The sequence below is a fragment of the Zea mays genome, chromosome 8, assembly GCF_902167145.1.
Source record: "Zea mays cultivar B73 chromosome 8, Zm-B73-REFERENCE-NAM-5.0, whole genome shotgun sequence".
Classification (NCBI taxonomy): domain Eukaryota; kingdom Viridiplantae; phylum Streptophyta; class Magnoliopsida; order Poales; family Poaceae; genus Zea; species Zea mays.
In genome coordinates, this window is record NC_050103.1 from 164,131,477 (window position 1) to 164,202,884 (window position 71,408).

The window sequence follows — 71,408 nt, forward strand, 5'->3', positions numbered from 1 at the left end:
CCTATTCACCCCCCCTCTAGGCGACTATCAATTGGTATCAAAGCCCGGTGCTTCATTAGAGCCTAACCGCTCGAAGTGATGTCGGGAGATCACGCCAAGAAGGAGATGGAGACCGGCGAAAAGCCCACTACAAGCCATGGGAGCACTTCATCGGAAGAGTCCCGCACCAAGAGGAAGGAGAAGAAGAAGGACTCCTCCAAACGGAAGGAGAAAAAGGTTTCCTCTTCTCACCACCAAGAGAAGAAGGAAAAATCTTCTTCCCACAAGCCGCATCGGAAAGGCGACAAGCATAAGAGGATGAGGAAGGTGGTCTACTACGAGACCGACACTTCATCAACTTCTACCTCCGACTCCGATGCGCCCTCCGTCACTTCTAAGCGCCAAGAGCGCAAGAAGTATAGTAAGATCCCCCTACGCTACCCTCGCATTTCCAAACATACACCTTTACTTTCCGTCCCATTAGGCAAACCACCAACTTTTGATGGTGAAGATTACGCTAGGTGGAGCGATTTAATGCAATTTCATCTAACCTCGCTCCACAAAAGCATATGGGATGTTGTTGAGTTTGGTGCGCAGGTACCATCCGTAGGGGATGAGAACTATGATGAGGATGAGGTGGCCCAAATCGAGCACTTCAACTCTCAAGCAACAACAATACTCCTAGCCTCCTTGAGTAGAGAGGAGTATAACAAAGTTCAAGGGTTGAAGAACGCAAAGGAGATTTGGGATTTACTCAAAACCGCGCATGAAGGTGATGAGCTCACCAAGATCACCAAGCGGGAAACGATTGAGGGGGAGCTCGGTCGGTTCCGGCTTCGCAAAGGGGAGGAGCCACAACACATGTACAATCGGCTCAAGACCTTGGTGAACCAAGCGCGCAACCTCGGGAGCGTAAAGTGGGATGACCACGAGGTGGTTAAGGTTATTCTAAGATCACTCATTTTCCTTAACCCTACTCAAGTTCAATTAATTCGTGGTAATCCTAGATATACTAAAATGACCCCCGAGGAAGTTATCGGGAATTTTGTAAGTTTTGAGTGCATGATCGAAGGCTCGAGGAAGATCAACGAGCTTGACGAACCATCCACATCCGAGGCGCAACCGGTAGCCTTCAAGGCAACGGAGGACAAGAAGGAAGAGTCTACACCAAGTAGACAACCAATTGACGCCTCCAAGCTCGACAATGAGGAGATGGCTTTAATCATCAAAAGCTTTCGCCAAATCCTCAAGCAACGGAAGGGGAAGGATTACAAATCCCGTTCCAAGAAGGTTTGCTACAAGTGTGGTAAGCCCGGTCACTTTATCGCTAAATGTCCATTATCAAGTGACAGTGACAGGGATAACGACAAGAAGGGCAAGAGGAGAGAAAAGAAAAGGTACTACAAGAAGAAGGGCGGTGATGCTCATGTTTGTCGGGAGTGGGACTCCGACGAAAGCTCAAGCGATTCCTCTGACGACGAGGACGCCGCCAACATCGCCGTCACCAAGGGACTCCTCTTCCCCAACGTCGGCCACAAGTGCCTCATGGCAAAGGACGGCAAAAAGAAGGTTAAATCTAAATCCTCCACTAAATATGAATCCTCTAGTGATGACAATGCTAGTGATGAGGAAGATAATTTGCGTTCCCTTTTTGCCAACCTTAACATAGCTCAAAAGGAAAAATTGAATGAATTGGTTAGTGCTATTCATGAAAAGGATGACCTTTTGGATTCCCAAGAGGATTGTCTAATTAAAGAAAACAAAAAACATGTTAAGGTTAAAAAGGCTTATGCTCTAGAAATTGAGAAATGTGAAAAATTATCTAGTGAGCTAAGCACTTGCCGTGAGATGATTGACAACCTTAGACATGAAAATGCTAGTTTAAACGCTAAGGTTGATTCACATGTTTGTAATGTTTCAATTCCCAATCCTAGAGATAATAATGATTTGCTTGCTAGGATTGAAGAATTAAACATTTCACTTACTAGCCTTAGAGTAGAAAATGAGAATTTAATTGCTAAGGCTAAAGAACTAGATGTTTGCAATGCTACCATTTCCAATCTTAGAGATAAAAATGATATTCTTCATGCTAAGATTGTTGAACTTAATTCTTGCAAACCTTCTACATCTATTGTTGAGCATGTATCCATTTGTACTAGATGTAGAGATGTTGATGTTAATGCTATTCATGATCATATGGCTTTAATTAAACAACAAAATGATCGTATAGCAAAATTAGATGCTAAAATTGCCGAGCACAACTTAGAAAATGAGAAATTTAAATTTGCTCGTAGCATGCTTTATAATGGGAGACGCCCGGGCATTAAGGATGGCATTGGCTTCCAAAGGGGAGACAATGTCAAAATTAGTGCCCCTCCTAAGAGATTGTCCAACTTTGTTAAGGGCAAGGCTCCCATGCCTCAGGATAACGAGGGTTACATTTTATACCCTGCCGGTTATCCCGAGAGCAAAATTAGGAGAATTCATTCTAGGAAGTCTCACTCTGGCCCAAATCATGCTTTTATGTATAAGGGTGAGACATCTAGTTCTAGGCAACCAATCCATGCTAAGTTGCCTAAGAAAACTCCTAGTGCATCAAATGAACATAGTCTTTCATTTAAAACTTTTGATGCTTCTTATGTGTTGACTAACAAATCCGGCAAAGTAGTTGCCAAATATGTTGGGGGCAAGCACAAGGGGTCAAGGACTTGTGTTTGGGTACCCAAAGTTCTTGTGTCTAATGTCAAAGGACCCAAAACCATTTGGGTACCTAAAGTCAAGAACTAAAATTGTTTTGTAGGTTTATGCATCCGGGGGCTCAAGTTGGATACTCGACAGCGGGTGCACAAACCACATGACCGGGGAGAAAAGGATGTTCTCCTCATATGAGAAAAACCAAGATCCCCAACGAGCTATAACATTCGGGGATGGAAATCAAGGTTTGGTCAAAGGTCTGGGTAAAATTGCTATATCACCTGACCATACTATTTCCAATGTTTTTCTTGTTGATTCTTTAGATTACAACTTGCTTTCTGTTTCTCAATTATGTCAAATGGGCTACAACTGTCTTTTTACTGATATTGGTGTCACTGTCTTTAGAAGAAGTGATGATTCAATAGCATTTAAAGGTGTGTTAGAGGGTCAGCTATACTTAGTAGATTTTGATAGAGCTGAGCTCGACACATGCTTGATTGCTAAGACTAACATGGGTTGGCTCTGGCACCGTCGACTAGCCCATGTTGGGATGAAGAATCTTCATAAGCTTCTAAAGGGAGAGCACATTTTAGGATTAACAAATGTTCATTTTGAGAAAGACAGGATTTGTAGCGCATGCCAGGCGGGGAAGCAAGTTGGAGTCCATCATCCACACAAGAACATCATGACGACCGACAGGCCACTTGAGCTACTCCACATGGATCTATTCGGCCCGATTGCTTACATAAGCATCGGCGGGAGTAAGTATTGTCTTGTAATAGTGGATGATTATTCTCGCTTCACTTGGGTATTCTTTTTACAGGAAAAATCTCAAACCCAAGAGACTTTAAAGGGATTCTTGAGACGGGCTCAAAATGAGTTCGGCTTAAGGATCAAGAAAATAAGAAGCGACAATGGGACGGAGTTCAAGAACTCTCAAATTGAAGGCTTCCTTGAGGAGGAGGGCATCAAGCATGAGTTCTCTTCTCCCTACACACCTCAACAAAATGGTGTAGTGGAGAGGAAGAATCGAACTCTTTTGGACATGGCAAGAACCATGCTTGATGAGTACAAGACACCGGACCGGTTTTGGGCCGAAGCGGTCAACACCGCCTGCTACGCCATCAATCGGTTATATCTTCACCGAATCCTCGAGAAGACATCCTATGAACTCCTAACCGGTAAAAAGCCCAACATTTCATACTTTAGAGTTTTTGGTAGCAAATGCTTTATTCTTGTTAAAAGAGGTAGAAAATCTAAATTTGCTCCTAAAACTGTAGAAGGCTTTTTACTTGGTTATGACTCAAACACAAGGGCATATAGGGTCTTTAACAAGTCCACTGGACTAGTTGAAGTCTCATGTGACGTTGTGTTTGATGAAACTAACGGCTCTCAAGTAGAGCAAGTTGATCTTGATGAAATAGGTAATGAAGAGGCTCCGTGCATCGCGCTAAGGAACATGTCCATTGGGGATGTGTGTCCTAGGAAATCCGAAAAGCCTCCAAGTGCACAAGATCAACCGTCCTCCTCCATGCAAGCATCTCCACCAACTCAAAATGAGGATGAAGCTCAAGTTGATGAAGGGCAAAATCAAGAAGATGAGCCACCTCAAGATGATGGCAATGATCAAGGGGGAGATGCAATTGATCAAGAAAAGGAGGATGAGGAAGAACCAAGGCCGCCACACCCAAGAGTCCACCAAGCAATCCAACGAGATCACCCCGTCGACACCATCCTCGGCGATATTCATAAGGGGGTAACCACTAGATCTCGTGTTGCTCATTTTTGTGAACATTACTCTTTTGTTTCCTCTATTGAGCCACACAGGGTAGAGGAAGCACTTCAAGATTCGGATTGGGTGGTGGCGATGCAAGAGGAGCTCAACAACTTCACTAGAAATGAGGTATGGCATTTAGTTCCACGTCCTAACCAAAATGTTGTAGGAACCAAATGGGTCTTCCGCAACAAGCAAGATGAGCATGGTGTGGTGACAAGGAACAAAGCTCGACTTGTGGCCAAAGGATACTCCCAAGTTGAAGGCTTGGATTTCGGTGAAACCTATGCACCCGTAGCTAGGCTTGAGTCAATTCGCATATTATTAGCCTATGCTACTTACCATGGCTTTAAGCTTTATCAAATGGACGTGAAAAGTGCCTTCCTCAATGGACCAATCAAGGAAGAGGTCTATGTTGAGCAACCTCCCGGCTTTGAAGACAGTGAGTATCCTAACCATGTTTATAGGCTCTCTAAGGCGCTTTATGGGCTCAAGCAAGCCCCAAGAGCATGGTATGAATGCCTAAGAGATTTCCTTATTGCTAATGGCTTCAAAGTCGGCAAGGCCGATCCTACACTCTTTACTAAAACTCTTGAAAATGACTTGTTTGTATGCCAAATTTATGTTGATGATATTATATTTGGGTCTACTAACGAGTCTACATGTGAAGAGTTTAGTAGGATCATGACACAGAAATTCGAGATGTCGATGATGGGGGAGTTGAAGTATTTTCTAGGATTCCAAGTCAAGCAACTCCAAGAGGGCACCTTCATTAGCCAAACGAAGTACACTCAAGACATTCTAACCAAGTTTGGAATGAAGGATGCCAAGCCCATCAAGACTCCCATGGGAACCAATGGGCATCTCGACCTCGACACGGGAGGTAAGTCCGTGGATCAAAAGGTATACCGGTCAATGATTGGTTCATTGCTTTATTTATGTGCATCTCGACCGGACATTATGCTTTCCGTTTGCATGTGTGCAAGATTCCAATCCGACCCTAAGGAATCCCACCTTACGGCCGTAAAACGAATCTTGAGATATTTGGCTTATACACCTAAGTTTGGGCTTTGGTACCCTCGGGGATCCACGTTTGATTTGATTGGTTATTCGGATGCCAATTGGGCGGGATGCAAAATTAATAGGAAGAGCACATCGGGGACTTGCCAGTTCTTGGGAAGATCCTTGGTGTCTTGGGCTTCAAAGAAGCAAAATTCGGTCGCTCTTTCCACCGCCGAAGCCGAGTACATTGCCGCAGGTCATTGTTGCGCACAATTGCTTTGGATGAGGCAAACCCTGCGGGACTACGGTTACAAATTAACCAAAGTCCCTTTGCTATGTGATAATGAGAGTGCAATCAAAATGGCCGACAATCCCGTCGAGCATAGCCGCACTAAGCACATAGCCATTCGGTATCATTTTCTTAGGGATCACCAACAAAAGGGGGATATCGAGATTTCTTACATTAACACTAAAGATCAGTTAGCCGATATCTTTACCAAGCCTCTTGATGAACAGACCTTTACCAAACTTAGGCATGAGCTCAATATTCTTGATTCTCGCAACTTCTTTTGCTAGATTGCACACATAGCTCATTTACACTTTTGATCATATATGCTATGACTAATGTGTTTTCAAGTCTATTTCAAACCAAGTCATAGGTATATTGAAAGGGAATTGGAGTCTTCGGCGAAAGACAAAGGCTTCCACTACGTAACTCATCCTTCGCCCTCGCTCCAATAAACGGACCTTGTCTTTGGGGGAGAGATTAAAAGCCCAAAGCAAAAGGACCGAACTTCGTCTTTGGTATAATCTTAACTCATTTACTTATGACCAAAGGGGAAGATTGTACTTCTAGGGCTCTAATGATTCCGTTTTTGGCGATTCATGCCAAAGGGGGAGAAAGTATGAGCCCAAAGCAAAAGGACCGCACCACCACAAATTTCAAAAATTTAGTGCTTTCCAAGAGTATTTTTCAATTAGTATACTATTGTGTTCAAAAGGAGGAGAAAGTTAGTTTTTCAAAAATAAATATCAAAACCCTCTTGAACACTAAGAGGAGGATCTCCTTTAGGGGGAGTTTTGTTAAGTCAAAGGAAGAGCATTTGAAACAGGGGGAGAAAATTTCAAATCTTAAAAATGCTCTGCAAACTCTTATTCATTTACCTTTGACTATTTGCAAAAGATCTTTGAAATGGATTTACAAAAGGAATTTGCAAAACAAAACTTGTGGTGCAAACGTGGTCCAAAATGTTATATAAGAAAGAAACATTCCATGCATATCTTGTAAGTAGTTATATTGGCTCAATTCCAAGCAACCTTTACACTTACATTATGCAAACTAGTTCGATTATGCACTTCTATATTTGCTTTGGTTTGTGTTGGCATCAATCACCAAAAAGGGGGAGATTGAAAGGGAATTAGGCTTACACCTAGTTCCTAAATAATTTTGGTGGTTGAATTGCCCAACACAAAATCTTTGGACTAACTAGTTTGCCCAAGTGTGTAGATTATACAGGTGTAAAAGGTTCACACTCAGCCAATAAAAAGACCAAGTTTTGGATTCAACAAAGGAGCAAAGGGGCAACCGAAGGCACCCCTGGTCTGGCGCACCGGACTGTCCGGTGCGCCACCGGACATGTCCGGTGCACCAGGGGGACTCAGACTCAAACTCGCCACCTTCGGGAATTTCCAGGGGCGACTCGGCTATAATTCACCGAACTGTCCGGTGTACACCGGACAGTGTCCGGTGCGCCAAGGGAGGTCGGCCTCAGGAACTCGCCAGCTTCGGGAAACGCCAACGGCTAGTCCGCTATAATTCACCGGACTGTCCGGTGTGCACCGGACTGTCCGGTGCGCCTCCGGAGCAACGGTCTTCTCCGCGCCAACGGCTCTCTGCCGCGCATTTAATGCGCGCTCTGCGCGCGCAGATGGCAGGCTCGCCCATGCTGGCACACCGGACAGCAAACAGTACCTGTCCGGTGTGCACCGGACACCCAGGCGGGCCCACAAGTCAGAAGCTCCAACGGTCAGAATCCAACGGCAGTGATGACGTGGCAGGGGGCACCGGACTGTCCGGTGTGCACCGGACTGTCCGGTGCGACATCGAACAGGCAGCCTTTTAACGGCCACTTTTGGTGGTTGGGGCTATAAATACCCCAACCACCCCACCATTCATTGCATCCAAGTTTTCCACTTCTCAACTACTACAAGAGCTCTAGCATTCAATTCTAGACACACTAAAGAGATCAAATCCTCTCCAATTCCACACAAAGCCCTAGTGACTAGTGAGAGTGATTTGCCGTGTTCATTTGAGCTCTTGCGCTTGGATTGCTTCTTTTCTTTCTCACTTGTTATTGAGATCACAACTCCATTGTAATCAAGGCAAGAGGCACCAATTGTGTGGTGGCCCTTGCGGGGAAGTTTTGTTCCCGGCTTTGATTTGAGAAGAGAAGCTCACTCGGTCCGAGGGACCGTTTGAGAGAGGGAAGGGTTGAAAGAGACCCGGCCTTTGTGGCCTCCTCAACGGGGAGTAGGTTTGAGAGAACCGAACCTCGGTAAAACAAATCCGCGTGTCTCACTTCATTATTTGCTTGCGATTTGTTTTCACGCCCTCTCTCGGACTCGATTATATTTCTAACGCTAACCCGGCTTGTAGTTGTGTTTATATTTGTAAATTTCAGTTTCGCCCTATTCACCCCCCCTCTAGGCGACTATCAGTTTGATCCAAGACCAATTACTAAATATGCATAACACATATTATATACTTATACTTAATACATATTTAGGGGCCCATAACTTTGGAGGCCCTGGGCGGCCGCCCACCCTGGGGTGGTCGTGCCTATAGACTCTGAGGTCATCTGGATATGCTCTCCAGTTCATGCGCCTACAGGTCCTAAGTGAGCTTTGGGTTTAGCGATAAAAGATTTGACATGGTGTTGGCTCTAAGTAGAGATGGCCAAACGGGTCGCCCGGCCCGGGCCCGCTGAAGCACGGCCCGTTTTGGGCCCGGCCCGCCAGGCACGGTTAGAAAACCGGGCCGGGCCTTCTAAGCCCGCGAGCTCGATTCCATGTCCGAGTCTGGCCTGCAGTGGGCCTAAACGGGCCTGGTTCGTTTAGCACGGAAAAAGCGGGCCGAAAGTGGGCTAAGTGTGCCGAAAAGCATGTTTTAGTGCAAAAAAGCGGACTCAACGTGCTTAGAGGTAAACGGGCCGTGCCGGGCTAGCCCACCGTACCTAGTTTCTTGTTCGAGCCCGGCCCGCAGCGAGCCTAAACGGGCCTGGTTCGTTTAGCACGGAAAAAGCGGGCCGAAAGCGGGCTAAGTGGGCCGAAAAGCATGTTTTAGTGCAAAAAAGCGGACTCAACGTGCTTAGAGGTAAACGGGCCGTGCCGGGCTAGCCCACCGTGCCTAGTTTCTTGTCCGAGCCCGGCCCGCAGCGGGCCTAAACGGGCCTGACCCGTTTAGCACGGAAAAAGCGGGCCGAAAGCGGGCTAAGTGGGCCGAAAAGCATGTTTTAGTGCAAAAAAAGCGAACTCAACGTGCTTAGAGGTAAACGGGCCGTGTCTGGCTAGCCCACCGTGCCTAGTTTCTTGTCCGAGCCCAGCCCGCTTATTCGTGTCGGGCCAGCCCGGGCCCGCATAGAACCAGGTCGTGTCGAGCTCGAACCGGGCCCAAATAGCGGGCTTCGTGCCGAGCTCGCGGGCCTCATGCTTATTTCTATTTTTCCATAGTAAAATAAACTAATTTCTCTTAGAAAAATAGAAATCCCTTGAAAATTGGGGTTCCCAAACTAGCCCTTAGCCATAAAAAAATTTCCTTGTATATTTACTACAGTGACTAGGCAGTCTTCTCGACCAAGCATATAGGGATCATAAATTATGAATTCCTCGCGAGAAGGATAGATGGACCCAGGTCATAATATCGTCCCACACTTGTTATGTGAAGGAGCACTCCTTATACAGATGAACCGAAGTGTTTTCGATGAAGGGTTGCAAAGGCACACCAAATCTGGCACACTTTAATACCATCCAAAGATTCGTTTTTATATATATAAATCTACCACGAAACCAGTTCGGGAGCTGTTTTAAGTTTTTTGTGGGAGATTTCTAAAGAATCAGATGTTTGGATGGTATTAAAGTGTACAAGAAAAGTTGGATGGTAGATTAGAAAAGATGGAATATTTAGGTGCTAAGACTGGCTTCAATATATCGTGTAAAATGTGGTAGAGTTCTGAGAAACCAATTTCCCATATTTTATGTGGTTAACCTCCACATCTGTAAATGCGCTAGCATCCTCCATCTCCAGTCCACCGGCGGCAGCAAGGCTGCCATGACAAGAAAGCAAGCAAAGCGAGGGGAGTAGAGAGACAGGGAGCGGAAAACCACATGGGCAGCAATTTGCCCCCTCTTCCCGCCGGATATTGCTAGCTTTTATTCGATCCGCGCTGATCCTGCCTCTCCTCCCGCCCAACCACCAGGCACCAGCAGTTGCTTCGATGCCTCGCCTTGGCCTAAAAAAAGGATGCCGTGCCAGTATTCTTCATCTGTAAATTAGTCAGTGCTGGCAGTTTCTTACTGTCACAGTTACAGTTCACTCCTAGGCGATTGTTTCTTTTTCTCATGTAAAAAGGAAAAAAAAAAGGAGGACATGTCACATGTTGCGTCTGAATGGAGATCTTGTCTGTCTGTCTGTCCGTCTCTCCCGTTGTCTCGAGGGGACCGGTCACCGGCGGGGAGGACCACTGAAACGTTGTCCTTGACCATGATGTAGAAGAACTTTTGCCTCCATCGTCAGGCAGGCTGACATGAACGGATGTTCAGATTACAACATGTTCATCTGAACACTCAGTGTACAAGGAAGAAGAACCGAGCCAAAACAACAACATCATCAGTTGATCCATCCGTCTGTCCGTCACAGGTTTTTGATTGAGCCAGCAGGTCGTTGCCAGAATTAAGCCATGCGGAAATTAACAATTAGCCGCCTGTCCTTTTTTTATCTACAGCTTCTTCTTCTTTTCCCCTTCCGAACGATTAACGAACACAAGGGATGGTGTCCATGTCCATGTCCATGACCGTTAGCGCAACAAAATTTGCAGGCCGAAGCAGCAGCCGCTACATATAATTTAATTGTTTGTCACTTCCCTCCGTTAGCTCCCAGAACCAAAATGTGTTTCTTGGCGGCGGGGCTGGGACTGGGGCTTGCATCCACTGCTAGATTAATGTGCGTAGCCGTAGCCCGTAGGTCGCCACGGTTGATCAGGTCTCCACAGTCAGGCTGCTCGTAGACAGCCTCCTCGGCTTGGTGCTCTCCGGCGCCGTCACCACCACGGTCAGCCCCTCCTCCATGGCCGCTGCCTTCCTCTTGTTGACGCCGTTGCGATCTGCCGCGGCTTCCTCCGGCTCGTGCACCGGCTGCGGATGCGGGTCCAGCTGCTGCTCAGGAGACTCCACCGCCTGCGCCTGAGGCTTGTTCTTCTGGTTGGGCTGCTTCCGCTTCAGCAGGTGTGACTTGAGCTTCTTCATGTCGGCCGGCTTCACGGGCTTCAGGAAGAACTCCTCCGCGCCATCCTGCAAGCACCTGAAAGTAGGGAACCTCTCTACCGTTTCCGTTACTGTTTTTTTTTTACCGAAAACAGGCGCTAGAGCAGTATATCTAGAAATGGTCCCTTGCGAGATATACAGTTACACGAAAACAGATTAAAGCAAACACATGCAACGAAAACGGACGGAGGAAACATTAACCGGAATATATATTAAGAGTTTAGGATACTGTAAATCACAACTACAATATTAGGCTTTAGTCTCGTATCATCACAATTCACGTGCAAAAACAAAAAAAAACGGTAGAATTATCCACCACCCAAGTTGCACAAGATAATCCAATAAAATTCAGACCACAATATAATTATTATCCACCAAAAATGGTTCATACTTGTTATAGTCCCCCGTAAACAAAAAATAGAGAATCACAGATTAATAGCTCATACTGTTATAATTACCGGTAGAATCATTCTCGTGTCCTCGTAATACACCATCTCGTTTCTGCCATGTTAGGGCTTATTCGGTTAGCTCTCAATCCATGTGGATTGAGTGGGATTGGATGGGTTTGAAACCCAAACAAGTCAAACCTCTTCTCATATTTTTCCAATCTCATCCAATCCATGTGTTTTGGGAATAACCGAACAAGCCCTTACCGTTTTTTCCCCGCAAATGCGAAAATGGTCTAAGCAAAAACGAAATACGATACCGGATAAATCGTGATTTTTTGCGTTAGATTTGTTCTCTACCTGAAAGCTCTGCGGTCGTTTAGCTAGATAGGGGAACCTACAAGGAACAAGGAACCAAGGGTAGAGGAGAATCCAATCCTCCTCTTCTTTCCTCCTTCCCTTTGGTTGGTTTCTGAGACAGACGAGTGAGTGATCACATCACCCCAGAACCCCAAGGACAGGGCAGACATGTATACAGGTCTTTGCTCTTGCTCCCACAGGGAAAAGATCCGTCTTTCGAATTTCAGCGCCCTTTTTCTTTTTGACTCGGCACATTCCCATCGCATTATTCGCACCAGAAACCTTGACCACCGGAATACGAGAGTTTTTTTTTTGAATGAACTACAAAGGTGTTTCTCAAAAGTTGGAATTGTGGAGGCAGACGCTGGAAGCAAAAGGTTTTAGGCTTAGTAGGTCTAAAACAAAGTATATGAAGTGTGATTTCAGTGCCATGGGGTATGAGGATGGCGATGTTAGTCTTGATGGGCAAGTGGTACCCAAGAAAGACACTTTTCGTTACTTAGGATCAATGCTTCAGAAGGAGGGAGACATCGATGAGGATGTCAGTCATAGAATTAAAGCTGGATGGTTGAAGTGGCGACAAGCTGCGGGTGTCTTATGCGACCCCCGGGTGCCACACAAACTAAAAGGCAAATTCTACAGGACAGCAATCCGGTCGGCTATGTTGTATGGAGCAGAATGTTGGCCCACTAAAAGACGACATGTCCAACAACTAAGTGTGGCAGAGATGCGTATGTTGCGCTGGATATGTGGCCACACAAGGAGAGATCGAGTCCGGAATGATGATATACGAGAGAGAGTAGGAGTGGCGCCAATTGAGGAGAAGCTTATGCAACATCGCTTGAGATGGTTTGGACATATCCAACGAAGACCTGAAGAGGCACCAGTGCATATCGGAATAATTAGGCGTCCCGAGAATGTGAAGAGAGGTAGAGGTCGGCCAACTTTGACGTGGACAGAGGCTGTGAAGAGAGACCTGAAGGAGTGGAATATTGATAAAGAGCTCGCCGCAGATAGGAAGGGGTGGAAGTGTGCAATTCACGTGCCAGAACCCTGATTTATAGTTTCGCTTTGCCTCCTTAATCGTTTGACCTTTCCTTGTGCCCATTTTAGATCTTGCTGGTTCTTGTGGGTTTTATCTCTTTTATGTGTTTCCCCGTTTCGTTGTTTTCGGTTCTCCTTTGCCTTTGTTTCCCTTTTCTGTTCTTTGGGGGTTGAGCTCTGAGGTTTTCATACGGGGTTTCATCTCTAGCCTACCCCAACGTGCTTGGGACAAAAAGGCTTTGTTGTTGTTGTTGTAATGAACTACAAAAAAAACAGAACACGAGATGGGAATGTGGTGTGAACTACAAAAAAGCATAAATATTTTTTGGAATATGTATATATATATATATTTTCAACAAATCCATCCATTTGGTGTGAGTTTGTGTCCGAATGATTTCGTGAGATCTTGGCCCACAAGGCCACAACCATAGCACAGCAAGGTGTTGTTTGGTTGTGGAATTTGAACAGCAACGCAAACATCGTCTGATAACGTTATAAATGGGGGGAAAAAGTAAGCAAATTATTGTTTGATTCAGCTTAGGTAAGTCCTGGTAACCCATCGTGGTAACCCATCACACTGGTATGAGGGGTATGGAATATGGATAACGCTCCATTTTCTACATGTCTGTATCCAATTACAGAGTAATAGATTACATTGTATTGTAGCACAAACAAATACGATGCAACCTAATATGTTACCGTTGTAATTAAATCATGTTACATTCCTCCAAACCAAACAACACCTAGATTTTTTCTCCTATATCCTATTGTTGCGCCACATCAACAATATTTCATAAATTTCTATCTCCCATAGCGGTTCCCTCTATTTCTACAACCCATCATCCTAATAAAATATACATTTCCCTTCAACTACCACTCATTCTATTTTGTATTGTATTTTTTGCAAAAATAATCATACTTACTGTTTGGTTCAAATTAAAAAATTTAAAAATAAAAAATATTAATAAACATGGATGGAAATGCTTATTATTTATTACGCTGGAGACAGCCTAGCACTTTAAAAAAACTATTGTATTAGGATGGAGGGGTTGTAACTTGTAAATATGATATAAAGGTAATCGTTCCGAGAGATGGATGAAAATTTATGGTGTGTTTGGTTTGTGTAGTCATTCTATACTTTATGAGGTGATGCATCATAAGTTCATTTCATCAATTTTGGTGGAATCAACTCACTCCTCATGTATATACTAATTATTAGCCTATGAGTAATGGAGTGGTGATGGATCAACTCATTCTATTCCACAAACCAAATAAAAAAGTGAAAAGTGGGAAGAAGATGTATCACTTTATTCCTCAAACCAAACACATTCTGAGAGAATGAAATTTTACTAACCTGGCGGGACAGTGGGATATAGAGGAAGAAATTACGGAGAACCGCTGCCGACAGCGAGACGGACCTTTCCTATGCTCTACGTCGCTGTCACCCAGATATGGCGATCTAGTATGCATTCAATTCTTCCGTTCCGTTACACGGCAACGTCGAGCTGGAGCTGTTCTGGGGAATTCCTGGCCTTTTTTTCTGCCATAATTGTCCCGTCAAATCACGCTACTATGCTCCTCTTTTGTTCTCATCTGGAAAAAGATCAAATCTCTTGGTCGTCTGGCCGCTGCCGGCTTTGTTTAAATTGAACCTAATTGGCGGAAAGTGGATTGTTTTTTTAAAGTGTACGTGGTACTAGGCAGCAACTAAATAGCAATATTGTTAATTTTTCATTTTGGCAAAAAGTGAAAAGTTACGAGGCAGAGGAGGAGCGGATTAGCAAGATGGAAGGCAGAGTGTTTGCAGGGAGAATCTACTTATTTGCAAGCTTAAGACCTACTAACTGGACAAGTTTTAGACCTGCTAACTAGGCAGGCTTTAACTAACGACTCCCACTGCAAGGCACATATTTTCTCGGAGGCAAAAGTAGCAGATCTTTCAGCGCTCCGACCAATCAAGAAATCGATCCCAACATCAATAAACTAAATAAATACGTAATCCCTAGGCGGCTTTTTTGTAAAAAGAAAAAAGAAAACAAATTACTAAACAATATTCCTCACACATTGTCTCGATCCATTCTGAATCATTTCATGCAGAACTGGTGATCTAGCATGATGGCGTTAATATTCCATCTGCTCCCTTAACAGCCCCAACCCTTCCAGTTGGGAAGAAACAGGCAGCCAGGCAGGCAAGAACAACAGCACGGCTCCATCTGGTACCTCGACAGGCACCGGTCGGCTGATTCTACGGAGTATACTAAGCATGAAGAAGCAGGAGATGAATATCAGGTCTGCCCTATCTAGACTCTCCTCCCGGCTAGTTGCGTACTAGTGGACCAGCGAAAGAACTCGATGGATGCTGGTAGTGGCATACGCGAGTGAATGAGAAGGCGGTTTTAAAAATTGAATGCGGTGGGAGCTCACCTGCTGATCCGGGCAGGCACGTTCTCAGACGACATGATCACCACCGGAATGTCCTTGAGCGATGAGGACCCCTGCATCCCGGAATCGGCAAGCGGACCACACCACACCACGGGGGTTATTTTAATAAGTGAGAGCCCGAGCAATGGGGAGAGGGAGGGAGGAATTTAATTTGAGGCCCCCTCACCTTCACTCGCTTGAGCAGATCGTATCCTGTCATGCCGGGCATGCAGTAGTCAGTGATGATGAGACTCACGTCGATCTCCTGCAGCGCGTAGCAAGAACAAGACAGAGGTTGGTTGGTTACAGGCAGAACGGAACAGAAGAGAGCAGGGTGGGTGCCAATCCGAGCAGGCAGGCGAGAGGCAATAAGTGAGGGAGTTTCCGATTTACCTGATGGTCAGGGGAGGACGACGACGAAGATGATGAGGACGATGACGGCGGCGACGCGTCCTCCGCGCCGTTGTCCCTCAGCCCCAGCAGCTCCAGCGCCTTGTTCCCGGAATCCACCGTGGTCACTGAACCACAACAAGGGGTACGCGGTTAGAAACCGATGGCGAGAGGGGATTTCATTTCAACGAAAAAAACCCAAGGAGAGAATACGGACGGACGGACGCGCTGTCCCTGTCCTGTTTAGGCTGAGGGCCAGGCGGCGTTGGCTCACCTTGGTAAGACGAGCTCTTGAGCAGCATCTCGATGAGCTTCCTGTCGATGATGCTGTCGTCCACCGCCAGGACATGGAACCGCGACTCGGCGTCCAGCACCGTCATGGCTGGGGAGCGGAGGTAGGTAGAGCAGGCAGGATAGGTGGTTTCTACTGATGAATGTGGCGGCGGGTAGAGGGAGATGCAGAGGGAAGGCGGGGGAGGAGGGGAGGATATAGGCGAGCGGCGCAGCCTGGCAGCCATGGTACGGCACGGCACGTCAGACGCGCGCCCAGCCGCCCACGCAGCGGCGTGGCCTCGATCCCCGCCCCCACTCCCCTGGGAAAGCAAGATCCGACCGGATCACGCACCCGAATCTCCACAACTAATCGGCTCCATGATTTCCCATCCCCGCGACCCCGGCTCGTTTAAAGATCCATTTGGTTCGTTTAGCTCACTAGCTAGATCAGAAAATATATATAATAATAAATTTCTCATTAATTTTAAAGTAATTTAATAATAGAAAATAGTGATTATATTTATAATTTCAAATACAATTTCAATATAACGTCAAATTAGCATAACACATCAATTCACAATTCACATACACATTTATTAGTTTAATCGATAATTATATTCGCATAAATCAATTTAACACATAAACATAGTTCATTAATCATTAGTTTAACTTATAGATCAGACACCACGCATACATATAACATGTGTATCAATTATTATGTAAATGATATGCATAGTTTCGTTTTACTGAAATGTGTTAGCTCATGAGCTGGCTCATTAACAATCCAAGCTGATTCATTAACGAACCAAACTAAGATGTCAGCTTAGCTCGTGAAAAAAAAAATCAAATGAACCGATCCAAGCCAAGCCGAGCTGACCATGAACCGAGCGAGCTAACGAGCCACGAGCATTTCGTTCAGCCCTATTTCCTTGCTACTTCGCTCTTTGGGCCTTTAATAGGGCTGGACAAAATGCTCGTTGTTCGTCGGCTTGTTTGAACTTTTTTTCACGAGCTGGACTGACATCCTAGCTTAGTTTGTTAACAAGCCAGCTCGCGAACAAACTATATGCATACCATTTACGTAACAAATGATGAACATGTTATATGTATGAACAATGCCTATGTGTTAAATTGGTTTATGCGAATATAACTGTATGTTAAACTATATGTTAAACTGATGAATATGCGTGTGAATTATGAATTAATGAGTTGTGTTAATTTGATGTTACATCGATATAGTTTTAAAAATTATGAGTATAATTATTATTTTCTATTGTTAAATTAGTTTAAAATTAACTAAAAATTGATTATTATTTATATATTTTTTTACTTTGCTCATAAGTTAAACGAGCTAACTTAAACCCGTAAACGACCCGAGCTAAACTGACTCTATGAGTCAGCTTAAACTGGAACAATCCGAAAGATATTCAACCCTAGTCTCCACAGTCGATCGATCTGATTGATTGGACAGCTTGCTTGCTATGGCAGCTTCTGCTTTTTCCTTCAGCTTTTTACATTGATCTGTCATTTCGTTCTCGTTAACCGTACGTTACAAAATTTCGACCCAAACGACACCATAAAATTTGCACCTGCATTTTTAATCTCCTCTCCTACGCATGGGTAATCTGAACCTACCAGTGGAGTATAGCACTAGTAGGTTCAGTAAATGTAGATTTTTAAGTCAAAGCCCGTTGCTATTTCTCCAAGGACGAGCTCGTTCCTATTCCAAGTCATTTATTCATCCTCCAGATGGATGCAACTGGCCCTTGGTTTCCAAAAGGGTCACGTTGATTCTAGCAACTTGCAGGTAGGTACTGACATACTGTGTAGAGTAGTAGTAATATATGCACAAGTGTCACAAACAAACTAGTGGACGTGCCTTTACTGTATGTGTGCGTATCTTCTTCAGTTCGTCGCCACCACATGCACGCTGACATGCGTGATCTGCTTACGCAGATGGGCGGCGATCCACGCAAGCACCGAATCGCAGGCACCTGCCCCAGTCCAATCAGGTCGATGCATGAATTAGGAAAATCTCTTAATTAATTAGTACAGATCCCCAGCAGTCTGCATATTTATTTATTTTACTGAAGAAGAAAATGTTTTACCAAATCACATGTTCTTTTTCTTATGGGAAACCAGTCACACATTCCGCACCAAGGTTTGGCGGCTTATATATAGTATATCAAACAGAGCTGTAGCTCGCTCAGTCTTGTTTATCTTCTTCCCCGGATGCACCAGCAACCTTCGCTGCTGCGGATGCATAGCTCACGCTGCTATCCCTCATGTTCTTGCACTGGCTGGACTGCTCGTAGCGGACAAAGCCTATCTTAATTTTTGTCGAGCAATGTTTCAACATCTGAAGCAAACAAAAAAAATGCAGTGGCTGAAGTAAAACGGAAGGCATTCATCGAGAGTAGGTTTTTGACAAGCAGAAAGTCATTTACTTACGTGAAGGAAGACGCTGATGGGGTGGCGTCCGCATATGGTGTTCTCGTACTCCTGCAGGTATTCTTTGAACGCTACGGGATCGCCAGTCTCTATGATCTCCATGCCCATACGGTCCAAGGCCTCGATAGATTTATGGATGGCACCGTGCTTCTTTTCGTAGTATGTGTAGCTAAACCTGGTGTGAGAATGGGATCAATAGAATCATTTCCATTTACCACAATAGATGATGGTGATGAAACGAACCAACGAACAAAAGAGATCTTCAGATGCTAAAATAGGCAAGTGACAAGTTCTTGTAAGCTATACACACTGAGTCTGCGATAACAAGAGCATTGGACTACCTGACATACAAATTAACTTGCTCTGGCAATGGCGTGCTCATGTTACTCTGACCACAAGTTAATTTACTCAAAGATGTACAGAATTCATGATTTTTCTCCCACTGGTCATACAAGCAAGAGACACGAGTAAGGAGGCACATAAAAGCTAACCGCTTACCTGGATCCCCAATGGCAGAAGTCTGACGACACGGAAAAGAAGTTTTTTGGGTCATCCACATATTTGGAGAGCAGCTGCCCATACAAGGCTTCGTTTTGGGAGCTAAGTGCACCAACAAGGATAGGGACGACTTTCACATTATGTCTATTAAATCAACACAGAAAGAGATAAAATGTGTTTAGAGATTAGAGTTTGGTTCCAAAAACACTCCTAAATGAATACAGTATTAACAAAGGATTTACCCTTGAAATACTTTAGCAAGGTAGGGCAAATGCATTTCCATGCTATGTTCAGCTTCATCCACATTAAGGTCCATAAATTCAAACTTTCCAGTAGCACTGAGTTCCTCAATGACTGGAATGGTGGAAATCAGTAGAGCAAGATGGAAATATATTAAATTCAACCTTTCATGCAGCTTGGGTTCCTCAGTATCTGGAAAATAACTATAATAATAATGTACTCCCTCTGTTCCAAATTGTACATCATTTTAGCTTTTCTAGATACATAGTTTTTACTAAATATCTAGACATATCGTATATCTAGGTCGATAGCAAAAACTAGGTATATAGAAAAGCCAAAACAACATGTAATTAAGGATGGAGGGAACACTACAATATTCAGAAAGGGGAGGAACGGCCTCAATTGAAGGAAAACTCATCATGCCAAGCTCAATCAACAGAGCGGACTAAACAAGATATTCCGGGTTGTCACAAGCTCAGGCGACACCTACTGGCCACAGATAAAGATCTAGAAATGTCTCAGAATGCAAATTAACCTGACTAGTATCTGTACTTACAGTGGTGCATCCCAGATTATGCAGACAATGTAGTTTTGCATCCCTCTAATACTGAACATATTGCATCCGTATTAGAACCAGATATCAATACGTACCGGTACAAAACTATTAAGTTTGCATGTACCAACCAGTTCAACCCAAAAGCTTAAGTTGATAGAAAGAGGTGGACAATTCACTGATATTATATTCCAGCTCTCTTGGCTCTCAGATGTGGAATAGAACCGAGCAACAATAATTTTATTTATTTGCACTAACCAAGATTCGAACTCGAGACATCTGGCTTTGATCTATACTACTCTTTTAAAACCCTAATGTGGGCATCTGGTGCTACCACGGCTTCACCCTCCGCGCTGACACTCTGGGCCCGCCCACACGTCCCGACTGGTTCTCCCGCCCCACGCCTGTGTTTTCAAGTCGTCCGACTAATCGCGATTAGTCGCGATTAGTCAGGCTAGTCGGTTAGCAGAGCTCGATTAGGCAGCCAACTCGACTAGAGTACCTGGTCGCCCTGGTCGTCCGACTAGTCGACGATTAGGGCCGATTAGTCGCTCGATTAGCCGGTTCTGGGCGACTAGGTTTAGGACCTAGATTTTTTTTGGACTTGTAGTATTAATGTGTGTTGTGTGGTACTGGTATCTGGGACTTGTAGTATTAATAACTAGAAGTGTTTCTCTGCTGTTTTCACTTTTCAGTATTGCTGAATTCATGTCATGTTTACCATATCCTTCATAATATAGTATATGAAGCTCATATATACTATATAGTTATATAATTATTTACTATATAGTATAATAGTATATATTATATAGTATATACATAGGTCCTGGTCTCCTGGATGAACAGGACGACCAGTAAACGACCAGGTCGACCAGAGCTCGATTAGTCGGACCTAGTCGACGACTAATCGAGATTAGTCGCTGGTCGGTCCCCCAGTTCGACTAGCTGGTCGAGCGACCAGAAAACATAGCCCCACGCACCCCGCCTCGGCGCCGTGCCCTGTGGGCCCCACGCCCATTGCCCTCGCAACGCTCTCTCAACTACTGCCCTGTGGGGACCCCCCAACACCCGTGCAACCAGCTACTGCATCTGCCCAGCAACCGACCCCACACGCGCAGCTATCACACCGAGCAAAAAATAGTGTAGAACGAGCACTCGAACCCGCACCCCCTGCTCCAGAAATTTGGGCCTAACCACCAGACCAACGTATCTTAATGTTTAGAAATAAATAATAATTATATTTGAATAAATATTTCAATACCTATTTATATGCTATATACCAACGTAGCAAAGCACGGTCAACTGGCTAGTAACATATTAAGTTGCATGCATCAACCAGTTCAATCCAAAAAGCTTAAACTGATAAGAAGATATGGACAATTCACTTATATTATATTCCAACAAAAACAAATATACAGATTCAAACTTACACATGATGTATGGGAACATTTAAGGATTAAGCAATAACAGATTCATTTCCCCAATCTCCCTTCTTCCTAATCTCACCCCCTTCACCATAGGGTGTCCGGGGGGAAATTCCCACACCATTATTGTCTGAGACTACGAACTCTGTAGCCGAGGTCCAGCTACCTTGAATCCCAAAACCCTTGACAGTAGAGTACATAATACAGAACTAGGCTAAAAACATTCAACCATCCAAATTGAGTAAACACTCACCTTCCTGGTCTACTGGCAAATCCCCGATTGGGGTACAGTAGACAGAAGCCCTGGTTAAAGCACATTTTGGAGTGTAGTAGTGATGAGAAGGGCCAAGCAGAAACACCCGAGAACTGAATTACATGCAAGAAAAAGAATAGCAGACCATTAACATTGAGCATTTTGAAGAGAAATAGTTATGATAGCCGACTGAAAGTTACTAGAATGATATTTTAGAGTGTAGAATGAAGTGCATTTTTTGTGAGGGGTGGAATGAAGTATATATATGGAAACAACATTGAAATAATGTATGAACAACTGTTCACTTGTAGTCTTTAAATAAATTCGATTTCAAATTTTAAGAATGTAAACAAATCATGTCTTGCATTGACTAAAGACCAGCTTTTACAAAGATATAGATTGTAAGAAAACATCCATGATATTAAGTATTGTACTGATAGGATCAACAAGAACATAGATTTGTTATTAGATCTGGAAATACTACCACAAAACTATAGTGATGTGTGTTGGCAACCGGCCGGCCTGCACATGTGAGCAACCAACTCACCTTCACACACACACAACACTTTTCTAGAGGTAGAAGAAGGGGCAAGCACAGAGCACAGCACACATAAGTGCAGCAAACTGAACTGTTGTTGTCTATTGCAATTCATAGGATATATATACAAGTAGTGGTAGAGACTTACCAACTACAAGGTACGATAGTACCTAGGCTGAGATTAGCCCCAACTACTCAACATGGTTGAGGCAAGCCGTAACTAAGTGGCTATCGTCATACCGCTTTAGTCAGAAAAGGACAGCAGGAATGACCTATTGCCAACTCCATGCTGCAGCAAAACAATCAAGGAGAGCGGCAGATTATCTTACAATGTGATAAATGACTCACATGTTAGTTGGATCGATGTTGCCAAAAGCATAAGCTGCACATCGGCCCGAGTATGAATAACCAGCGTGGCTGTAGAAACAGGTAAAGCGTGTCACAACAGAACAGTAGCTTAGTAATCAACATGCATCCAACATCCTACAACAAATACCAACTTACGGTGCAATTACTGCCCTAACATCAGGAGACTTGGTTAGACCGGCTGCCCCCAGCCAACCATTGAGTTCCTCTTCCAGCTTCCTGGCTAATTGTAAACATGGAGCAGTTACTTCGACTTTAGGAGATGACAACCCAGCCCAAGTAGTAAACCAAAACTTAAGCAAAAGGAGAAATGGGAAGCATATTTTTTTATATCCCTCAAAGTTTATTATCAGGTGAACTCTGCATTTGTTCACTGCATCGAAAGGATACTAGGTAACTCGGCTATGTTGTCTCAACATAGCAGGTCCCAAGCCCTAGAAAAGGAGAAGAGCTATGATAGGCATAGCGAGCCAATGTTGAACCTAGTCATTCTAATGGAGACAAAACCCAAAAGACATCCATTGGGGCGTAACCCTCAGTGAGGCGCCATATTACAACCCAGGTATGGTGTTAAATGGGCAAGTGCCAAGTCGACACTTCTTGGTGACACATCATGTCTTAATCTGGTCACAGTGTCAAGTTAGCAAGGATTGGGTCGCTACTTCCTTTGTGGAGTGCTACATCGACGCCCTAATGTAGTTGAAATGTAGGGTCGTTTACAAGCAAGTTAAGGGAGTTAGTTGAGACAACAACTAGGAGACGTGTAAATATCTTATGACTCCAAGAGACTAAATGGAAGGGTCAGAAAGCGAAAAGGTGGACAATACCGGCTTCAAGCTTTGGTACACAGGGATAGCTACAAATATAAATAGGGAGGAGTGGCTTGCAGGAGTGGGCGGAGCACAGCGAGATGATTTTTTTAACCAAGCCCCCGAGGGGGATCGGACTCGAGACCTGAACTCGGAAGCCTTAACCTTTCACAAAGGGTATGGCATATGAGGTTCTTTACCGTTGTTTGAGTACGAAGGAAGGAGAGAATGACACTGGTACTCAATGTGTTACCCACTGAACAGCAAATTTGCAGCATGATCAGGCCTATCATGCGGCCTCGGCAGTAATACAGTACATTACTCCACTCCAAAGAAACAGACTACCCAGAAACTATGGTTCACGAAGACAAGTGAAACTACACCAACCATGTCAATTGTCAACTAACAATAAGCTATGCATCGAAGAAGACAAGAACAAGCGAAACGAGCCGCGCCTAAAAGTTAAAGCGACATGGCAGGAGAGTTGTGGAATTGCAAAGTACCATCGTTGGTGTACCAAGAGCCGGCGTGCGAAGCCCTCCTCGCGCGCTCCATGGATCGATCCGGAGACGTTCCGTGCTACGAGCGGCCTCCGGCACCCCCCCCCCCCCCCCCCCCCTGCCTGCCTGCCGCCGCGGCGCTGCTAGTGCTAGGGATTGCGAGCCGGGTGTGCGGGTGCGGGATTGGGGGAATCGATGCCGATCGAGCCCGAGCGTGGCGTACTGGCGCGGTGAGTGCGGCGCGCCAGTTGTGGCGAGCAGCTAGCTGCAACTGCAAGGCAGCAAGCTGAGTAGCTGACTAGGTAATCGCCGGGTGTAAGGTCTGGGCTGGGCTGGGCCGGGCCTCCTGCACGGCAGGAGATGGCGCGGGTGGAAAGGTAGCCCACAGGCCAGGAAGAGAGAAACTAGCCAACAGGCCGCTGAGAAAAATGTACCTGTCCAGACTAGGCCATGGGCGGCCAGTCCGGAGCGGCCCATCTTGTGCACTCCGTGGTCCCTACCCTACTCTTCCCTCTCGCGGTCTGACTCTCGCTAGCAAGTTAGCAACAATGCAACGATGATAAAAAAAAATTAAAAAAAAAAGATAATGGAGCGGGAGATGAGATGTAGACAGGCCGGGCCGGTCCCCGGAAGCGAGATCTGATCTGTTTGGGTTGGGCCTCGTCGGTGTCCCGGTGGAGCCCTCTGCAGTGCCTCTTGTCATAATAGGGACTGGGGATCTAGGCAAGCCAGCCTTCACCATCCCAACCGTGTGTCAGTGTCAGTGTCATAATAGGACTGGTTGGTTCCATGCGTGAACCTTGCAAGTATCTGTCTTCTCGCAAGGCAGTGGGGGGCAACAAGGCAACAACTCAGCTGCGGGAGCTGCCGGAGGATCCGTCTCTGAACTTGTTCCCGTCCTGTCTTTCTGGCAGTGGCAGGCTGCTGCTGGCCTGCTGCTGCAGTGCCGCCACGCGTCACGGCCTCAGCAGACAGTCTGCACTGCAGTGAGCGAGGCAAGCTGCTGCCTGCCTGCCTCGTCTCGCTTTGCTTCGCTGGATGCTCCCGGGTCAATTATCGGCAACCCAAGGCAAGAGATCCACGGCGGGCCCTTCCATGCGGTGTGCGTAATGGACACGGACAACGATCAAAAGGCCCTGCTACGTACAACTGCACCGACCAGAAAATCAAATAAAAAAAACATAAAGGAGGGGGGCAGGAGTGCAACAGTGACTCCACTACGTACCAGTACCATCTTCTCCTCTTCCTTTTTTTTTGATGGGAGTACCAAACAAAACAACCATGACTCGTACGCGCCATTCGTTTCTCGTACTGTATTTTTTTCCATGAGAGCAACAGTACTGCTTTGCTCTGCTGCAGGGATCGTTCTCGTGCTGTATTTTCCCACGACAGCGACGGCCGCGACGGGTATAGAGTTCGCTCTGGCAGTTTTTGGCAGGAGGCGCAAGCACGGAAAGGGACGCAGAGGATCCGGGCCTGCGTCCACTTTCTGCAGTGATAAGGCCACCCGAGCTTTTTTTCCCCTCTGGCCTCTGCCTTCTGCATGGTGGAGGGGAGGTCACTCAATGGAAAGCACTGAGATTCTTTTCTTTTTGGCATTCGATGACGCGTTGCCAACGTGACACCGTCCATCTCCCGTCCCCTTGCGCCGGTTAGATCTTATTCGGTTACCATAGTAGATTAAATCATCTTCCGTTCAATTTTGATTTAGGAAATGGTTTAATCCTATCTAATTCTTTTTGATCCCTTCAAATAGGTTTTTAGGGATTGTTTGGTACTCTAATTAAAGTTTAGTTTGTATCACACCAAATATTTAAAATATTAATTATAAGTATTAAATATAATGCCAGGGGCCCAAGTCCTCAAGAAAGAGTCTGTACCACATCTACATATACAGTCTATGAAGCAAATTTGAACTTAAAATGGCGTATAAAGCAAAGGAAAAAAACCCACCATTATCCCAACCTAAAAACCATAAATTTATCTATTTCTACACCATAAAATAAGCTATACTAGTAACGATAGATAAACTTTAGAATCCTATAATAAATGGAGAAATGGACTTTCTATAACTAGTAGCTCAAGTAAAAAAATAAGCATGAACTCCTCCACCTGAGAGTAAGAATATATAATGTGATTGGTTTGAGGAATGAGGTGATGTAATGGAATGAGTTCATCACTTACTCTTGTTTGGTTTATATAATGCAATTAGTTTATCCATCACCATTTCACTCTTTATAGTATAATAATTAGTAATAATATGAGAAATAAGTTCATTCCATCAAAATTACAGAATAGACTCGTGATGCACCATATCATCTAGAATGGATTGATTCTTCAAACAAAACACCCCTCTATAGACTTTGAAATGAGTGGATGGCTCAAACCGAGGAGAGGAAGAAAAGGCGAGATATAACGTGTATATTTAGTTATAATTAGTGGCTTATTTTAGGACTAAAGGTGTTCCTTGCTCTCCTAAGGGGAAAAAAACGGATGTCCATTCTCTACAATAGGTTGCAACAAAAAGGAGATAAAAAAGTGCACGAGACCTTGGACCATGGATTGGTGAACCGTTAATAATTGGCGCGTCGTTGCTATTATTACGATGAGCCGAACTCTGCATGCATGCATGTGGTGGTGTTTTTTTAGCGATCTCATCATTCTCGTGCATGGTGCATGCTTCATAACGCCTTTTATAATATTGTTAAATTAAATGTCTAGTGTGTGCTCTAATAAATCTAGTGATGGCCACCAGTTGGCCATCAGCCAGTCGGTCCACGAGGCCGCGCCAACCTAACCTAACCTGCCCTGCCGTGTGGTTTACATTGCCACTGAGATCTCGCTTCGTCACCCTCGTCGATCTGGTTCAGACGCTCGCATAGTCGCATGGTCGCTTCTATACTTCTATTAGCCCATGTGTATGTATATATTGGGTATTTATAAATATCACGTCGACAAGCAGGTTTGGCAAAGCACACATGCCGCTGCGCCCAGAAATTAAGCAGTTTGCTAGTGGGCGAACATAGAGGCAAAAAAAAATATATATTGAGAGGCTTGGAGGAGCTAGCGGAATAGTTGGCCCCGCACAAGGAAGGGTCTACCGGTGTTCATTTAACTTTTGGTCATCCATACCTACGTGTGTATGAAAATAAAATAAAATTCCACTAGATTGGTTTTAAAACACAAATTCTCAGTAATTTTTATTTAGAAATATGAATAATGAAATTACTGGAAATGAATAATCTCCACTCCTTTAAAAGTTGTGTGCTTCGTGCGTCACGCTCGATTTGTTTTCTCTCTCGCACATCCTTCTCTTGCATGCGCAACCAACAATGCAACCATTACGAGCATTTCTTTTTTCTCTCTGTTGCCGTTATACATTACCCTCAACTTTCCACTCTTTCTCGTCTCTGTCTCTCTCACCTAGGTTATTCCGCGCCACCATAGGGGCATCGAGCAAGCCATATTGTTGGACTCTAACTCGCCATATGCCACCGTCACGCCTTACTTGCGTCGCCGCCTTTACCTTCCCTTGTCGGCAAGCGCCTCGAACCGCTGTCGCGCCTCTCCGCCACCATGCGCCTCTGCAGGCAACGAGCAAGAAGAGTCGAGAGAATGGAAGGAGACGTCGGGCACTGCCTTTACCTCCTCTTACCAGCAAGCGCCTCGAACCGCTGCCGCAACACTCTACCACCCAATGAGTGCTCCGAATCATGAGTTTAGTTTTGCATTGGTTGTTGTCAAAGAGTTTATGAGATATTAAGGTCGCTGATAATATATGTATTGCTCGTTTTCATGTAATTGTTATACGCTACTATTTTATCGAATATTTATGTGTCATCGCAACGTACGAGCATTATACTAGTATAATTATGATGTTTGTCCATGTAATAATTCTATAATGTCTATAAAAAGGGGCCACCCATCATACAATGTTTGTGAGTTTGTCCATGTAACAGTTGTACTGAAATAATAATAATAATAATAATAATAATAATAGGATATTCGTCTCCTTATACATTGTGTCTGAGTGTCTCTATTGTATTGTTTATAGTTTTATACTTAAGAGGCCATATTGACACACTTTGTAGGTAGAGGTTTATTGTAGTAAAGGCACAAATATACTCAAATGTACCAAAAAAAGGCACCAATATACTCAAAGGTACTAAGTAAAGGCACCAATATACTTAAGAGGTCATATTGACATAGAGCAGTCTCGACACTGTATGGTATGCTTATCAATCATGACGTCACGATCATGTTGATACGGGGATTTTATAGAGGTTCAAGTTGCAAGGTGATAATATCCTACACCCTCTCTCATGACGAATTTCTATATAAGAAGACTATACAAGAGCGCAAGCTTGAAGACAGAGGGGATTGTACGTTTTTTATTACCTTCATGGTCCTCCTTATGGTCTTATAGATGTTAGTGAGGAGAATCCTCCCAACCTTCAAACAAAAAGGTCTTCTCTTTAGGTGTTGTGATATTAGACTCGAGTATTGGTCGTCCGATCTAATCCGATCAATACAACAGACTGATACGATCTATATTTTTTTATCGCAATAATTCACTGATCACGCATAGGCCACAAGCCATGTTTTTACCCAGATCCCAATCCAACCCGAAGAAATCTAACCCAAAGCCAAAAAACAAGACACAACCCAAAAAAAACCTAACCGATCCTGAAAATCTGACCCGATACGTCTAACAGGTAGGCACGGGCCAACCCAATCTAACCCGACACTGGGCACGGATCAAGCATGGGCCATACCAAACAACCCACAGGCTGACCTTGACCTAACGTTTGAACAAGTCTATGTGGATAATTATATATTTGTTTATTAACCTGAGGTTGTGAAAGGGAAATGACCTTAAACCATTTTTCATATTGATTTGGTGCTTGGTGACCACCACAACCTTTCGGACTAACTAGTTTACCTAGTCTTTGATTCACATGTTCATAAGTTCAACAATTCAGTTTCTAATTCAAAATCAGCTCAAATCAGTCGAAAGGGGTAAAACTTGGAATAGATGATCTAGCACCAACTCTACACTTTGGATAAATTCTATATACATCTAGAAACCTATTTGACCTATTTAGAAGTGTTGGAAAGATCGGACTCAACGAATCACACTTTTGGAGTTAGTTTGAGCAAAAAGAGGAACATGTTGTAGAGAGAATAAAAAGCTTAGGATCCATGACTTCGGGGGTGTTTGGTTTCTAGGGACTTAGTCCATTCCTTTTATTCCATTTTAGTCCATAAATTGCCAAATACGAAAACTAAAACCCTAGTTTAGTTTCCGTATTTGACAATTTAGGAACTAAAATGAAATAAAATGGATGGACTAAAAATTAGTCCCTAGAAAATAAACACCCCTAAACTATTTGAAAAGTAACTAGATATGTTTGTCCAAATCATATGAACACTCTTAATTGCAGTCACACTTGTTTGAAGATGATATATTCAGAAGTGTCAAAACTAGTGCGCACTTTAGCGCACCGAACCAAGTGCGTAGAGGGGCCGGGACTTGGCCTTCGGCAGCTGCAGACCGTTTTGGTGGGTCGTCGGACCAAAGTTCCAGAGAGGATGTTTTTCGGGCAGAAACAAGCTGACGTGTCGGACTGGTCCGGTGGTACACCGGACCGTTAGATAGGTTGAACAGTTGACTTTGCTCCAACATCTCTAGTGACGTGGCGATGGCATGGTGCACAACAACCCGATCCGGTGCCTCTGAGGCTCTGACAGACGGAGACGGTCACCTAATGCGGACAGTATCAGGCGGTCCGGTGGTGCACCGGGCCGACACTCTAGGCCACCGGACCGACAATCTAGGGTTTTCGGTGCAACACCCAACAATGCATAGTTTAATACACTACTCCAACAACTGTTTGAGTGGTTGGGCTATAAATACCCCCAACCAACATATCGAATAAATAAGAGCTACACCAAGCATCCATGCATTCAAAGCCATGCAAGCGTCACATTCGATCGATTTGAGTTTGAGAGACTTAGTGCCTTGTGCATCTGAGTGGTGCAAGTTCTTGTGTTCTTGTTATCGAGTTCCTTTCTTCTTCCAATCTTATTCTCAGACGTTGTAAAGCTAAGCAAGAGACTATTTCTTTGTGTGGAGGTCCTTGCAGGACTTGGTGTCCGTCGAGAAGAGAAGAACACTCGATCGATCTCCGTGACCGTTTGAGAGAGAAAGGGTTGAAAAAGACCCGTTCTACGTAGACTCTTCAACGGGGAGTATGTTGCTTGGAACCGAACCTCAAGAAACAAATCGTCTGTGTCTTTATGTTGATCCCCATTTGCGGGTTGCTTCTTTTATTGCTTGTGCTTGATTTCATATCAAATTAAGTTATTTTTAAGAGCAGAGTGGCCCCGTTCCACCATACTTCGGAACCAAACACTATCTAAAAAAATAACATCTATCATCATAACATAAAAAATATAGCCAGCTACAACATTGTTACATTAAATATATTTACATATTATCACTCTGTTTTTTTATTAAATATATTTACATATTATCAATTCATTCTTTTTTTATTTGCCGTGTACCTGACTATTTGAGAATGTAGGTAGTATGTTTTTATTTTTACACTTTTAATTTAATATTTGATCATTTTTTAATTTGAAACCGATTCACTCTAAAAGGCAAGATTTACGTTCTTCGTGATCAGATCGCAGCAGGTCGTTCCTAGCTTTTCAGGGGCCTAGCGCGAAATTCGATATACAGGCACATCCACACACAAATAGATATAATTATATATATATATAACCAAATATTTGACGTATAAAATTATTATGCACCGTTTTAAAGTTTATAAGAGAATAGATATAACATATAGCAAAAAACACTTACTTGTTATATGATATTATTAAAAATATCTTCTAACATTTTATGATATAAAGTCATCGCTTATATCATCGAGATCAATCTCATTTAACAACTTTTTTTTGATATATAGAATCGCCAAGCCATTTGACCTCTTTTGAGTTATTTGTTGACCATAAATAGTTCACAAAAAATTTTAATTTTAAAAAGCTTCCCTCTACCGAAGCAACCATCAAAATAAAATTTTTTGTTTTGCTTCTTTAGTGGATTTATTATCATCAATATAAATATAAAAATTAAGAGCTAAACCAAATACTATTTTGAAACGGATGGAGTATTCAATAAGTAACTGAGACATTAGTTTACCAATATAAATGAGACTAGTCGATAACTCGATAGCGCATCACTTTTTACATATTTGTGTCTAGAATAGATATGCTTAACAAAAAAAATGCCAGCATCCAATGGCTAGGGGATCCTCTGTTTTTAGGACTCGGTGTGGCCGCACACACCGCACCTCTTCAAGGCCGGCCCTGCATCGCAGAGGAGGGTACTCAAACCTCAAGGGCGACGAGGAACGACGATCGCCAGTGTGCATCCGTTTTCACGAGGAGAGGCCGTGTCGTATGGGCGGCGGGGACAAAGGGGCCGGCGGCGTCGTGCTTGGCCTGAAGCCCTGAACGGCGACGGGGACAAAGGGGCCAGCGGCGTCGTGCTTGGCCACGAAGGCGAGGCGGCGGCTAGGAAGCCTGAACAAGCCAATGTTAGAAGAGTGAGGGAAGGTCTACATGCTAATATGCCAAGGTGAGACAATCCAGCGTTGGATCAGAAATTAAAGACTGAGATTTTACGTGTGCACCATGTGCACCGATCAGTGATGTGCACAGGATACGCCGCCGATCCCCTATTCCCCTCCCTCCACAGCCTCCTCTCTTTCTCTCTCCCGACTCCTCAACATCGCGACCTCTCTCCCCTCCCCTGCCCCTGCCCCTCCCACCTCCCTGCACCGCCAAACCCCTCGCTCCCGCCTCCTCCTCCGCCGCTCTAAGATCTGGTCTCTCGCGGCCCTGCGGCGCGCCCCGAGCTCGTCGCCTCGCGCGCACGCGAGCTTCCCTGCCCACCCGGACACGAGCCGACGAGCGAGCCCCCCATTGCGGCGCCCCGTTTCCCCCGCACGCGGCGGCAGGGCGCGGAGAGCGAGTCCGGCAGTCCGCGCGCGCCTGTTCGTGATGGGGCGGTGCTGGCGCCGGGGCTGATGCGGAGGCCGCTGCCATGTCGGACGTCTCGTTGGATCTCGGCGGCATCCGGGCGGGGCCCGTGGAGCGTGACATCGAGCAGGTACGTGCAGCGTGCTGCTAACTCTTCTCCGCCTGGATTGATTTCTCCTCCTCCATCCATGGTTGATGGTTCTACTGTGGGTGCAACTGAGATGTGGATGTGCAGATCATCATCTATCGCCTGCGTGCTCTCAGCCCGCGTTGGGCGGATTGATTTCCCCTCCCCGGTCCATGGTTCTACCGTGGGTGCAACTGAGATGTGGATGGGCAGCGCCTACGTGCTCTCTGCCCACGCGTAGCGCGGAATTTTGGGCCAGCTCGTGCTCTTTGTGTGCGGACGTGAAATGGTGCCTGATTCCGGCGGAATTCATGGTCCTTGATGCTGTGGTTCGATGGTTTTCTTCTTACGTGCTACATTGAAGCTCAGACTGGACATTACAGGTCGCTGTTCCCCTTCCTCTGCTGAAATTCCGGGAGGTAGGAAGGTTGTTGACTTGTTTGGCGTCCAACCACTAATTCGGGTGTATAGAGGTCAAGCCGGGACTATTATGCTTCTCATTCCCTGTTTTCTGGAGCTGAGGGGATCAGTCGACAGTGGCATACTTCGGTGAACAGAAGATTCATTCTGGGAGCGAGGACCCTTACTTGTTAGTCTAGTTCTTTGACTTGCACGCTCGTGCCTTTTCCCCTTGCTGTTTTGGCCTTGGTGCTGTGCTTGCCCATTCTGTTGTAGCTGCTACATGGCGCGCTGAAGTCGAGCTGAGGTTTGACGGATGTCGCATTGGGTTTTGTGGAATTGTGAAGAATTGTTTGGGGATGGTTGCCGTGGCTTTGTGGTTTTGCGGATTTCAACTCCTGTATGTTTTGAGAGGCATGTCCGACCACATGGCACACAAATGGACAGTTTAAGCTGATTCTACTACTGTAGTCCTATACTTCTATTTTTGGCACCAAGGAGGGTGTTGCAGTGTGCGGGCTTTGGAATCAAGCGATGCTTGATTTGTTTTTTTCTTTATGTATGTACAATATATGTCCACCATTCCGTTTGTGGCTTGTTCGTTTCACCTTTAATCCATGTGGACTGGGTATGTGGACTGGGTGGTATCGAGTCGGTTTAAATTCATAGCAAGTCAAAATCTATCTCAATCCATACTAATACCACTCCAATCCACATGGAATTGGAATAACCGAACAAGGCCTGAGTGAAGATAAGACTGGATTAGGATACTTGGATACAATCAGCATGCTTTAACTGATTATGCTGACAACCGATAAAAGGACATTTTCATTTGTTTCTTACCCAATAATGCATTTCACATTTTTTTGCTATTAAGGGACCACATTTGTCATTCCATATAATGTGTGACATAAGAGCTGATGGGGACACTGATCAAAACACTGTTTCAGTTCTGGAGTTTATACTTTATAGTGAGATGCTTCATAAGCTTCCTTCCAAGTGCATCTGACAAGATGCTAATAATGCAAAGTAGTTAAAACAAACACAATACAGGAAAAGGTCATGCATAACTGAAAATATCGCAATCATTGATTGTTCTTATCAAATCAGCAAGCTAGTGGCTGTAGTTGCACTCATTATTAGAACTCAACTAGTGTGATAGGGGTTATTTTGGTTTTATCCTTTGTTGTAAATAAATGAAACCATAAAAGAAGGGCACACATATCAGTCTGATGCTTAGTGAAAATGGTCGATATGAAGAATGAGCTGTATGGCATCAGCAGCAAAACAAAAGTAGTAAAAAACTGACCCATATTGTATATTGAACCGTTAGCAACTTCAATTATTATTATTATTATTATTATTTCATTAATACTATAAAACCTATTATTTACCCCATGTCTATTTTATATGTTCAAAACGTTATGGAAGTTGCATTCTCCTAGTTGTTAGTTTTTCTTTCTCCATATTTTGATGACCTGATAAGATGATATTTGAGGCTTGACAGCATCCTTCTTTGCAGGCCATCACTGCTCTCAAGAAAGGAGCATACTTGCTGAAGTACGGACGTAGAGGAAAACCAAAGTTTTGTCCATTTAGGTTATCCAATGTGAGCCTTATTTAGACTCTCCAATTAACAGTGGTTCTGTGCCGTCACAATCCTCTGGCTTGTATGGTGTATTTTATGCTTTTTTTGCTCCTTCAGGATGAATCTGTACTGATATGGTTCTCAGGGAAAGAAGAGAAACATCTAAGGTTGAGCCATATATCCAAGATAATTCCTGGGCAACGGACTGTAAGTTAATGTTCTTAGGAGTAGGAGGCCTAGACTCATTTTTAAGAAGATTATCATGTCTAGCAATTTCTCCATCAACAAGCTTCATATTAAAAATGTCTTGATTTTCTGGTGATGTTTGCTTGTCAACCCATATGGATGAACTTAATTGCATTTCTGAAGTCCTTATTTTCACACTAGTATGGCTAAATAGTTTTGTGATGCGAAAGGGCATCTAGCTGAGTTGGTTAGGTGGTTTGAGTAGCACTCGTGAGGTCCTGAGTTCGAATCTCAGTGTGAGCGAATTTTAGGCTGAGGTTAAAAAAATGTCACTTGCTGGTTCCTCTAGTTGTATGCACATGAGATGGATTGACCTATGCGGGGCGAATACTTGTGTAAGGGTTGGGAGGGTTCAAAGCACGAGTAAAGATCTGGTACATAGGGGGCAGACCCTCACGCTGCACGGAGGGCCAACTTTCGTGACCTTTCTTGGTCGGGCTCTGATTGGGCTTCTTCTTAATATAATACCGTGAGGGCGGTCTTTCCCCTAACGACCGAGTTTTTTTAAATAGTTTTGTGAAATTAAAAATAACTAGAACAACTCTTGTATTATCTTGCTACTTTTGACGCCTATACTAAAGAATTTAGATTTTGTGTCGGGTTACAATTGAATTCCATTGTTAATGAACAAAAACTATATGTTTCCTTAGAAGTATTTCCATTTTCCATCCGTGATGAAATTGGTTGTCTTACTTTACTAACTAGACCTTTTTTTATCATTCAGTCAATTTTTCAGAGGTATCCACGGCCTGAGAAAGAATGCCAGTCTTTTTCTCTAATTTCACATGATAGGTCATTGGATGTAGTAAGTTATCCCTGGTTCATATTTTTATATGTTTTGTCTTTGTTGGCTCTGTTGCTACAACACCCCCTCCCCTCTAACTCTTAGTTTTGTATTCACATGGTGACATGATTTGTTTTGTTCATTGATATCAGATATGCAAAGATAAAGATGAAGCTGAAGTATGGTTCGCTGGGCTGAAAACACTGATTTCACGTTGTCACCAAAGAAAATGGAGAACTGAATCTAGAAGTGATTTGCTTTCCTCTGGTGCAACTAGTCCGAGGACTTACACACGACGGAGTTCTCCTTTGAGTTCACCTTTCAGCAGCAATGACAGCATCCACAAGGTATTACTGTCTCTATTGTCTATTGTATTAAAATCCTACCTAGATGACTAGAAGACTAGAGTAAAACATTCGAGTTTTCAACCCTTAATTGTGCTGGGAAGTCTCTTCATAGTTAGAAGGGATCCAGTTTTCATGTTGTTGGTTCAGCTAGCGATTTCTCCACTCAAATCATTCTGGAAACACCTTGTTTTCACTGATGTGTTCAATCAGAGCAGGAAGCCTTGGCAGAAATTTGATGACAGATGACACTAGAGTGCAAAGCTAGAAAAGAAAGCTTTTTTTGTCAAATTGCTAGTGTACTTAATCACTTTTAATGGTTTCTCCTTCCCTTCACATTACTTTGCAATATATGTCATCTTTTTTTATATTGTCATTTATTTTTGAAAATGAATTTTTATACCAGGATGGCAGTGACAATTATCGACTCCGTACTCCATATGGAAGCCCACCAAAGAATGGATTGGAGAAGGCATTTTCTGATGTCATGCTGTATGCAGTTCCTCCCCGTGGTTTCTTTCCATCAGATTCTAATGCTGGATCTGTCCATTCTATGTCTTCTGGACACTCGGATAACACAAATGGGCACCCTAGAGGCGTTCCAATGGATGCTTTCCGAGCCAGTTATTCAAGTGCAGTTAGTTCATCTAGTCATGGTTCTGGTCATGACGATGGTGATGCTTTAGGCGATGTTTTTATATGGGGAGAAGGAACCGGGGAAGGAATTCTTGGTGGTGGTGGTTCAAGAGTTGGAAGCTCCTCAGGTGCAAAAATGGACTGCCTTGTACCAAAACCGTTAGAATTTGCCGTGCGACTTGATGTGCAGAACATATCTTGTGGAGGAAGGCATGCTGCACTTGTTACTAAACAAGGCGAGATATACTCATGGGGTGAGGAATCAGGGGGACGGCTTGGTCATGGTGTTGATTGTGATGTGTCTCAGCCAAAACTTATTGATGCTCTTTCTCATATGAACATTGAGCTTGTAGCATGTGGTGAATATCACACTTGTGCTGTTACACTATCTGGAGATCTTTACACATGGGGGGATGGCACATTTAAATTTGGGCTTTTAGGTCATGGAAATGATATCAGTCACTGGGTACCAAAGCACGTGAATGGACCATTAGAGGGCATACATGTTTCATCAATTTCATGTGGACCTTGGCATACAGCCGTAGTAACTTCCGCTGGACAGCTTTTCACATTTGGTGATGGATCTTTTGGGGTTCTGGGCCATGGAGATCGTGAGAGTATCTCGGTCCCCAGGGAAGTTGAATCTCTCAAAGGGCTACGCACGGTGCGGGCAGCTTGTGGTGTTTGGCACACTGCTGCAGTTGTAGAAGTCATGGCTGGGAATTCAAGTTCTAGCAATTGTTCTTCTGGTAAGATATTTACATGGGGTGATGGTGATAAAGGTCGCTTAGGTCATGGTGACAAGGGACCAAAACTTGTCCCAACTTGTGTGGCTGCTTTGGTGGAGCCCAATTTTTGTCAGGTTGCTTGTGGGCATTGCTTGACAGTAGCCCTAACAACTTCTGGGCATGTGTATACAATGGGCAGTGCTGTCTATGGTCAACTTGGGAATGCACAAGCTGATGGTATGCTTCCTGTGCGTGTTGAAGGGAAGCTACACAAAAACTTTGTGGAGGAGATTTCATGTGGCGCTTATCATGTGGCTGTATTGACTTCTAAGACCGAGGTGTACACATGGGGAAAAGGTGCAAATGGGCGGTTAGGTCATGGCGATACTGATGATAAGAATACTCCTACATTGGTCGAAGCACTGAAAGATAAGCAAGTCAGAATTGTTGTTTGTGGAATTAATTTCACTGCAGCAATATGCATTCACAAATGGGTATCTGGAGTTGATCAATCGATGTGCTCAGGTTGCCGTCAGCCATTCAACTTGAGGAGAAAACGCCATAATTGTTACAACTGTGCTCTAGTATTTTGTCATTCCTGCAGCAGTAAAAAATCCCTGAAGGCTTCATTAGCACCTAATACAAACAAGCCCTACCGTGTCTGCGATACCTGCTACAGCAAACTGACAAAGGGACTTGAGACGGATATGCATTCTTCAGCGAAGCGAGCTGCTACTGTACCGGGAGTCAGTGATGCAAATGAGGAGGATCTGGAAACAAGGTCAAATGCTCAACTATCAAGGTTGTCTTCAATGGAATCTTTTAAGCATTTGGATAGCAGATATTCCAAGAAAAATAAGAAGTTTGAATTTAATAGCACTCGTGTTTCCCCTGTGCCTAATGGAAGTTCACATTGGAGTGGACTAAACATTTCAAGATCTTTCAATCCTGTATTTGGATCTTCAAAGAAGTTCTTCTCAGCATCAGTTCCTGGATCTAGAATTGTTTCTAGGGCAACATCACCGATTTCAAGAAGAGCAAGCCCTCCACGATCTACAACACCAACACCTACTCTGGGTGGTCTAACATCTCCAAGAGTTGTTCCCAATGATGGCAAGCCAACAAATGATGCATTAAGCCAAGAGGTTCTGAATTTGAGGTCTCAGGTACACATTTTGCTCCACATTTTTAATGCTATTTGATTGGTACATTGATATTTGTATTTTTTCTTTCAGTAGTTGACAGTTTAAATCTAGTGGAGTTTTAGCTGATACCATGCTCGATTTTCAGCACAAGAAAGCAGTGCGTTTTGTCTTATACTGAACTTTTGATTCTAGGCTCTAAAAGATAGCTTACAGGTTTTTAGGTCTGCTTACCCTCTGTAACCTTGCACTGTAGACAACTAGACATATACACTTTTGTTCTGTAACAGTAACAAAGTATGGAGAATGGAAGTTCATTAAATTTTGGCGGATTGTTACCTGCCTACTTGATACTAATATGGCGGACGGGACAACATATAGGAGTTTCAAGATTTGAACCTCTTTTCCCCTTAAAGCTAAGTATCATCAGAACTTCAGAAGAGAGGACTTACTGCTCATGTAGTTAGCTCTTGACTTACAGGTGGAGAGTCTTGCTAGGAAGTCTCAACTCCTGGAAGTGGAGCTGGAAAGAACTACCAAACAACTGAAGGAAGCTATTTCTATTGCTGGTGAGGAAACTGCAAAGTGCAAGGCAGCAAAGGAAGTAATCAAGTCACTCACTGCACAAGTAAGGCTGCTTACTGTATGGGCTTGCAATTTTATCTCTTTTTTTGTGCCCACATATAAGTTTATCAGAATAATTTCAACATTAGCATTTAGGAGAAATTAAAGCAGTTTGTTTTAATGGAAAAATCTGAAGTCTTGAATAATTCGGAATCAATTATTGGCTATAAGGTCCCACATTTAAATGTGACTCTGTATATTCATGGCTAATGGCTAATAAAGAAAAGGGCTTTGTAACTCAGTACCACTTATGGCAGCTATCATCTGATGGTCAACTCCATTCTTTATGTAATAGTTGAAGGGGATGGCAGAGAGATTACCTGGAGGAGCAGCCAAGAACACTAAGTTGCCACCTCTTCCTGGAATTTTCATTCCAAGTGACATTCCGTCTATGCCTACGGAGAGTGAGGGCAGCCCAAGCAGCTCTGGAGAACAAATCATAAATGGTCATAATGGATTGCTTACTTCTAATGGACAAAGTTCTATTAGGAATAAAACGAGCCATCCAGAAGTTGGCAAGAATGGAGGTAGGCTGCCTGATGCTGAATCTTGCCACGATGCTGAATGGGTAGAGCAAGATGAACCAGGTGTTTACATTACTCTCACTGCGTTGCCTGGAGGCGCCAGAGATCTCAAGCGGGTTCGGTTCAGGTAGGTGCTTTTGAATCCTGCTCAGCAGGCAACTTCTATAGCTAGTATCCAACTTACAACGTGTTCCCGTTAAATTTTCATGTGGTTCAGCTCGTGACTTCCATTTTTGTTATGTAAATATAGCCGGAAGAGATTCAGTGAGACACAAGCAGAACAGTGGTGGCAACAGAACCGGGCGAGGGTATACCAGCAGTACAATGTCCGCGTGATTGACAAATCGACCGCCAGTGTCAACAGTGACATTGCGGCTAACTGACACTAGATTGACCTGGAGAAACATACCTGATTACAAGCGGAGCTGAGGCCATGTAACCTGAAGGGCTCTCTCGTCAGTCAAGCTGGGTTGCTAACGTGGCTACCATTTTACCTACCCCCCTGAGAAGAGGTGGTTTCTGCTCCCAGGAAAACAGGAAGTTTTTTTTATCTTCAGTTTTACATAATTCTTTACTCTTACCCCGACCCCCCCCCCCTTTTTTTTTCTCATTGTGTGAAAAGTAGAGTGCTTGAGCAGAGGTAATGTAAATGCTTAGTAGAAGCAGGCTAATCTATCTTGTAAATGCATAAGCAAGCATCGGTTTTAGAATGCCTTGGGAATCTTCCAATATGATTGCAAATGCAAATGGCAAATCTGGGCCAAGTATTGATGGTCTCTGAAGTTTGTAGTAGAGCCTGTATGCATATAAATCTGAAGCAATCCCGAGGTCGGAAGTCGTACAAGTGATTAAGTACTCCCTCTACTGAACCAAATCATAAGATGTTTTAGTAATTCTACGATTGACTTTTTTTATCCTAAGTTTTACCTGCTAGTAAATAATATGGCTTTGATTTTTTTATTTTTTCATGAAAATAATTGAATAAGACGAGTTGTTTAAATTTGGCATAAAAAAGGCAAACGAATTATAATTGGTAAAAAGGTCAAAATGAGTTATAATTTCGGATGGAGGGGGTAGTTTTTACTTTGTATCTGAATATATATGTGCATAGATATAATGTATGTCTAGGTGCCTAAATATATATATGCGTGGTAAAAGCTATGAATAGAAAAAACTTAACTGTCTTATAAATTGAAAGGAAGTGTAATTTGGATCGAAGGGACTATGGTGCAAGAGCAACAGTATTAATCCAGGCAACAATTAATGTAATCAGGACACTCATTACTCTGGATTTGCACGTCGACAGAAACACACCACCTTACACATCATACAAAGCGACAGTGCTTGTTCAATTAAACCACGCCTCGATTGTTATTAATACCAGCGTACGTATATATAATACGTACACGTACGTACGTGGCGCTTGCATTGCATGAGCATGGCAGTGGCAAGGTCTACTTCTACTTGGGCGGGAACTTGGACCTGATGGCCTCCACGAGTCCTCCGTCGACGTGGAAGCTCCTGGCGAGCACGTCGGTGGGCACGGGCGGCGACGAGCCGAAGAGGGCCTCGGCGACGGGCTGCGTGCCTGGCAGCTGACTGTCGAAGGCGGAGAGGGCGACGGCGGGGTCGCCGCCCCTGTTCCTCTGGTAGTGGACGAGGCCGCGGGGGAAGACGAAGACATCGCCGGCGCTGACGGTGCGCGCGTACAGGCGGTTGCTGGCGGCGGCGACGAAGCCGACGTCGAGGGAGCCCTGGAGGACGAAGATGACCTCGGTGGCGCGCGGGTGGACGTGCGGCGGGTTCACGCCCCACGGCGCGTAGTCGATGCGCGACAGCGACACGCCCAGCGTGTTCAGCCCCGGAAGCGTGTCCGCGCTCGCCGCCGTCACCGCGGACCCCAGCGCGTTGGCCGTGTTGCCGGCGCTCGCCAGCGCGCCGGAGAAGAAGTCGCAAGCCGTCACGTTCTCCGGCCTCTTGCACGGGAATCCGTTCAGCCGCAGTGCTGCATGCATGCAAGGCGCATACACATATATGTACAGAGCGTAGAGGAGTCCGCCGAAATTAAAGACAATCAATGTTGCTAATGCAGTAATGCTAGCTAGAGTGTGTGGAGATCATCGATCGTGGATGGATCACTTACGGCCCTTGAGGGATTTGTAGTCGGCGACGCAGATGTCCTGGAGCATGTCGGGGTCGCCGGCCAGTGAGGGGGCGGCGAGCGCCATGAGGAGGACGGCCGCGGCGAGGAGGGACGAAGTGGCGAGCTTGTTGGCCATGGTCGGTCGATCCACGTCAAGAAGTATACGTACTTGCAAGTGGAAGGGGGGGGGGGGGGGGGGGGGGGGGGGGGTGGGAATGGATGGGTTCGGGACGGTGAGGGCGGGCAGCTGGTATTATATTTATACTGGTTAATTACTGGTGTCTCTCTCTCGATCGGACGTATGCATGCATGTGAACAGGTTAATTTGGAAGACCGAGGCATAATGTACATACGGTGTAATAAGGTAGGCTTTGAGTACATGTCGTCGTTCTTTCTTGTTGTAGGTCTCTTGTCTCCGTCGTTTGAGATAGAGAGAGAGGTGTAATACGCGTGCACGCACCATCGCAACGTACATATATACGCTTCTGTGACGACAGATATGAGTGCATACCCCCGAATTTTTTGTATTTTAGCCATTAAATAGAAGTAAAATCACGTTTAGACTAAAAAAAAATTTAAACTCAGTTTTGGACCCTTAGCTCGGCGCCATAGCCTGTGGCGCCGAGCTAACACAGCTCGGCGCCGAGCTATGACGTGGCAGCAACGGCTAGTTGCGTCCAGGGCTGACCTGGCTCTGACGTGGTGGCGGCGCGGCCTCGTAGCTCGGCGTCACAGATCTTGGCGCCGAGCTACAAATTCCTATAAAAACGCCCGCGCGGCTGGCCGAGAGCAGCTCATTTCATCACATTTCCAAACTTCGTCAAAATTTGCTGGATTCAAAGATTTGAGTTGGTTCACTTCGTAGACCAAGGTATGATTTCCAACTGATTCGTTTTGTATATTGAGTTGTTAGTTTAATAATTTGTATACACCTATTATATTATCATTTCGATTATTAGTTTGTGTAAACTTATTATAAAGCATAATAGGTACAAGTGATAATTATAATCGTTTATTAGATGAAAGACATGTACCGAGAGGCGTTGTGGCAGAAGAGAGGTCGTCCTCGGGAGTTATATCCGGACGTATCTAGTAAGGATGCTCCTGTTCCTCCTGAACTCCCCGTGCCTAACTGTGACTGTGGCAGACTGGCTTGGGTACATCAATCACAACATCCAGACACGGCTGCTCGCTGCTACTACCTTTGTGGCACTTTGGACGTACGTAGCTTATGACTTGTCACTTAATTTTGTTCGCATTCATTATTTTGTAGATATGTAATAGTGAAAGGGAAATGTGCCCTTGGGCCATTTCTAAGTATTTTGGTGACTGAGTACCAACACAAGTGCTTAAATGTGAATCTATACCCATGGATGGACAAAGTGCAAATCAAGAGTAAATTAAGGTATGTTTCTAAGCCTTAGTACATTGTTTTGAAGACTAATGTGTTGTGTCTAAGTGCTTGAAAAAGGAGAAATTGAGTCAGAGAAAAGTTGGCTGTGTACAGCCAAAAGGCTGTTCGGTCTGGAGCACCGGACTGTCCGGTGGTGCACCGGACAGTGTCCGGTGCGCCAGACTGACTCGGGCGAACTGGCAGCTCTCGGGAATTTACCGACGACGTACGGCTATAATTCACCGGACTGTCCGGTGTGCACCAGACTGTCCGGTGAGCCAACGGTCGGCCGGGCCAACGGTCGGCCGCGCGATCTGCGCGGGACACGTGGCCGAGCCAACGGCTAGAAGGGGGCACCGGACTGTCCGGTGTGCACCGGACATGTCCGGTGCGCCAACGGCTCTCTGGTGGCCAACGGTCGGCTGTGCCGTTTAAGGAAAGAAATTGGGCACCGGACAGTGTCCGGTGTGCACCGGACTATCCGGTGCACCAGTCGACAGAAGGCAAGATCAGCCTTCCAGATTTGCTCTCAACGGCTCCTAGCTGCCTTGGGGCTATAAAAGGGACCCCTAGGCGCATGGAGGAAGATACCAAGCATTCCTACAACATTCCTAAGCACCAAGACATCGATTCTGCGCATTTGGTTCATTGTGATAGCATCTAGAGCTCTTGTTGAGTTGTGAACTCATTGAGTTGTGTTGCGAGCTCTTGTTGCGACTTGTGTGCGTGCTGTTGCTCTGATTTTGAGTCTTGTGTGCGTTGCTAGTTCCTCCCTTACTCCGTATTTCTTTGTGAATCTCAAGTGTAAGGGCGAGAGGCTCCAAGTTGTGGAGATTCCTCGCAAACGGGATATTGAAAGGCAAAGCAAAACACTGTGGTATTCAAGTTGGTCTTTGGACCGCTTGAGAGGGGTTGATTGCAACCCTCGTCCGTTGGGACGCCACAACGTGGAGTAGGCAAGCGTTGGTCTTGGCCGAACCACGGGATAAACCACTGTGTCATCTCTGTGTTTGATCTCTTGTGGCATTGTGTTTTGTTGAGACTCCTCTCTAGCCACTTGGCGATTATTGTGCTAACACTTAACAAGTTTTTGTGGCTATAAGTTTAAGTTTCACAGGATCACCTATTCACCCCCCCTCTAGGTGCTCTCAATTGGTATCAGAGCCGTTCTCTTCACAAAGGGACTAACCGCCCGAAGAGATGGATCCTAAAGGGAAGGGAATCGTGATCAACGACAAGGAGAAGGAGTCCTTCGTCAACGAGCCAAGGGATGACAAGTCCAACGACTCAGGCTCGGGCCACAGACGCAAAGATGGGAAGAAGAAGAAGACAAGACGCATCAAGGAGATCGTCTACTACGACAGCGATGAGTCTACTTCCTCCCAAAAGGACGACGACCACAACGAATACGAGAGAAAGAAACCGGTCAATTCGAACTTTTCTTTTGATTACTCTCGTATTCCTCAAAGTACTAATGCTCATTTATTATCTATTCCACTTGGTAAACCTCCTCATTTTGATGGAGAGGACTACGGATTTTGGAGTCACAAAATGCGTAGTCACTTGTTCTCTCTCCATCCTAGCATATGGGAGATTGTAGAAAATGGAATGCACTTTGATAGTACAGATAGTCCCATGTTTATTAATGAACAGATTCGTAAAAATGCACAAGCTACTACTGTGTTGCTAGCCTCTTTGTGCAGGGACGAGTACCATAAGGTGAGCGGCTTGGACAATGCCAAGCAGATCTAGGACACCCTCAAGATCTCTCATGAGGGGAATGATGTCACCTTGCTCACCAAGATGGAGTTGGTGGAGGGCGAGCTTGGACGGTTCGCAATGATAAGGGGCGAGGAGCCAACTCAAACATACAACCGGCTCAAGACCCTTATCAACAAAATAAGGAGCTACAGAAGCACGCGATGGATGGATCACGACGTCGTCCGCCTAATGCTAAGGTCCTTTACCGTTCTTGATCCTCATTTGGTGAACAATATTCGTGAAAATCCTAGGTACACCAAGATGTCGCCCGAAGAAGTTCTGGGGAAGTTCGTAAGCGGGCGAATGATGATCAAGGAGGCAAGATATGTGGACGACACGTTGAACGGTCCTATTCATGAGCCTCAACCCATTGCTCTCAAGGCAACGAGGAGCAAGGAGGCGCTACCGAGCAAGGTGGCGCAAGTTGAGGCGGCCGGGCTAAATAATGAGGAGATGGCCCTCATCATTAAGCGCTTCAAGACGACGCTTAAAGGTCGTAAGGGACAGCCAAGCAAGACCAAGACAAAGGAGAAGCGCTCGTGCTTCAAATGTGGTAAGATTGGTCATTTCATTGCTAAATGTCTCGATAATGAAAGTGACCAGGAAAAGGGGAACAAAAGGGAGAAGAAGAAGCATTACAAGAAGGCCAAGGGCGAGGCACATATCGGAAAGGAGTGGGATTCGGATTGCTCTTCCTCCGACTCCGACAATGAAGGACTCGCCGCCACCGCCTTCAGCAAGTCATCCCTCTTCCCCAACGAGCGTCATACTTGCCTCATGGCAAGGGAGAAGAAAGTAAGCACTCATGATACTAGTACTTATGCTTCTTCAAGTGAGGATGAGTCTAGTGATGATGATGAGATAGATTACTCATGCTTATTCAAGGGATTAGATAGATCTAAAATTAATAAGATTAATGAGTTGATTGATGCTTTGAATGACAAGAATAGATTACTAGAAAAACAAGAGGATCTTTTATATGAGGAGCATGATAAATTTGTTAGTGCACAAAATTCTCTTGCTCTAGAAATTAAAAGGAATGAAATGCTCTCTAGTGAATTATCTACTTGTCATGAATCCATCTATAAATTAAAAAGTGTTAATGATGATTTGAATGCTAAGTTAGAAATAGCTAGTAAATCAACATCTTGTGTTGAAATTGTTGAAACTTGCAATAGGTGTAAAGATTTTGACATTGATGCTTGTAGTGAACACCTAGTTTCAATTTCCAAACTTAATGATGAATTGGCTAGTCTTAATGCTCAACTTAAGACTAGCAAGAGTAATTTTGATAAGCTAAAATTTGCAAGGGATGCCTACACAATTGGTAGACACCCCTCAATTAAGGATGGACTTGGCTACAAGAAGGAAGCCAAGAACTTGACAAGCCATAAGGCTCCCATCTCCGCCAAGGAGAAAGGGAAGGCCCCTATGGCTAGTAGTGTGCAAAAGAACCATGCCTTTATGTACCATGATAGGAGACAACCTAGAAATGCTTATAGGAGATGTAACGCATATGATGCTTTTGATTCTCATGACATGTTTGCTTCTAGTTCTTCTTATGTGCATGATAGAAATGTTGGTAGGAGAAATGTTGTTCATAATATACCTAGGAGAAATGTTGTTAATGTTCCTAGGAAAATAATGAATGAACCCTCTACAATTTATCATGCTTTAAATGCTTCCTTTGCTATTTGTAGAAAGGATAGGAAAATAGTCGCTAGGAAGTTAGGGGCAAAATGCAAGGGAGACAAAACTTGCATTTGGGTCCCTAAGGATATTTGCACTAACCTTGTAGGACCCAACATGAGTTGGGTACCTAAGACCCAAGCCTAAATTTGCCTTGCAGGTTTATGCATCCGGGGGTTCAAGCTGGATTATCGACAGCAGATGCACAAACCATATGACGGGGGAGAAGAAGATGTTCACCTCCTACGTCAAGAATAAGGATTCCCAAGATTCAATTATATTCGGTGATGGGAATCAAGGCAAGGTAAAAGGGTTAGGTAAAATTGCAATTTCTAATGAGCACTCTATCTCCAATGTGTTTTTAGTTGAGTCTCTTGGTTACAATTTGCTATCTGTTAGTCAACTATGCAATATGGGATATAATTGTCTTTTTACAAATGTAGATGTGTCTGTCTTTAGAAGAAGTGATGGTTCACTAGCCTTTAAGGGTGTATTAGACGGCAATCTTTACTTAGTTGATTTTGCAAAAGAAGAGGTCGGTCTAGATGCATGCTTAATTGCTAAGACTAGCATGGGCTGGCTGTGGCATCGCCGCTTAGCACATGTGGGGATGAAGAACCTTCACAAGCTTCTAAAGGGAGAACACGTGATAGGTTTGACTAACGTGCAATTCGAAAAAGATAGACCTTGTGCAGCTTGTCAGGCAGGTAAACAGATGGGAGGAGCGCATCACAGCAAGAATGTGATGACCACATCAAGACCCCTGGAGCTGCTACATAAGGACCTCTTCGGACCCGTCGCCTATCTAAGCATAGGAGGAAGTAAGTATGGTTTAGTTGTTGTTGATGACTTTTCCCGCTTCACTTGGGTGTTCTTTTTGCAGGATAAGTCTGAAACCCAAGGGACCCTCAAGCGCTTCCTCAGGAGAGCTCAAAATGAGTTTGAGCTCAAGGTGAAGAAGATAAGGAGCGACAACGGGTCCGAGTTCAAGAACCTTCAAGTGGAGGAGTTCCTTGAGGAGGAAGGGATCAAGCACGAGTTCTCCGCTCCCTACACACCACAGCAAAATGGTGTGGTAGAGAGGAAGAACAGGACGCTAATCGATATGGCGAGGACGATGCTTGGAGAATTCAAGACCCCCGAGCGTTTTTGGTCGGAAGCCGTGAACACGGCTTGCCACGCCATCAACAGGGTCTATCTTCATCGCCTCCTCAAGAAGACTTCGTATGAGCTACTCACCGGTAACAAACCCAATGTATCTTACTTTCGTGTATTTGGGAGCAGGTGCTATATTCTAGTGAAGAAGGGTAGAAATTCTAAATTTGCTCCCAAAGCTGTAGAAGGGTTTTTGTTAGGTTATGACTCAAATACAAAGGCGTATAGAGTCTTCAACAAATCATCGGGTTTGGTTGAAGTCTCTAGCGACGTTGTATTTGATGAGACTAATGGCTCTCCAAGAGAGCAAGTTGTTGATTGTGATGATGTAGATGAAGAAGATGTTCCGACGGCAGCTATACGAACCATGGCGATTGGAGAAGTGCGGCCACAGGAACAAGATGAACGAGATCAACCTTCTTCCTCAACAACGGTGCATCCCCCAACTCAAGACGATGAACAGGTTCATCAAAAGGAGGCGTGTGATCAAGGGGGAGCACAAGATGATCACGTGATGGAGGAAGAAGCGCAACCGGCACCTCCAACCCAAGTTCGAGCGGTGATTCAAAGGGATCATCCCGTCGACCAAATTTTGGGTGACATTAGTAAGGGAGTAACTACTCGATCTCGATTAGTTAATTTTTGTGAGCATTACTCCTTTGTCTCTTCTATTGAGCCTTTCAGGGTAGAGGAGGCCTTGCTAGATCCGGATTGGGTATTGGCCATGCAGGAGGAACTCAACAACTTCAAGCGCAATGAAGTTTGGACACTGGTGCCTCGTCCCAAGCAAAATGTTGTGGGAACCAAGTGGGTGTTCCGCAACAAACAGGACGAGCACGGGGTGGTGACGAGGAACAAGGCTCGACTTGTGGCAAAAGGTTATGCCCAAGTCGCAGGTTTGGACTTTGAGGAGACTTTTGCTCCTGTGGCTAGGCTAGAATCAATTCGTATCTTGCTAGCATATGCCGCTCACCATTCTTTCAGGTTGTACCAAATGGATGTGAAGAGCGCGTTCCTCAACGGGCCGATCAAGGAGGAGGTGTACGTAGAGCAACCCCCTGGCTTCGAGGATGAACGGTACCCCGACCATGTGTGTAAGCTCTCTAAGGCGCTCTATGGACTTAAGCAAGCCCCAAGAGCATGGTATGAATGCCTTAGAGACTTTTTAATTGCTAATGCTTTCAAGGTTGGGAAAGCCGATCCAACTCTTTTTACTAAGACTTGCAATGGTGATCTTTTTGTGTGCCAAATTTATGTCGATGACATAATATTTGGTTCTACTAATCAAAAGTCTTGTGAAGAGTTTAGCAGGGTGATGACGCAGAAATTTGAGATGTCGATGATGGGCGAGTTGAACTACTTCCTTGGGTTCCAAGTGAAGCAACTCAAGGACGGCACCTTCATCTCCCAAACAAAGTACACGCAAGACTTGCTGAAGCGGTTTGGGATGAAGGACGCCAAGCCCGCAAAGACTCCGATGGGGATCGACGGACACACCGACCTCAACAAAGGAGGTAAGTCCGTTGATCAAAAAGCATACCGGTCAATGATAGGGTCTTTACTTTATTTATGTGCTAATAGATCGGATATTATGCTTAGCGTATGCATGTGTGCTAGATTTCAATCCGATCCTAAGGAGTGTCACTTAGTGGCGGTGAAGCGAATTCTTAGATATTTGGTTGCTACGCCTTGCTTCGGGCTCTGGTATCCAAAGGGGTCTACCTTTGACTTGGTTGGATACTCAGATTCCGACTATGCTGGATGTAAGGTCGATAGGAAGAGTACATCAGGGACGTGCCAATTCTTAGGAAGGTCCCTGGTGTCGTGTGAAAGGGAATTAGGCTTACACCTAGTTCCTATATAATTTTGGTGGTTGAATTGCCCAACACAAATCTTTGGACTAACTAGTTTGCCCAAGTGTATAGATTATACAGGTGTAAAAGGTTCACACTCAGCCAATAAAAAGACCAAGTTTTGGATTCAACAAAGGAGCAAAGGGGCAACCGAAGGCACCCCCGGTCTGGCGCACCGGACTGTCCGGTGTGCCACCGGACATGTCCGGTGCACCAGGGGGACTCAGACTCAAACTCTCCACCTTCGGGAATCTCCAGAGGCGACTCGGCTATAATTCGCCGGACTGTCCGGTGTACACCGGACAGTGTCCGGTGCGCCAGGGAAGGTCGGCCTCAGGAACTCGCCAGCCTCGGGTTTTCTCCCTCGCCGCTCCGCTATAATTCACCGGACTGTCCGGTGTGCACCGGACTGTCCGGTGCAACCTCGGAGCAACGGCTACTTCGCGCCAACGGCTACCTGCTGCGGCATTTAATGCGCGCACAGCGCGCGCAGGAGTCAGAATCGCCCATGCTGGCACACCGGACAGCAAACAGTACCTGTCCGGTGTGCACCGGACACCTAGGCGGGCCCACAAGTCAGAAGCTCCAACGGTCAGAATCCAACGGCAGTGATGACGTGGCAGGGGGCACCGGACTGTCCGGTGTGCACCGGACTGTCCGGTGCGCCATCGAACAGACAGCCTCCCAACGACCACTTTTGGTGGTTGGGGCTATAAATACCCCAACCACCCCACCATTCATGGCATCCAAGTTTTCCACTTCTCAACTACTACAAGAGCTCTAGCATTCAGTTCTAGACACACCAAAGAGATCAAATCCTCTCCAATTCCACACAAAGCCCTAGTGACTAGTGAGAGTGATTTGCCGTGTTCTTTTGAGCTCTTGCGCTTGGATTGCTTCTTTTCTTTCTCACTTGTTCTCGAGATCAAAACTCTATTGTAATCAAGGCAAGAGGCACCAATTGTGTGGTGGCCCTTGCGGGGAAGTTTTGTTCCCGGCTTTGATTTGAGAAGAGAAGCTCACTCGGTCCGAGGGACCGTTTGAGAGAGGGAAGGGTTGAAAGAGACCCGGCCTTTGTGGCCTCCTCAACGGGGAGTAGGTTTGAAAGAACCGAACCTCGGTAAAACAAATCCGTGTGTCACACTTCATTATTTGCTCGCGATTTGTTTTGCGCCCTCCCTCGCGGACTCGTTTATATTTCTAACACTAACCCGGCTTGTAGTTGTGTTTATATTTGTAAATTTCAGTTTCGCCCTATTCACCCCCCCTCTAGGCGACTATCAATTGGTATCAGAGCCCGGTGCTTCATTAGAGCCTAACCGCTCGAAGTGATGTCGGGAGATCACGCCAAGAAGGAGATGGAGACCGGCGAAAAGCCCACTACAAGCCACGGGAGCACTTCATCGGAAGAGTCCCGCACCAAGCGGAAGGAGAAGAAGAAGGACTCCTCCAAACGGAAGGAGAAAAAGTCTTCCTCTTCTCACCACAAAGAGAAGAAGGAAAAATCTTCTTCCCACAAGCCGCATCGGAAAGGCAACAAGCACAAGAGGATGAGGAAAGTGGTCTACTACGAGACCGACACTTCATCAACATCTACCTCCGACTCCGATGCGCCCTCCGTAACTTCTAAACGCCAAGAGCGTAAGAAGTTTAGTAAGATCCCCTTACACTATCCTCGTACATCTAGACATACTCCATTACTTTCCGTTCCATTAGGCAAACCGCCAACCTTTGACGGTGAAGATTATGCTAGGTGGAGTGATTTAATGAAATTTCATCTAACCTCACTCCACAAAAGTATATGGAATGTTGTTGAGTTTGGAGCACAGGTACCATCAATAGGGGATGAGGATTATGATGAGGACGAGGTGGCCCAAATCGAGCACTTCAACTCCCAAGCCACAACCATACTCTTGGCCTCTCTAAATAGAGAGGAGTACAACAAGGTGCAAGGGTTGAAAAGTGCAAAGGAAATTTGGGACCTCCTCAAGACCGCGCACGAGGGTGATGAACTAACAAAGATCACCAAGCGGGAAACGATCGAGGGGGAGCTCGGTCGCTTTCGACTTCGCCAAGGGGAAGAGCCACAAGACATGTACAACCGGCTCAAGACTTTGGTGAACCAAGTGCGCAACCTCGGGAGCAAGAAGTGGGATGACCACGAGGTGGTTAAGGTTATTCTTAGATCACTCATTTTCCTTAACCCCACTCAAGTTCAATTAATTCGTGGTAATCCTAGATATACTCAAATGACCCCCGAGGAAGTTATCGGGAATTTTGTGAGCTTTGAATGTATGATCAAGGGCTCAAAGAAGATCAACGAGCTTGATGAATCCTCCACGCCCGAAGCACAACCGGTGGCATTCAAGGCAACGGAGGAGAAGAAGGAGGAGTCTACATCGAGTAGACAACCAATTGACGCCTCCAAGCTCGACAATGAGGAGATGGCTTTAATCATCAAAAGCTTTCGCCAAATCCTCAAGCAACGGAAGGGGAAGGATTACAAATCCCGTTCCAAGAAGGTTTGCTACAAGTGTGGTAAGCCCGGTCATTTCATTGCAAAATGTCCTATGTCTAGTGACAGTGACAGGGGCGACGACAAGAAGGGAAAGAGGAGAGAAAAGAAGAGGTACTACAAGAAGAAGGGCGGCGATGCCCATGTTTGTCGGGAGTGGGACTCCGACGAAAGCTCTAGCGACTCCTCCGACGACGAGGACGCCGCCAACATCGCCGTCACCAAGGGACTCCTCTTCCCCAACGTCGACCACAAGTGCTTCATGGCAAAGGACGGCAAACGGAAGAAGGTTAAATCCAACTCCTCCACTAAATATGAATCGTCTAGTGATGATAATGCTAGTAGTGAGGAAGATAACTTGCGTATCCTTTTTGCCAACCTTAACATGGAACAAAAGGAAAAATTAAATGAGCTAATTAGTGCTATCCATGAAAAGGATGATCTCTTGGACTCCCAAGAGGACTTCCTAATCAAGGAAAATAAAAAACATGTTAAGGTTAAAAATGCTTATGCTCTTGAAATTGAGAAATGTCAAAAATTATCTAGTGAGCTAAGTACTTGCCATGAAACAATAGACAACCTTAGAAATGAAAATGCTAATTTGTTAGCTAAGGTTGATTCTCATGTTTGCAATGTTTCAATTCCCAACCCTAGAAATGATAATGATAATTTGCTTGCTAGGATTGAAGAATTGAACACTTCTCTTGCTAGTCTTAGATTAGAAAATGAAAATTTAATTGCTAAGGCTAAAGATTTTGATGTTTGCAAAACTACAATTTCCGATCTTAGGGATAAAAATGATATTCTTCATGCTAAGATTGTTGAACTTAATTCTTGCAAACCCTCTACATCTATTGTTGAGCATGTATCTATTTGTACTAGATGTAGAGATGTTGATGTTAATGCTATTCATGATCATATGGCTTTAATTAAACAACAAAATGATCATATAGCAAAACTAGATGCTAAAATTGCCGAGCACAACCTAGAAAATGAGAAATTCAAATTTGCTCGTAGCATGCTTTATAATGGGAGACGCCCTGGCATTAAGGATGGCATTGGCTACCAAAGGGGAGACAATGTCAAACTTAGTGCCCCTCCTAAGAACTTGTCTAACTTTGTTAAGGGCAAGGCTCCCATGCCTCAGGATAACGAGGGTTACATTTTGTACCCTGCCGGCTATCCTGAGAGCAAAATTAGAAGAACTCATTCTAGGAAGTCTCACTCTGGCTCTAATTATGCTTTTATATATAAGGATGAGACATCTAGCTCTAGGCAACCAACCCGTGCCAAGTTGCCTAGAAAGAAAACTCCTAATGCATCAAATGAACATAGCATTTCATTTAAGACTTTTGATGCATCTTATGTTTTGACTAACAAATCCGGCAAGGTAGTTGCCAAGTTTGTTGGGGGCAAACACAAGGGCTCCAAGACTTGTGTTTGGGTACCCAAAGTTCTTGTGTCTAATGCCAAAGGACCCAAAACCATTTGGGTACCTAAAGTCAAGAACTAAATTTGTTTTGTAGGTTTATGCATCCGGGGGCTCAAGTTGGATACTCGACAGCGGGTGCACAAACCACATGACAGGGGAGAAAAGGATGTTCTCCTCATATGAGAAAAACCAAGATCCCCAACGAGCTATCACATTCGGGGATGGAAATCAAGGTTTGGTCAAAGGATTGGGTAAAATTGCTATATCACCTGACCATACCATTTCCAATGTTTTTCTTGTAGATTCTTTAGATTACAATTTGCTTTCCGTTTCTCAATTATGTCAAATGGGCTACAACTGTCTATTCACTGATGTAGGTGTCACTGTCTTTAGAAGAAGTGATGATTCAATAGCATTTAAGGGAGTGTTAGAGGGTCAGCTATACTTGGTAGATTTTGATAGAGCTGAACTCGACACTTGCTTAATTGCTAAGACTAACATGGGTTGGCTCTGGCACCGCCGACTAGCCCATGTTGGGATGAAGAATCTTCACAAGCTTCTAAAGGGAGAACACATTTTAGGATTAACAAATGTTCATTTTGAGAAAGACATGGTTTGTAGCGCATGCCAGGCGGGAAAGCAAGTTGGAGCCCATCATCCACACAAGAACATCATGACGACCGACAGGCCGCTTGAGCTACTCCACATGGATCTATTCGGCCCGATTGCCTACATAAGCATCGGCGGGAGTAAGTATTGTCTTGTAATAGTGGATGATTATTCTCGCTTCACTTGGGTATTCTTTTTACAGGAAAAATCTCAAACCCAAGAGACCTTAAAGGGATTCTTGAGACGGGCTCAAAATGAGTTCGGCTTAAGGATCAAGAAAATTAGAAGCGACAACGGGACGGAGTTCAAGAACTCTCAAATCGAAGGTTTCCTTGAGGTGGAGGGCATCAAGCATGAGTTCTCTTCTCCCTACACGCCACAACAAAATGGTGTAGTGGAGAGGAAGAATCGAACTCTATTGGACATGGCTAGGACCATGCTTGATGAGTACAAGACTTCAGATCGGTTTTGGGCCGAGGCGGTCAACACCGCTTGCTATGCCATCAACCGGTTATATCTCCACCGAATCCTCAAGAAGACATCCTATGAACTCCTAACCGGTAAAAAGCCAAATATTTCATATTTTAGAGTTTTTGGTAGCAAATGTTTTATTCTTGTTAAAAGAGGTAGAAAATCTAAATTTGCTCCTAAAACTGTAGAAGGCTTTTTACTAGGATATGACTCAAACACAAGGGCATATAGAGTCTTTAACAAGTCCTCAGGACAAGTTGAAGTTTCTTGTGACGTTGTGTTTGATGAGACTAACGGCTCTTAAGTAGAGCAAGTTGATCTTGATGAGATAGGTGAAGAACAGGCTCCGTGCATCGCGCTAAGGAACATGTCCATTGGGGACGTATGTCCTAAGGAATCCGAAGGGCCTCCACATGCACAAGATCAACCATCCTCCTCCAAGCAAGCATCTCCACCGACTCAAAATGAGGTTGAAGCTCAAGTTGATGAAGTAGAAGATCAAGCAAATGAGCCACCTCAAGATGATGGCAATAATCAAGGGGGAGATGCAAATGATCAAGAAAAGGAGGATGAGCAAGAACCAAGGCCGCCACACCCAAGAGTCCACCAAGCAATACAACGAGATCACCCCGTCGACACCATCCTCGGCGACATTCATAAGGGGGTAACCACTCGATCTCGTGTTGCACATTTTTGTGAACATTACTCTTTTGTTTCCTCTATTGAGCCACACAGGGTAGAGGAAGCACTACAAGATTCGGATTGGGTGGTGGCGATGCAAGAGGAGCTCAACAACTTCACTAGAAATGAGGTATGGCATTTAGTTCCACGTCCTAACCAAAATGTTGTAGGAACCAAATGGGTCTTCCGCAACAAGCAAGATGAGCATGGTGTGGTGACAAGGAACAAAGCACGACTTGTGGCCAAGGGATATTCCCAAGTCGAAGGTTTGGATTTCGGTGAAACCTATGCACCCGTAGCTAGGCTTGAGTCAATTCGCATATTATTGGCCTATGCTACTTACCATGGCTTTAAGCTTTATCAAATGGACGTGAAAAGTGCCTTCCTCAACGGACCAATCAAGGAAGAGGTCTATGTTGAGCAACCTCCCGGCTTTGAAGACAGTGAGTACCCTAACCATGTCTATAGGCTCTCTAAGGCGCTTTATGGGCTCAAGCAAGCCCCAAGAGCATGGTATGAATGCCTAAGAGATTTCCTTATTGCTAATGGCTTCAAAGTCGGCAAGGCCGATCCTACTCTATTCACTAAAACTCTTGACAATGATTTGTTTGTATGCCAAATTTATGTTGATGATATCATATTTGGGTCTACTAACGAATCTACTTGTGAGGAATTTAGTAGGATCATGACACAAAAATTCGAGATGTCTATGATGGGGGAGTTGAAGTATTTTCTAGGATTTCAAGTCAAGCAACTCCAAGAGGGCACCTTCATTAGCCAAACGAAGTACACTCAAGACATTCTAACCAAGTTTGGAATGAAGGATGCCAAGCCCATCAAGACACCCATGGGAACCAATGGGCATCTCGACCTCGACACGAGAGGTAAGTCCGTGGATCAAAAGGTATACCGGTCGATGATTGGTTCATTGCTTTATTTATGTGCATCTCGACCGGACATTATGCTTTCTGTTTGCATGTGTGCAAGATTCCAATCCGACCCTAAGGAATCCCACCTTACGGCCGTAAAACGAATCTTGAGATATTTGGCTTATACTCCTAAGTTTGGGCTTTGGTACCCTCGGGGATCCACATTTGATTTGATTGGTTATTCTGATGCCGATTGGGCGGGGTGTAAGATTAATAGGAAGAGCACATCGGGGACTTGCCAGTTCTTGGGAAGATCCTTGGTGTCTTGGGCTTCAAAGAAGCAAAACTCGGTCGCTCTTTCCACCGCCGAAGCCGAGTACATTGCCGCAGGTCATTGTTGCGCGCAACTACTTTGGATGAGGCAAACCCTGCGGGACTACGGTTACAAATTAACCAAAGTCCCTTTGCTATGTGATAATGAGAGTGCAATCAAAATGGCCGACAATCCCGTCGAGCATAGCCGCACTAAGCACATAGCCATTCGGTATCATTTTCTTAGGGATCACCAACAAAAGGGGGATATCGAGATTTCTTACATTAACACTAAAGATCAATTAGCCGATATCTTTACCAAGCCTCTTGATGAACAAACTTTTACCAAACTTAGGCATGAGCTCAATATTCTTGATTCGCGCAATTTCTTTTGCTAGATTGCACACGTAGCTCATTTATATACCTTTGATCATATCTCTTTCATATGCTATGACTAATGTGTTTTTCAAGTCTATTTCACACCAAGTCATAGGGGTATTGAAAGGGAATTGGAGTCTTCGGCGAAGACAAAGGCTTCCACTCCATAACTCATCCTTCATCATCACTCCAAGAAAAGGACCTTGTCTTTGGGGAGAGAGTAAAAGCCCAAAGCAAAAGGACCGGACTTCGTCTTTGGTATAATCTTAACTTATTTACTTATGACCAAAGGGGAAGATAGTACTTCGAAGGGCTCTAATGATTCTGTTTTTGGCGATTCATGCCAAAGGGGGAGAAATTATGAGCCCAAAGCAAAAGGACCGCACCACCACCAATTTCAAAAACTTAGTGCTTTCCAAGAGTATTTATCAATTGGTATCCTATTATGTTCAAGAAGGGGGAGAATGTAGTATTTCAAACTAATATATCAAAACCCTCTTGAACACTAAGAGGTGGATCTCATTTAGGGGGAGTTTTGTTAAGTCAAAGGAAAAGCATTTTGAAACAGGGGGAGAAAATTTCAAATCTTGAAAATGCTTTGCAAACTCTTATTCATTTACCTTTGACTATTTGCAAACCTTGAAAAGGATTTACAAAAGAATTTGCAAAAAAAAACAAAACTCGTGGTGCAAGCGTGGTCCAAAATGTTAAATAAGAAAGAAACAATCCATGCATATCTTGTAAGTAGTTATATTGGCTCAATTCCAAGCAACCTTTACACTTACATTATGTAAACTAGTTCAATTATGCACTTCTATATTTGCTTTGGTTTGTGTTGGCATCAATCACCAAAAAGGGGGAGATTGAAAGGGAATTAGGCTTACACCTAGTTCCTATATAATTTTGGTGGTTGAATTGCCCAACACAAATCTTTGGACTAACTAGTTTGCCCAAGTGTATAGATTATACAGGTGTAAAAGGTTCACACTCAGCCAATAAAAAGACCAAGTTTTGGATTCAACAAAGGAGCAAAGGGGCAACCGAAGGCACCCCCGGTCTGGCGCACCGGACTGTCCGGTGTGCCACCGGACATGTCCGGTGCACCAGGGGGACTCAGACTCAAACTCTCCACCTTCGGGAATCTCCAGAGGCGACTCGGCTATAATCCACCGGACTGTCCGGTGTACACCGGACAGTGTCCGGCGCGCCAGGGAAGGTCGGCCTCAGGAACTCGCCAGCCTCGGGTTTTCTCCCTCGCCGCTCCGCTATAATTCACCGGACTGTCCGGTGTGCACCGGACTGTCCGGTGCAACCTCGGAGCAACGGCTACTTCGCGCCAACGGCTACCTGCTGCGGCATTTAATGTGCGCACAGCGCGCGCAGGAGTCAGAATCGCCCATGCTGGCACACCGGACAGCAAACAGTACCTGTCCGGTGTGCACCGGACACCTAGGCGGGCCCACAAGTCAGAAGCTCCAACGGTCAGAATCCAACGGCAGTGATGACGTGGCAGGGGGCACCGGACTGTCCGGTGTGCACCGGACTGTCCGGTGCGCCATCGAACAGACAGCTTCCCAACGGCCACTTTTGGTGGTTGGGGCTATAAATACCCCAACCACCCCACCATTCATGGCATCCAAGTTTTCCACTTCTCAACTACTACAAGAGCTCTAGCATTCAGTTCTAGACACACCAAAGAGATCAAATCCTCTCCAATTCCACACAAAGCCCTAGTGACTAGTGAGAGTGATTTGCCGTGTTCTTTTGAGCTCTTGCGCTTGGATTGCTTCTTTTCTTTCTCACTTGTTCTCGAGATCAAAACTCTATTGTAATCAAGGCAAGAGGCACCAATTGTGTGGTGGCCCTTGCGGGGAAGTTTTGTTCCCGGCTTTGATTTGAGAAGAGAAGCTCACTCGGTCCGAGGGACCGTTTGAGAGAGGGAAGGGTTGAAAGAGACCCGGCCTTTGTGGCCTCCTCAACGGGGAGTAGGTTTGAAAGAACCGAACCTCGGTAAAACAAATCCGTGTGTCACACTTCATTATTTGCTCGCGATTTGTTTTGCGCCCTCCCTCGCGGACTCGTTTATATTTCTAACACTAACCCGGCTTGTAGTTGTGTTTATATTTGTAAATTTCAGTTTCGCCCTATTCACCCCCCCCTCTAGGCGACTATCATCGTGGAACTCTAAGAAACAAACCTCCGTTGCCCTATCCACCGCTGAGGCCGAGTATGTTGCCGCAGGGCAGTGTTGCGCGCAACTACTTTGGATGAGGCAAACCCTTCGGGACTTTGGCTACAATCTGAGCAAAGTCTCACTCCTATGTGACAATGAGAGTGCTATCCGCATGGCGGAAAATCCTGTTGAACACAGCCGCACAAAGCACATAGACATCCGGCATCACTTTTTGAGAGACCACCAGCAAAAGGGAGATATTGAAGTGTTTCATGTTAGCACCGAGAACCAGCTAGCCGATATCTTTACCAAGCCTCTAGATGAGAAGACCTTTTGCAGGTTGCGTAGTGAGCTAAATGTCTTAGATTCGCGGAACTTGGATTGATTTATAGCATACATGTGTTTATGCCCTTGATCATGTTCCTTATGCATTTCGTTGCTTACTTATGGTGCTCAAGTTGTACAAACACTCCCCGGACCTCACAAGTCCTTTGTGCAAGTGATGCACATATTTAGGGGGAGTTGTGCTACAACTTGACCCTTTGAGACTAACCATGTGCTTGAGTTTGCTTGTTTTAGTCTCAAAGGAGGTTTGGAAGGGAAAAGGTGGACTTGGACCATGAAAGACTTCCACTGCACTCCGATGAGAGGGTAACTTATTCCAAGTTCATCTCATGTACTCTCATTGCCTTTGTATTCTTATTGAAGATTTTGGTGAGGCAATAGGGTTAAAAGGGCCAACATTAATCCCGTTTTGGTGCTTGATGCCAAAGGGGGAGAAAATAAAGGCCAAAGTGATAAATGGATCAGCTACCACTTGAGAGATTTTGAAAATAGTAGAATAGAGTTTTTGATTGTCAAAACTCTTTTATTGTCTCTCGTGTCAAAAGTTGGCTTCTTGTGGGGAGAAATGTTGATTATGGGAAAAGGTGGAGTTTTTGGAATCCTGAATCAAATACTCCTGAAATGACTCTCTTTATGACTTAACATTTGTGTTTGACTTAGAGATAGAAATTGGAGTTTTGATTTGCAAAAACAAACCAAGTGGTGGCAAAGGATGATCCATATATGCCAAAATTGAATCAAAATAAATTTGAGTTTTATTTGAAGTGATATTGCACTTGTTCTAGTTGCTTTATGTTGTGTTGGCATAAATCACCAAAAAGGGGGAGATTGAAAGGGAAATGTGCCCTTGGGCCATTTCTAAGTATTTTGGTGATTGAGTACCAACACAAGTGCTTAAATGTGAATCTATACCCATGGATGGACAAAGTGCAAATCAAGAGTAAAGGTATGTTTCTAAGCCTTAGTACATTGTTTTGAAGACTAATGTGTTGTGTCTAAGTGCTTGAAACAGGAGAAATTGAGTCAGAGAAAAGTTGGCTGTGTACAGCCAAAAGGCTGTTCGGTCTGGAGCACCGGACTGTCCGGTGGTGCACCGGACAGTGTCCGGTGCGCCAGACTGACTCGGGCGAACTGGCAGCTCTCGGGAATTTACCGGCGACATACGACTATAATTCACCGGACTGTCCGGTGTGCACCGGACTGTCCGGTGAGCCAACGGTCGGCCGGGCTAACGGTCGGCCGCGCGATCTGCGCGGGACACGTGGCCGAGCCAACGGCTAGAAGGGGGCACCGGACTGTCCGGTGTGCACCGGACATGTCCGGTGCGCCAACGGCTCTCTGGTGGCCAACGGTCGGCTGTGCCGTTTAAGGAAAGAAATCGGGCACCGGACAGTGTCCGGTGTGCACCGGACTGTCCGGTGCACCAGTCGACAGAAGGCAAGATCAGCCTTCCAGATTTGCTCTCAACGGCTCCTAGCTGCCTTGGGGCTATAAAAGGGACCCCTAGGCGCATGGAGGAAGATACCAAGCATTCCTACAACATTCCTAAGCACCAAGACATCGATTCTGCGCATTTGGTTCATTGTGATAGCATCTAGAGCTCTTGTTGAGTTGTGAACTCATTGAGTTGTGTTGCGAGCTCTTGTTGCGACTTGTGTGCGTGCTGTTGCTCTGATTTTGAGTCTTGTGTGCGTTGCTAGTTCCTCCCTTACTCCGTATTTCTTTGTGAATCTCAAGTGTAAGGGCGAGAGGCTCCAAGTTGTGGAGATTCCTCGCAAACGGGATATTGAAAGGCAAAGCAAAACACTGTGGTATTCAAGTTGGTCTTTGGACCGCTTGAGAGGGTTTGATTGCAACCCTCGTCCGTTGGGACGCCACAACGTGGAGTAGGCAAGCGTTGGTCTTGGCCGAACCACGGGATAAACCACTGTGTCATCTCTGTGTTTGATCTCTTGTGGCATTGTGTTTTGTTGAGACTCCTCTCTAGCCACTTGGCGATTATTGTGCTAACACTTAACAAGTTTTTGTGGCTATAAGTTTAAGTTTCACAGGATCACCTATTCACCCCCCCTCTAGGTGCTCTCAAATAGTGCATCTTTCCATTATTTTAGGGACATCAGAGGTGTTTCTTTTTCCAGTGGATCGATGGTCCTGATAAATTTGACCCTCGATATCTTCTTTTCGTTAATTGGTTGAGTGGAAAGACCAGTCATGAGCATTTTAAGCGTTGGGTACCTCCTCCCCCGAATCCTCCACCAATGACGGATGCGGAGAAGGAGGTAGCAACAGAAAGACGGATGGACTCACCGCCTCGATGCGATTGTGGAGACCGTGTTGTCATCGACGAAGACTATGACAAGCAGTTCTGTTGTCCGAACATTGATTATGTGAGCCCATTGATACGCTAAATGTATGAACTAGTTTTTATTTACAATAAATTACTAATATTTTCTCCTGCATCCATACGGGTGGCGTAAGTGTCGTTTCAGAGAGTGGTTGTATGGTCCTTTGTCCCATTGGCCAGAGGCAGAGGTAAAGGAAAAGAGATACATGGGGTGGGCGGCAGAAGAGGTCAAATTTGATCCAATACTCTGCAAATGTGGTATTGAAGCTAAGTATGGATTAGTTCCTTCGGAGCTTGGTGTTGGATATTTTTGTGGACATATGGTCGATTACGATGAGGTTGGTATTTTTTTTGCACCAGATGTAATGTTATAGTGGTACTTACTATTTTTTTGTAGGAGACGAGGAAATGCAGTTGGGAGAGTTACGACGACAAAGGAGAGGTGATGCGCACAATAGAGTCCAAGAGAATAATGGGACAGAAGATGCGTTGTGGATCTCGGCTCGTCGATTCGTACATTAACGATCGCATACGCGACATGCGTAGGGAAGCAAAATCTGCCTTTTATGATAGCCCGAAGCGTGCAGAGTATAGGAGGTTGAAGGCGGCAGATGAGAAGAGAGCACAGGATGCAAGGGAATGGGAAGCGGCTCAAGCCGAGAAACAGATGTTGGATAATCTTGCTGATCGCCTCAAGGGAAGTAAGTGAGATAAATGATATTATAATTATGTTAGTACAATTTATTTATCCTGACTTTGCTAACTTAATTTTCTCATTATATTTGCAGAGATTGGAAGCGGCGTAAACTATTTGGCCAATGAGGCGCATGCGAGATATGTTCAGGATAAAATGGCAACGGTTGAGCTGATGGAGGAGGAGGACGACGACACATCTAGATTGAGTGAGCTTATCGCCCTCGCAGAGGCAGGATTACATGAAGAAGAGGAGGACGACACGTCAAGGTTGAGTGAGCTCATCGCACTAGCTGAGGCAGGATTACATGCTCAAGAGGAAGAGGATGAGTTTATGTCTCAGGCCGCCGCAGAGGTAGAGGCAGCTTATTACAAGAAGAAGTCTGATGAGGCTGAGGCTGAGGATGAGCTATTCTCCCAAGCTGCAGATGAAGCAAAAGCCAATTATTACAAAAGAACTGGTGACAAGTGTGATGCAGGACAATGCAGCAAGTGGAATGAGGTTGTTGTTGAGGATTGCGCGACGGATGACTCCGAAGATGAGTTACTCATAGATTGTGATTCAGACTAAAGAATTGTAGCCTATTATGTAGTATTTACGTATCAAAAATAATTTAGAACTCTAAAGATGCGTTACTTATTGCTTATTATGTTTTTTACAGTTCACAAAATTTTTTTGCAAGAGTTCCCCTTGTTTTATTAACAACCACAGTTCAAATAATCACATATTATAAGACATATAAGCATTTCAACATATAATACATCACAAAATAACATCGAATATAAAAACATCCACAGAACATAGTTCTTCATACAATGTCCACAAACAAAGTCCAAAATACAAGTTCCACAACACATAGTCCAAAACACATAACATAGTTCATATTACAACGTCTCCAGCATGAGTCCAAATCACACAGTTTTCAGGATAAGACCAACATCACAAAGTATTCATTTCCTCCTAGTCTTACCCTTGCCCTTGGCCCCAAGAGCGTCGGTGCCTGGAGTGTAAGGGTCTCGTGGACGCCTTCTACGTGGTGTCAGCTGTGATGGCTGAGTTGTAGGAGCATCCTGCAACTGAGATGGTCCAATCTCCACCTGACCTGCGGCGCCAGCGCCAGCGCCAGCGTCGTCGTCGTCGTCGTCGTCGTCCTGGGCCACGTCCTCAAACGTGTCCCGCGTCGATCGCGAAGAGCTCAGTCCTGCTGTAGATGGTCCAACTGCACAAATGGGAGGCTGAACGTCCTGCTGCATACGAGACACAGGCAGCTGCACGTCAACGCCCGCTAGAGACCGGCATCCACACCGAGCCGCTGCACGACGAAGACGACGTGATACCCTCTGGAATCGAAATATTAGTTAAAGACATATGTTACAACATAGAAATAAACAAGTTTTCTGTTAGACATTGATACTCACTGATAGTAACGATAGCGTAGTAGTATCTGAAGTTCTCTGTGAGATACGCTCGAGTTCAACAACAGATACGAGCATAGAGTTTCCCTATCACAAGTTAAGACATTAGGATGCTCAAAACTAGACATAAAACATTGAATTGAAATCTCTAATTTTAGTAAAGAAATAGTTACCACTCTATCAAGGATTGGAGCAGCCTCAATTTGGGACCCGTGCCGAGCAGCTATGTCGAAAGCTGTGTCTTCGTCGTCTGACGATTCTTGCTCGGCGTAGTCTGCAACTGTCCACTGTCCCTTCAACTTGCACCTAGTCACACCAGAATACCAAATCAAATACTTCCGGAAGTTGTAGTTTGTGTGCGCCTGGTCATTCTCATAGTTAAGATCCCCCTGTTGGTCCCATTCATCAATGTAATCACGATGGTGCGTCTCGAAGTCCGTGACCTTCTTCTGTCTCTGTCTGTCGAACCTACAAAAGTTAGAACCATATATTAGCGACTAAACTGATATTTCAATTATTAGTTAGAATAACAAGTGCATGTAGTAACTCACTTATGAAGTTCTATTGAAGTCGAGAATGGCTCCACCGGAAACTCCTGGCGCAATCCGAACTGTCGAGCAACTCTGTGGGGCAAGTGGTACTCAACAGCATAAAAACATATGAGTGGACACCTCATGAGGTAGAGGTTCTCGTCTATTGAGCACATGCTGCTCAACTGTATGCTGTCGAAATATGGATCAAGATACGGTTGCCAAGTCACCTGCAAAAGTTTTAGAAAGCCCATGTAAGCACGCTGGTGTCGTGCGATAAAAGTAGAAAGGACATGTAGCCATCGTCTCAGTGTAGGCAGGTCCTTGAAAAGTAAGCCTACCTTAATCTCAATGCTGTCGGCGTTATCCGGAGCCTCTAGCAGTTCATCGTCACGTCCTTCTGCATAAGCACGGGTGGAATGACTTAAACTGCTAAATTCATGTACTGCAGGGTCTCGCTCCGGACACAAACGTCTTATGAGTTCAATTTCTTGCTCCGTCATTTCTTGAACCGGACGGTCATCATCAAAATCTAAGGCCCGTGCAGCCTCATATGGCTCCTCCTCATCCTCAATCTGAACATCAACACTATTGGATGCCCTGCATATGTTGTCCATATTATATGACACAGGCACATCAAGATAAGCAGCATTATCGATATGTGGAGATCCTGCATCGTGTCGGAGCAAGAAAAACCACATTAAAAACCCTAATCAAACGAAATAACGATGGATACGAACAATGTGTCGAAGACACTTACTAGGATGATTGTGCACTGGATCCTGGGTCAATGGGATCTCTTGGGGGGGTACCACCGCATTAGAAGCCCCACAAACGCCAGGAAGAGGACAAGAAATCCCATACTCGTGCGGACCCGATTGAGCATCGGGCACAACAACCACTTCTTCATGAAGCTCTACCAAAGGAGCTTCAATACGAGATGCATTTGGCATTTGTGGAGACAACCCGACTGGACCATCGCAATGACTAACTGGTAACTTTTGAACAACCACATCCAAACATGGTGGAACCATCGTCTTCACAATTCTTAAATATATCACCCAATCATCTTCTGAGGTAATGGAGATCAACCGTCGGACAACTGTTCCATATGTAATATGGGACAACAAACCCTGAATTGATATTCTAGGGTCGTTTATGTCGCAACTAATCTCCTCACAAGCTCGAGCCAAAAGCTTGTCAAAAGATGGTCTTTCATCGAACAACATGGTCACGATCTTCATACCATCAAAAGTAACACTCCCATAAGCATCTATCTCCACCCTTCCTCCATGGTATAATGTTACTAGGCTGTCCATCTATTACAAAAATGGATTACTAACTCAATAATGGCTATATACTTAAGCCTGCTAACTTACTAAGTAATAAATATATATTAACTAATAACTATATAGTAAATATTAAATGAACACATCAAACGAAATTACATAATCTATAAATAATGTACGAAAACATTGTATACCTGAGAACGCGTACGAGTCCAGCTAACGGTGGAGAAGGTCAAGTCGGACGAACACCTACGTACAAAAAAACCTATTGTCAGTAAAAAATTTGGCAGCACCTCCCCTGTAAAGTGATGTTTATAGAACCTGCGAATAAACGACAACACGATGGTTGCCAACACAGAAAACATGTAATATCAATGCGCTAAACAAAATGCTAACTATATAATCACTAAAAATTTACTAAACACTAACAATATGCTAAGCAAGAAACTAGCTAACTATTTTAATAAACACGAACAAGAGCTAACAATTTACTAAACAATAAAAAAATACCTAACAATAGCTAACAATTTACTAACTAATACCTAACAATAGCTAACAATTTACTAACTAAGTAAATACCTAACAATACCTAATAATAGCTAACAATTTACTAACTAAAAAATAAAAAAATACCTAGCGGCAGCCGGTGGCCGGGCCGGGGCGGTGGCGCGGCGGCGCGGGAGCTCCGCGGCCGCGACGGCGAGGGAGCTCCGCGGCGAGCTCGGCGGCCACGGCGGGCGGGGCGCTCTCGGCGAGCTCGGCGGGCGGCGGGCGGGGCGCTCTCGGCGAGCTCGGCGGGCGGCGGGCGGGGCGCTCTCGGCGAGCGCTGGCGGCGGCGGCGGCGGTAGGCGCGGCGGCGGTCGTAGGAAACGGCGGCAGCGCGCGTAGAGCGAGAGAAACAGAGAACAAACGCAGAGGAAAGGGGGTTACGGTTAAGTTTCCTAGCTCGGCGCCAAGATCTGTGGCGCCGAGCTAGGTGCCACGCGGACATCCACGTCATCCCTGCCCGTCATGACCACGTCACAGCTCGGCGCCATAGGCTGTGGCGCCGAGCTGGCTATGGCGCCGAGCTAAGGGTCCAAAACTGAGTTTAAAATTTTTTTAGGTCTAAACGTGATTTTACTTCTATTTAAGGGCTAAAATACAAAAAATTCGGTGCATACCCTATCCTACAATCAACAGATCGTTTAATATACTTGGGCCTCACGCATATGCATGCATGCATGTATCATCAACTATACACATACTGACGTACGCACACAATACGACCCGAATATAAGCTTATCCTTGTCCTGTGCCGAGTGTCCAGCACTCGGTAAAGAACCTCTTTGCCGAGAGGCTAGCTTTACCGAGTGCGGCACTCGGCAAAGCCTTCTTTGCCGAGTGCCCGACAAAAAGCACTCGGCAAAGATTGCAACACTCGGCAAAGACTTGGATTCCGGTAGTGCACATGCACGAACAGAAGTTGGCTGTTTGGGGGCTTCTTCTAACTTCTGTTTGTAGGTCACGAATGTGGAGGCCTGCATTTTTCCGGACACCGTACGTAGCCTCGCGCCGTGCCAACGACCGTTCGTACGTACCAACCGAGTTTGATCCATTCATTTCACGTAACGCGACCATGCTCCGCGTACGTCTGTGTCCTGTGCCAGCGTATATGCCACCAGATCAACTTTTTACATATACAACCGTCAAATGAAAGGGTACCCTGCTAGATCTCGTGCATCTCCCTGTGTACTCTCCGGCGGCCGATCGACGATCCTAATTGCAGTAATGGCGCGACAGGCTGTGTTCGTTCATGGTGATGAACTGATGACTGATGAGACGTATACCCAACAAGCACGTACTAACGATATTTAATTGATTTGATTCAATGATTTGTATACAAGATCGATATAAGCTAGATCCGGAAAATCTACGACGTGTCTTAACAGTAATGTAATAATGACATTAAAAGCCCAATCTAATTGACAGGTGCGCGCATGGCCGATTTGGCTGGCGAGCGAGCACGCGTAATTCGCAAAACTAGGGATCGCGTGACACGGACATGCATGCATGTTGCGTGCTAAGCCGCGAAATTTTGCGTCGTCCTCGTTATGTCGGTTCGAAGCTCTTCATCATCTATAGTGATCACACTTGTTTTCCTTCCTTTCTTTCTGCTTTTGTATTAACTGCATGCATGCATGTCATGCACACGTACGTACCAAACGTCAGCTACCGATCTACAGATTATATATCAATCAGAAATGTCATGCATGCATGTCATGCACACGTAGTAGTGTATTTACTACGTGTCTATATATATATAACTTGTATACATAAAAAGCTAGCTAGCCACAACCACCATTCACTAAGCTAGTACAAAGATCGTTTTTTTTTTCTGACGTGTTGACAATTTTTTTTCCACTGGCGATAGTGTAAAATACGTGGGCAGAGGGTCAAGATCTGTGTAAAATGTCATTTACATTACAATGATGGACGCTTAATTAAACTAACCGCCGGTGCAAATGTCCTATTTACACGGGTCCATTTAAGCGAACCGCCGGTGTAAGTGTGACTATATTTGCGCTAACAGTTTGCTTAATGAATCATGCATCCATAAAAAAATACTATAAATATTGTTTCTTCCTCTCGCTAGAAGAGTAGAGCCATTCAATCGAGCTACCTTCTATTGATAGCGAAATTGCCGGTGTAGTATAATTTGTTTCAGTATACATCATAAACTAGTTCTAATGCGTTATATGGCTGTTGTAGGGATTCTATATTTATGAAGGAAATAAAACATTAAATGCGATTTTTTGTTTCTATGTATGCAATTCATTTCCTTTCATTGCTTATTCTTTCATCATAAATTCGTGTGCATGCAGCTGGTAACAGATTTTTACGCAGTATACCGAATTACATAATTATCTACACAGTGTAGCATATTTAATATCAGTATATATCATAAAATGGTCATTACGAGTCTAGCTACATGACTATTGCAGCGATCCTAAATTTATGGAGGAAATAAAATATTTAAAATAAAAACTGTCACACATATCTTTCCTAAATTTACGCGCATGTAAGGGAACGTGTTTGACTCATATATGTATTTTGCCGTAATTTTTGGATCTGTATAACCGCATACATGTGACTGCCATGTTTTTCGGATCTGACATAAAAATAGGATCGTAATAACAACCTACTAGAGCTATCAACCTCTCACATTGGCTCGGTATATACACTTATAATTGAGAGATTTTATGCTCAAAACTTAAGGTTATTACGCTCCAACCCGGAGATGCGTCAACCAGTGAACAACATGTCAGATTTTTTACGCAGTGTAACGAATTGCATAAATACCTACACCATATAGTATAATTTGTATCAGTATATATCATAAACTAGATCTAATGTGTTTAGCTGCATGGCTGTTGGAGGGATCTTATATTTATGAAGATAATAAAACATTAAATACGATTTTTTGTTTCTATGCGTGCAATTCATTTCCTTTCATTGCACATTATTTTCATCATAAATTCGTGTGCATGCAGCTGGGAACAGATTTTTACGCAGTATACCTAATTGCATAATTATCTACACAGGGTAGCATATTTAGTAGCAGTATATATCATAAAATGGTCCTTACGAGTTTAGCTGCATGGCTGTCGCAGCGACCCTAAATTTATAGAGAAAATAAAGCATTTAAAAATACAAACCGCCACACATATTTTTCCTAAATTTACGCGCATGCAAGAGAACGTGTTTGACTCATGCATGCATTTCCTTTTTTGCTCGCACAGACGTGGGCGCGGGTGGTGCAACCGACAACCTGGTCCAGTCGGTGCGCTGGGTTGAACCAGGTTGCAGGGGTGATCGACCTGGGCTTCCTTTAACTATTGGAAGCCTAGGGCTCCCGTTATACCTGCCATATATATATATCATTTAGAAAAATGAATTTTATTGAACCCGTCATCTTTGGGTTTCTCTAGTTTTCAATGGGCGGACAGTCCGTGCCTGAGGCCGGGCAGTCCGTGCTTGGTCTCGGACAGTGCTCTTCTCTCATTCGAACAACCCATAGAAGTGTGGTTTTCAACATAGTTTCTGTCCGAGGTGCTTCGAGGCGTCGCAGACGGTCCGTCGGAAGGGCCCGTATGGTTCGCGATAGAGTAAAAACCCTAAAAAGTTCTCCTGTCCGGAATGGATGGACTTATGCACCTGTGAATCAATCAACTAGAGAAACTAGTTAGTCCATACGATTTGTGTTGGTCGTCAAGCACCAAAATCAATTATAGAAAATGGTTAAGGCCATTTCCCTTTCATTGGGTAAACAAATATCTAACCAATAAAGCTTCGTCTTTATTATACCTTCGGAGGCTCTCTTAGGAAAAGATTCTATATGTACAAGATTACAAATGGTTGATCTCTATAGTAGTGGTATTGTTCATCTATTTATAAGGTCATACCGTATACATATTCTTATAAAATTACAAAATACCCTTCCTATTAAACATTAGTTTTTTTGTAATAGAGAAAGTACAATTATGTATTTCTACAATAGAGACGTGTCGTACTTGACTTTTCCCTTTTTGATGATCTTTTCCCGCCTTCTTTTTCTAAAAGTGACTCCGAATACGTCGAAGAACCATTCCACCTTCAGCTTTCCATCTCTTCTTAGGCACCGTCTTCTAGCTTTGGTCCCTTCTTTGTTATATGTACGAAGCTCTCTCATAAAAGCATATAAACAATGAAACTTTATTATTATGGACCTTTGGCCATGGACCTTCTCCCCAACAGCGTGAGGCTTGACCCACTCATTTGGTATTTGAGATAATTTGTTAGTAATCCTTAGGAGTCGGCACAGATCTCAACTTTGTCACAAAGTCTTGAGATAATCTGGAGGTGATCCTTAGGAGTCGGCACGGGGCTTAAATCTGTCACCAAGTTTTGAGATAATCTGCAAGTGATTTTCCTCAGTCAGCATGTGGATCGACTTTATCACCAAGTCTTGAGATAATCCAGAGGTTATCCTCAAAAGTTAGCACAGGGTTTGACTCTATGACCAAGTCTTGAGATAATCCGAAGGTGATCATCACAAGTCAGTGCGGGGTTTGATTCTATCCTTAGGTCTTGAGATAATTTAGAGGTGATCCTCAAGAGTGGGCGTGTGGCTCAACATTGTCACCAAGTTTTGGTGTCTCCGGTCTTGAGATAATCCAAATGTAGAATCAGTGTGTCATCATTATTTTCTCTTCTCATCAAATTGTGTATGTCAATGATTTTATTGTTTTGCACTAATGCATAGCAATAAATAGCTCTCCAACATTTTGAGTGTAATAAGCACAACCGTGGTGTTGGAGAAGAAATATTAGTAGAAAAAACTTAATATAAAAGAGATTTAGATGGTCATTATTCTATATTTTGTGTCGTCTTCAAGTTAGAGCCGAAACACCGGGATGAAGGGCTTCAACAAACAAAAATGGCCCCTACTAAACATGATGAATGGAGTCCACTAGTTAGAGTCGATAACCATAACATCGATCAACCAGCGTTGGGGACTTGGGGTCCAGCCAAAAGGATGAATCATCTTGGATGGATAGATGCCATCTTCTTCTGGTTATTGGATCATGCAATATTTATAAGAAAACCTCTCGTGAAATTGTGACCTTAATAACCCTAGTTTTGCTAGGGTGTTTGTTTCATCATTTCTTGTCCGAGTATGTGCAAGAACTCAATGCCATCAAATTTGACCTTGAGTTTATGGATCTCCTAGCAATATACCATGACCTTGTCATCATTGCACTTCCACTCCGTGTTCACTTTTGATTACCAGCATAGAGTCCCCGAGGACTCAAGTCCATAGTATGTCAAGCGTTATAGATATTCTCATTCTGAGCATTACATACTTGAATTGCTCACATATGAGGGAAGTAATGACTACCCATGCATTGGCTCCATCGAGTTGTAATACTCCATCAAAATTGACCATCTGGTAATCTAGAACCTTTGTTTTACTTGTAGTCTCTACCTCTATCTTTTCTATCACAAAATCATCAAGTGCTTGATCCTTAATCATAGTTTCGTGCTTGAAGATTATATCATAGATGTCGAGTTCTATGGCCTAATTGGCATCTCGTCTGGTTGCATCCTTATTGTGTAAGACTTCTCCTAATGTGGATGCACTATGAACTTCAATCTAGTGTACATGGAAATAGTGGTCGAGCTTTCAAGAAGTAATGATTAGCACATAAGCTAATTTTGGAATCGAAAAATAGTGAACATTGGATTTGGACATTAATTCATTAATGAAATAGACCAAAAACTGTATAGGATGAATATTGTCTTCCACTTTATGCTTAACCACCAGAGTCATGCTAACTACGTGACTTCTGACCGAGATGTATAATTAAGGCACTTCCACTGGTTTGGGAAAAAACAAAATAGGTGGGTTCGACAAATATCTCTTTGAGTTCTTCCAATGTCATTTGGGTCATGTGAGTCATTCAAATTAATCTTGCTTCTTAAGTAGCTTAAAGAACGGTAGCCCCAGACCTTGAGTCTAAAAATAAAACGGCTCAAGGACCCATCTTTATGATCACCGCTACTTTCTCTGGATTCACTATGATTTCTTTCTATAAAATTAGATATCCAAGTAATCTGACGGATGGTACACCGAATGTGCACTTTTCTG

The 71,408-nt window shown here is 44.5% G+C and overlaps 4 protein-coding genes across 6 annotated transcripts; 1 reads left to right on the forward strand and 3 right to left on the reverse strand.

Annotated features, from left to right (window-relative positions):
- Positions 1–10,388: 10,388 nt before the first annotated feature.
- On the reverse strand, positions 10,389–16,033 carry LOC541630 (Two-component response regulator ARR9). The gene is made up of 5 exons (NM_001153304.1): positions 15,863–16,033; positions 15,592–15,716; positions 15,386–15,463; positions 15,202–15,272; positions 10,389–11,024 (listed from the first exon to the last, which is right to left on the reverse strand). Exons 1-5 carry the CDS (start codon positions 15,966–15,968, stop codon positions 10,703–10,705), a joined length of 702 nt encoding a protein of 233 aa, NP_001146776.1. The 5' UTR covers positions 15,969–16,033; the 3' UTR covers positions 10,389–10,702.
- A 1,876-nt stretch (positions 16,034–17,909) lies between these two features.
- Positions 17,910–23,759, reverse strand: LOC100273137 (uncharacterized). The gene is given in 8 exon segments (NM_001147584.1): positions 17,910–18,220; positions 18,313–18,487; positions 18,811–18,954; positions 19,053–19,164; positions 21,281–21,393; positions 22,167–22,235; positions 22,323–22,407; positions 23,497–23,759. Coding segments are annotated over 8 exon segments (903 nt in total). The 5' UTR covers positions 23,549–23,759; the 3' UTR covers positions 17,910–18,067.
- Positions 23,760–31,007: 7,248 nt separating this feature from the next.
- LOC103636281 (Putative regulator of chromosome condensation (RCC1) family protein) lies at positions 31,008–39,528 on the forward strand. Of its 3 annotated transcripts, none has more exons than XM_020543436.2 (10): positions 31,008–31,675; positions 31,781–32,055; positions 33,594–33,680; positions 33,777–33,866; positions 34,630–34,710; positions 34,842–35,036; positions 35,440–37,563; positions 38,021–38,167; positions 38,459–38,814; positions 38,938–39,528. In XM_020543436.2, the coding sequence occupies exons 7-10, from the start codon at positions 35,521–35,523 to the stop codon at positions 39,068–39,070; spliced, it is 2,679 nt and encodes an 892-aa protein (XP_020399025.1). In that variant the 5' UTR covers positions 31,008–31,675; positions 31,781–32,055; positions 33,594–33,680; positions 33,777–33,866; positions 34,630–34,710; positions 34,842–35,036; positions 35,440–35,520; the 3' UTR covers positions 39,071–39,528. The 3 variants fall into 3 exon arrangements, with proteins under 3 accessions (XP_020399025.1, XP_008656863.1, XP_035817777.1); XM_035961884.1 differs by having other exon boundaries at positions 31,016–31,675; positions 31,781–32,091; XM_008658641.3 differs by lacking the exon at positions 31,781–32,055.
- A 324-nt stretch (positions 39,529–39,852) lies between these two features.
- LOC103636282 (putative germin-like protein 3-2) lies at positions 39,853–41,014 on the reverse strand. Its single transcript, XM_008658642.3, has 2 exons — positions 40,831–41,014; positions 39,853–40,692 (listed from the first exon to the last, which is right to left on the reverse strand). The coding sequence occupies exons 1-2, from the start codon at positions 40,964–40,966 to the stop codon at positions 40,148–40,150; spliced, it is 681 nt and encodes a 226-aa protein (XP_008656864.1). The 5' UTR covers positions 40,967–41,014; the 3' UTR covers positions 39,853–40,147.
- Positions 41,015–71,408: the final 30,394 nt, after the last annotated feature.

Coding starts and splice junctions, on each gene's coding strand:
- LOC103636281 (XM_008658641.3), top strand. CDS start 31,610: ATGTCGGACGTCTCGTTGGATCTCGGCGGCATCCGGGCGGGGCCCGTG. Junction 35,037..35,439: donor GCAATGACAGCATCCACAAG/GTATTACTGTCT, acceptor TTTTTATACCAG/GATGGCAGTGACAATTATCG. Junction 38,815..38,937: donor CTCAAGCGGGTTCGGTTCAG/GTAGGTGCTTTT, acceptor ATGTAAATATAG/CCGGAAGAGATTCAGTGAGA.
- LOC103636282 (XM_008658642.3), bottom strand. CDS start 40,966: ATGGCCAACAAGCTCGCCACTTCGTCCCTCCTCGCCGCGGCCGTCCTC. Junction 40,693..40,830: donor CTACAAATCCCTCAAGGGCC/GTAAGTGATCCA, acceptor GCATGCATGCAG/CACTGCGGCTGAACGGATTC.
- LOC541630 (NM_001153304.1), bottom strand. CDS start 15,968: ATGACGGTGCTGGACGCCGAGTCGCGGTTCCATGTCCTGGCGGTGGAC. Junction 15,464..15,591: donor CGTCCTCCCCTGACCATCAG/GTAAATCGGAAA, acceptor TACGCGCTGCAG/GAGATCGACGTGAGTCTCAT. Junction 11,025..15,201: donor GTGCCTGCCCGGATCAGCAG/GTGAGCTCCCAC, acceptor CCCTACTTTCAG/GTGCTTGCAGGATGGCGCGG.